Source organism: Humulus lupulus, chromosome 3 (assembly GCF_963169125.1).
Source record: "Humulus lupulus chromosome 3, drHumLupu1.1, whole genome shotgun sequence".
NCBI classification, from domain to species: domain Eukaryota; kingdom Viridiplantae; phylum Streptophyta; class Magnoliopsida; order Rosales; family Cannabaceae; genus Humulus; species Humulus lupulus.
In genome coordinates, this window is record NC_084795.1 from 4390490 (window position 1) to 4461421 (window position 70932).

Below are 70932 nucleotides of genomic sequence, written 5' to 3' on the forward strand. Positions count from 1 at the left end.
GGCCTCGGGAGATGTTATTGGATAGAAAAGTCAATAGGAGACCTGGGAGAATAGGGCCTTGGTGATATAGGGTAATAACCTTGAATATCCTAATGAGTTGTCTATAAGAGACGTGGTCTACATTTATTACTGTAAATCCCCTACAATCATGGGATATTATTTGATCAGTTATACGCCCCCTGGTCTTCAGGGGACGTTTCCTTTTATATCGGATTACAGGCATTTAAGGCCATTTAATTTATTTGCATAAAAAGAGTAACTACCCAAAATGTGTGGGATAGTATTCAGAAATCTTCTCTATAAATAGAGAAGATATGCACCATTGTAAATGACGGAATTTTTGTGATCTTGAGAGAAAACTCTGAAGAATTCATCTTTGAAGAATTTTCAGAGATTATCTTGAGTTTAATAACAAAGACTCGTGGACTAGGCAGATTTAACTGCTGAACCACGTAAAAAATCGTGTTTGTATTATCATATTTTCATTGGCCATTGCTGATTATTGTTTACGTGCTCTTCTTTCACTGTTGGCGAGAAACGGCGTCAACAATTAGAATCCACAAAATATAAGTTCAATAATATTTATAAGTATATTGATTCCCAAGTTTTAGTGATAGTTAAAATAAATCAAACTATCATTTTCTAAATAGATTTGAAATTTTAAGCACAAATTACTTCTAAAAAGATAAGATTTTTCTTCACTTTTCAAAATTATAATTTCAAAGCATTTAGTGTAAATCAATCTAATGAAATAACAAATAAATCAATGAACATTATTTATAAGGCAAAACATAATATTTTTGTTCTAAGCATGGATGTGTACAATTTAATGACACATCTTACACAAAGAATATTATGTTTTAGCACTAATGAAGAACAAAGTGTAAATATGTGCTAACAATCCAAAATACATGATATTTAAGATGAAAGAAGATATTTGAACAAGAAAAATCCATAAACTTTGTTGCACAAAATGAGAAATCAATATACAAAATAAACACTATTTAATTACATATTGTTTCATCATCACCTTAATAATCTTAAAAAGATTAGAAACACATAACTAGAATAGTAAATAAAAACTAAAAATTACAAACATAAATAGGAAAATTTGGAGGAGAAACCCCCAAATTTTTCCTCTAAAAATACATAGAAAATTAACAAAAAAGAAGAAGAAGAAGAAGATGAAGAGAATAGAGAGGTTTTGAAATGTGTAGAATTTTTGGTATGGTAACCTCCCCTCCCCAAATTGACACTCCAAATCCCTTATTTATAGCCAAAAATGAGGTATTAAAATAATCAATTTAAATTAATTAAATTGATTAAATTAATTTAATTAATTATAATATGACAAATATGAGTAAATTATTGGGTGTAATAATGATGTTTTGGGGTAAAATGTGTAGAAAGTTGGGTAAAAAATTGGTATTTTTGGCAAAGGGGACAAGTAGACAAAATGTATTTGTTGGGCTCAAAAAATGGGAAAATGGCAGCAGTAGGAGGCTCATGGCAGTCTTGGGCGTGTGGTGTTTGGAGCAGCTGGGGAAGCACCTGAAGGGAAACAGGCTGGATTCGGCTTGGGCCTGGGCTTGCTGGGCCAGGCGCGGGCCCAGGGGGCTGGGGTGCTGATTGGGAAGTTTCGGAATGGGCCTGGGCCTGTGCTTTTCAGAATTTCCAATTCTTTTGCTTTCTTTCCTTGAAAATATCACATTTCTTTCATTTTTCTTTCTCCTCAAGAGTAAAAATGCATTATTTTTCCTACAAAATAAATGTAAACTAAATCATAATAAAATATTTTCAACTATAAAATAAATCAATTTAATTCTTTGAAAATATTAATTATAACTTAATTTATATTTCATATTTAAGTTCAATAATAAAATATTTTTTTTACCTCAAATTAAACAACAATAATTCAAATAATTAAATACAATATTTTACAACAAAATAACTATAAAAACACACAAAAAATCTATAAAATTAAAATAAACCTAATAAATTCAAAATTACTTAAAAACTTAATAAATCAATTAAAAACTCAAGAATTAAGCAACAACTAGCACATAAAAAGTGGTAGTATAACCCTGTATCGGTCCGAAAGCTAGTGTGATCCTCATCAGGGGGATGCATACTGATCTGATTGTATCCTGAGTATACATCCATGAAAGAGAAGATCTCATGTCCTGCAGTTGCATCGACCAGCTGGTCGATCCTTGGGAGTGGGAAACAATCTTTTGGGCAGGCTTTATTAAGGTATGTGAAATCCACACAGGTTCGCCATTTGCTGTTAGGCGTGGGAACCAGTACTGGATTAGAGACTCACGATGGATAAAACGCCACCCTGATGAACCCATTCTTCTTTAGTTTTTCAACTTCTTCTTTTAAGGCTTTCGATCTGTCCTTATCGAGCAGCCTTCTTTTCTATTGCACGAGTGGAAAGCTTTTGTCAATGTTCAGGACATGGCTGATGACTGTAGGATCTATCTTGGCCATGTCTTTATGTGACCAGGCGAAAAATTCCTTGTTCTTCTTCAAAAATTCCACTAGTGCATGCTTTGTTGTTGGTTCCAAATTTTTTGCTGACCTTTACAACTCTGGTCGGAAACTCTTTGTCAAGTTGGACCTCCTCGAGGTCCTCAACAGGTCCTACATCTTCTTCAAAATCCCCAAAGCGAGGATCTAAGTCCCTATCCTCACTTTGGGCAACACCCTATTTGGTGACTTCATCACCTGATTGGGCTTGTGTATCAATGGCCATCTGCAACCTTTCTGGGGGAGCGCTCCTAGACATTCCTTTCTTGGCTTTAGTAATTGAGGCATTATAGCACTCCCTTGCTTCCCTCTGATTTCCCAACACGCGTCCTACCCCTGCGTCTGTTGGGAACTTCATGGCCAGATGCCATATTGAGGTGACAGCTCGAAGGTCAACCAGTATGGGTTTTCCGATCACAGCTGTTGTGAAAATTAATATACGCAAGTATACGCAGTCACACAAGTAATACAATGATAAGTAAGATCGTCTCCACAGGGATTGCAAACAAAATTCAATGTAAAACCAACTAATTAACAACTTAAAATAAATGGAAAATATGGGAATGATTGAGAAATGAATCTAAATTTAAATGACTGTAAGTAAAACCTGCTTAAAATGTGGCTACAATTACTGGAAAAATAATTGCAAGAAAAAGTATCTATGGAATGATAGACTTGAATAGCTAAATCCCCCCTATGTCTAATCTGCCCAGTTGTTACAGCATTTCGTTCAGCAAAGTTGCACAGAGTTAACAGAATTCTAGAATTGCTCGTGAGATTTTTCCAGAACTCACTGATTATGTTCTACCACTTAATTTAATATATTCCTATATTTAATCAGGTTGCAGAACATCAATTAAACACCAATTCTCAAGTTATGCAAGGTAGTAAAATATTCCTATCTTACTTACTAAGAACAACCTAAACATGGAAGTTCTCTTGCATCATCCAAGTTATATCCACTAGATTTAGCCTTTCTAGAACCAAATCTAGCTTAGCAAATTGTTACTCATGGCCACTTAATAACAATTAAATAACAGTAAGCTCACTTGAATGAACAAAAGCAAAATTGCTAAACTCATGCATTCACATTAATTAATCACAAGCTTAGGGGTTCATAGCCATCCAAGTCTTAAAGGAGCTTAGCTCATGTTCAAAACAGAAAATAAAATATAAAATAAAATCTGTTCTCCCATGGAAACTACTTTGTCTTTACAAAATTATCAAAATCCAAGTTTAAAAAGAAGGGAAGAAAATAGAAGAAGACGAATAGAAGGTGGACTAAATGAAGCTTCGGCCTCCTCCTTCTTTTCTCGATGGTTTCCTCTTTTGAATACTTGGTTTTCAGTACTATCCTTTTCTACAACTCTTTTCTCCTCTAATGGCAGCATCACACATGTGTTCTATTCAATCCTCTTGGTGGCTGGTACTTCCTTTTTTTTTTTCTATATCTCCAGGGTACAATTTCATTTACCCTAATTAGAAAGCCCACTTTCTTCTCTTTGGCCCACTAGTCCAATCCACATCAGCCAGCAGACATAATTTTAAGTGACTGCCACATAGGCGCTGAATTAGATGAAGAAATTCCTGCTGGTATTTTGTCCACGTCATTTCCCAGTACCCAAAAATGCTATAGCATTTTGTTCTCCAGCAAAACAGAAGCATTTCTAGCTTTAGTGTTCACTTTGGCCTCGAATTCCTGTCTTTCCCTTGGCAATTCAAAAATTCATTTCCTAAACAACAAAATAAACAGAATTAATTAATTAATTACATTTAACACTAACAACTTAAAAGACTCCTAAATTAGTACACTAACTAGAAAAGAAAGATAAAAACTAATCAAACTTCAAGTTTAAAGTTAATAAAAATAACTCTATACCATAGAGTTATCAACAACATTGTAAGTAGAAGGACAATCGACTACTATGAAAGTAGTGAGTAATGTCCTGGTAGCGGGTGTTGTACCTGCTATTACCGGAAATCTGATTGACCCTGTTGGAACGAGTCCTTCACCAGAGAAACCATAAATTGTTTGGTTGCAGGGCTCCAAGTCCTTGACGGACAACTTCATGCGTTCCAGCGACGATTTATACAGGATGTTGACGGAACTTCCTGTATCGACCAGTACTCTCTTTACCATCATATTGGCAATTTGAACATCCACGACCAGCAGATCGGAATGTGGGTATCAGACATGCTGGGCGTCGCTATCAGAGAAGGTTATTTCATCGTCCTCTGACCGAGCCTTCTTTGATCCCCGATCCTCCACAGTCATCATCTCGATGTCCTGGTCGTGGCGTAGGGTCTGAGCATATCGTTCCCTTGCCATTTTGCTGTTTCCCGCAAGGTGCGGGCCGCTGCAGATGGTGAGCAAAGTGCCGGCTACCGGATCAGGCTGCAAAGGTGGCGAGCGTTGGCGTGCAGATGCCTGCTCGTTGCCACCTGGAGCCTCTTGTTGGGAAGTTCCCGAGGCCCGTACGTAGCTTCTCAAGTGCCCTTATATGATAAGGAACTCGATTTCGTCTTTCAGCTGGTTACACTTGTTCGTATCGTGTCCGTAGTCGTTATGAAAATGACAGAACTTGGTTGTATCTCTTTTCAACATTTCTTTTCGAATGGGAGCAGGTCTTTTGTAAGGCACACTGGAGCTTGTGGCCTGATACACCTCTGCTCGAGACTCGACGAGGGTAGTGTAGTTAGTGAACCTTGGTTCATAACGGTTGCCCTTAGCGCGCTTGTTCTCGAAGGTAGAGGGTTCATTATGGGGCCTCTTTCCCCCATTCTTGCCATTGCCGTTCCCGTTGCCTTTGCCGTTGGGTTTCGTCCCATTGGCGGATTTGGCGGGATCTTCTTTGGGCCCCTTGTTCTTTGCTGGCGACTTGCCTTCATTGGTAATTGCGTCCTCGAGCTTGATGTCAGCTCGATCTAAATATTCTTGGGTAGTTTTAACCCCATGTTTCCTGAGGCTATTCCAGAGGGGCGTATGGCGCCTAACTCTTGCAGTTAGGGCCATCATTTTGCCTTCATCGCCCACAGTCTTGGTTCCTGCTGCGGCGCGCATGAAGCGCTGAACATACTCCTTCAAGGGTTCCCCCTCCTTCTGGCGTATCTCAACCAGTTGGTTTGCCTCAGTTGGGTGCACACGACCCGCATATAGTTTTCCGTAAAATTCCTTTACGAACATCTCCCAAGATACAATACTTCCAGGAGGGAACTTAAAGAACCACTCCTGTGCAGCATCAGAAAGTGTTGCAAGAAAGATCCTGCACCAAGCGTCTTCGGACACTTTCTGAATGTCCATCTGTTTCTCAAACTTGTTGACATGAGATACCGGGTCACCATACCCGTCAAATTTTGGAAGCGTGGGCATCTTAAACTTACTGGGAGTTTCTGCCACAGCTATCCTTTGAACGAAAGGAGTGCCTCTTCTCCAATCGTACTCGATGTGAGACGTCCTTCCCCCGACCAGCTGTTGCACTACCTGGTTCAGGGCGTCTATCTGGGCCTGTACGGCTTCAGGAATCGCCGGGGCCTCTGCTGCTGGGGGGATGTATTCATCATGCCGTTCCCGGTGGTCATTGAGTACTTCCCTTAAGTCTTCGTCTCTTCGCTGCTGCTCGCTTGCTCCGAGCCGGTTAAAGACGTTGTTTTGTCTGGGCTGCGCCAGCGTTATGTCTCTCTGGTTGGTCTTCCCTAGGTGGTGGGCTTCTACCCTCACCTCTCTCTTCATTTCTCCGACCGGCGTTTCCTCTGCCTGAGTCGGCCTCATTGTAACCATGGCCATCTCTGAACCTTGATTGGCTATGGTGGGACCGACTGTCCCCTCGGTTGCCTCCTCGGGCTGGAACTTCCCGAGCGTTAGAGGGTGGCTTGCGTTGGACGGTAGGTCCCCGTGCATTATCATGCCATGGGGGGCCCCGAACCGCAGAGCTTATCTCTGAGTTCCTTCTGTTGCCAAAAGGACGCTGCCCCTTGCTCGGTGGATTCGGCTCCTCACCCCTATAGCGTCTAGGACTACGGGGCTGATGCCCGGCCCTATTCTGCCTTGGTTGCGGGGGATTGCCTCGGCTAGCCTGGGATGGAGGTTGCATCTCAGGATCCTTTGGGCTCATTGGCTGGATTGGGGGGCTAGGATTGGGACCCCTTTGGGGTGGCCCATTTGAGGGTTGATTAGGCTGTGAGGCAGGTACAACCTGATTCCTAGCCAACTACAGGGCTGCTTCGAGGGCTGCCATGGCCTCCCTCTGACGACGATTCATCTCCGCCTATCTTTCACTTAGCTCCTGGCGCTGACGCTCTATCTCTTGCTGCTGCCGCGCCATAATCTCCACAGTGCTCTCTTGACTAGCCCTCAGATTGGCCAATTCATCTTGTAATACCCCCAGGGTATTTTTCAGCATTTCGGAGTCTAGTTCCTCCTCATCGAACTCCAGATGTGGCTCATTTTCAGCCATGTTTGGGGGAGGAGGAGGTTGAGATGGTGCAGCACCAGCCGCCTGCCCAATCTTCTTTGTTGTTTTTGCCATTACTGCTTCAACAATCTTGAGTTCGTCTCTCAAGGAAAGCACCAGAATGTTGACCCTCGTTTTGGCCAACTGACACGGAGTCGGATATTTGATATGACAAAAAGTATTGAAGCAGATCTAATGGAGAAACAATAAATAACACAACGATATTATAGTGGTTTGACCCTAAGAATTGGTAATGACCTACGTCCACTTAAGCTATTATTGATATTGAATCTCAAAGGCGTGATCAAAGAACTAGGGTTCTCTGAGTTTCACAGACCTTAGAGAGGTGAATGATACAATCTTAATATGATGGCTCTAATTCTCTTGTAAAGTCTGAACTCAAGTTAGCCAAAAAGTCCCCTTCCTTGAGCTATTTCTTTTTATTTATAGGCTCAAGAAGGATTACATGAATCAGTTACATATATTCTTTCTGATAACTCTACAAAATAGAGTTATTTTACCATGTTTTACATGCTAATTGTTGCTTAGTTCATGAGTTTTTAATTAACTTATTAAGTTTTTATGTAATTTTTAATTTATTAGTCTTATTGTAGTTTTCTAGATTTTTATATGTTTTTATAGATATGTTATTATAATATGTTGTAGTTTAATTATTTAAAATTAGTATTGTTAGTTTGAATGCTAAAAATATGATTTTATTGAAATTAAATGTTATGTAAATTAAATTTTAATTAATGTTTTCATGGGAGTTATATGATATATTTTATTAATGAAAATATTTAATTTTAATTTAGTTTATAATTTATTGTGTAGGAAAATTATTGCCATTGAAAAGCAAGAAAATCAAAGGAAAGATGGTAATTTTGAAAGAAAGTAACAAGAAAAATGGTGTTTCTCCAAAAGCCCAACCACGTGAGGCCCACTCTAGGCCCAACCCGTGGCCCCCCCTCCAACACCCAACCACCACATTGCTGCCATTTCCCTTATTGAGCCCAACAAAAATGCATTTTGTCCCTTTGTCCCCTATGACAAAAATGCCAACTTTTTACCCTTTTTCCTACACATTTTCACCACAACATCATCATTACACCCTATAATTTACCTCTACATACCATATTTATTTTATTTAATTAATCTAATCAATTTAATTAATTTAAATTGATTATTTTAATAAACTCACTTTGGCTATAAATATGGACTTTCAAGACCATTTTTGGGGTGCTTAATTTTTTGGTTACCATCTTTTTCTCTCATTTTCTCTCTACCATTCTCTCTTCCATTTGGGTTTTTCAAGAGCATTTTGCAAGTATGTATGTCATTTATTTTGTAATTTATATTCTAGTTATGTGCTTCTAATCTTTTTCATAAGATTATTAAGATCATGATGAAGCAACTTGTAACTAGGTAATATTTATGTTGTATGTTGATTTCCCTTGTAATGCAACAAAGTCTATGGATTTTTCTTCTTCATATATTTCTTTCATCTTAAATATCTTGTATTTTAGATTGTTAGAACATTTTTACACTTTGTTCTTCATTAGTGCATAAACATAATATTCTTTGTGTAAGATGTGTCATTAAATTGTACACATCCATGCTTAGAACAAAAATATTATGTTTTGCCTTATAAATAATGTTCATTGATTTATTTGCTATTTCATTAGATTGATTTACACTAAATGCTTTGAAATTATAATTTTGAAAAGTGAAGAAAAATCCTATCTTTTTATAAGAAAATTGTGCTTAAAATTATAAATATTTTTGGAAAATGATAGTTTAAATTATTTTAACTATCACTAAAACTTGGGAATCAATATACTAATAAATATTATTAAACTTACATTTTGTGGATTCTAGTATCTTAATAATCTTTTCTTTTAATACTTATTTTCAACTCATTATTGGTTTATTTTCATTATCTTAAAAAGCTTTATTTTTCAATATTTCATTTTATGTTCATACTATTAAAACTCATCAATCTTTGGAACTAGGTTAGAATTTATTACTTTTGATTTAAAATAGTTTCATTTTCGATTTTAGACAACTCCTTTGGGTTCGACATCCTTGCTTACGATCACTATTCTATATGGACGATTCGTGCGCTTGCGATATATAAATTTTTAAACATACCCGTTTTGGGTCCATCACTTTCCTAATTAGTCGGATATTCAGGAAATCATGAGAGACAATGTAATGCCGCAAATTTCCTAATGAGGTTTAAGACCTTGGTTAGGAGGCCGGGAGGGCCATAATTGATTTATTATAGTATTTAATGATTATATGCATGTTTATGTGAATTATATTATTATATGATGGTGAATGCATGCATATGGGCTCATATGTTAATTATGAGGTTAATTTGGTAATTTGGCCACTGTGGGCGTAATTGTATATTTTGGGTGCATGTTTGTGATTGACTAATATAGCCACATTATAAGGTGGATTGGTTCGAGCTATTCGACATGAGACGATCATGAGATGTAAGTGTTCGGTCTAGTCATAACGGGTTTAAGTTCGGGGCTCGGGGTGAGTCTCGGGGTGAATTTAATGATTAGAGCGTTACCGAGAATTAAAGGGTAACAGGATATGATTTAATGGTATTTGGGAATATTGAGAATAGTAGGAATTGGAGAGCGTTAATTATAATTAACGAGATAGGTTGTAAAGGACGATTTTACCCTTGAGAGTGTTTAGAAGCCTTTAAAAGACCTAGGGGCATTTAGGTCATTTGGCTTGGATATGCATGAGGTTTAGAAGGCTGTGGAAGGCAGAGTAAAACATAGCCTATCCTCTCATTCTCTCTTCCATCCCGTACAAGATTTCCCCTTCTCTTTTCTTTGAATTTTGAGAGCCCAAATCAAGAAGTTAAGCTTGGAAATCAAAGGTGGCAGCTAGGGAACCTGTAGCAATCATCAAAGGGGATTCAAAACTGTGTTTAAGGTGAGTTCTAGCCAATGAATTCAGGTGTGCTCTGTTTTCAAGTTTTGGTTTTCAGCTTTTGATTCTTGTGAGAAGTTTGGATTCAAAGGGGTTTTGATGGGTGATTAGATTGGGTTTTGATGAGGGGAGGTTATGGGTGGTGTCTAGAGGTTTGAATGAGTGTTTGGAAGGGCTTTTGGGCTAATTTGAGGGGCTGGTTCTAAGGGAAAACGCAGGGGCAATTCTGAGTTCGCGTGCTGGTTTTAGGCTGAACTGGGCTCGGTGCCGCGGCACGGCTTTTGCGTGCTGCGGCCCAAGCGTGTCTGGTAGATGGGGCTTGGAGGCGTGCCGCGGCACAGCTTTTGGGGGCCGCGGCCCTTAAGGCCAAATTTGCTAAAAAGTGGTTTTTAGCTTAGGGATTCTTACCATAGGCCTCGGGGTTGGACCTAGTACCCGGTTGGGTAGTATTTGAGGTCTCGGGGGCTGGGATTTGGTTTGGGAACCCTCAGTTATCATTTTTATTAATGATACCTTATATTTGGTTATGACCAGGTGACCGCTAAAGGACTAAAAGTTGATCGTTCTCAAGGGTCGTTCTTTTAATCGTTCTAGCTCGGCTTTGAGGTAAGAAAACTGCACCCTGTGTATATGTGACATGCATGGCTATTATGATGCATGTTAGTTGATTAATGAGTATGACATGCATGGCTATTATGATGCATGTTAGTTGATTAATGAGTATGACATGTGTGGTTATCATTGATGCATGTCGGTTGATTATTATGTATGACATGCATGGCTATTCTTGATGCGTGTTGGTTGACTATTAAACGTGACATGCATGGCTGTTATAGGTGCATGACGGATTGTTGGATATATTGCATACGGTGCATGAGAAACATGTGATTAGGACATGCTTTGTATACTGGGTATGAGATTGTTCAAAGCTTGAGCCTCTGTGGTTGTGCATGGTCCTAATTGTACTGGTATCTGTTAGTGAGCATGCTAAATACCTTGTTTATGGATATTGAACATGTGATATATGATTAGTGGCATGTCTTACTCGTGAACGACACTGACTAGTCAGGGACCGACTCTAAAGTCGATGATCACGCATTGAATAACTCTATAGCATTAATGCGGGACCGACCCTAAGGTCGAAGAACTATTAAGCGCTTGCCTGGTCTACGACCCGATGTTTATGGCCAAGGTATATGACCCCGGTGACTGTTTGTCACATGGCCAAGGGACGCTATCCATTGCACGACTCTAGGGTCGGGAGGAAGGTTATGTTGGTGACCATTCACCATGCACCTGTCCTAATCAAACTTATGAAAGGATCACTTGTCAGTTAAGCCCTGGTGACCCTATCGTCACATGGCTAGAAGGAGCGATGCTCAATATTGTGACTTTTGGCTATTGTCACCTATTTGTTTGGACTGATAGTCCTGAATGATTATTATGATCGTTGTTGATATTATATCATGCTTTATTGTGTTTTTCTTGCTGGGCTTCGGCTCACGGGTGCTACGTGGTGCAGGTAAAGGCAAGAGGAAGCTGGGCCATCCTTGAGCTGGAGAGCTTAGGTGATGACGTGTACATATGCAGCTGCTCGTCCGCCACGGCCGAGGTTTAAAGTGGAACTAGGGTTGAACCCTGTTTTGCCGCTTAGAACGGCCTGTTGTAAATATTTTCTGTAATAAACTCTGAGACTTATTTTCGGGATCTCAATGTATAAATTAAACGTTCTAGTGAAACGTTACATCCTAACCAAAGTTTTTAATCCCTAAACCGCTAATCATACTTAGTTCACGATTTTGGCCAAATGACTCGATTAGCGAGTTTAGCACTGTTTACAAGGCACACCGTAACGGTCCCTGGAGTTTGGGGCGTTACAGACAATCTCGGATATGATCATAACTGCATAAGATTTTTTCCAAATATACGGAGTATACGACCAAGCTGGTCGTATATAAAGTTCAAATGTTACGCCATGGGAATCTCTCTGGTCGATGGTCAAACAGGACTTCTGCCAGGTGTTAGCCACGTGTTGAAAATGCCTGCCACGTTACCCATATCTGCTTTTTGGATAACAGTTTTTATGAATTTTTATTTTGTGAATCTTGTCCAAAATTTCATGAATGCATTTTGTTTCTTGGAAGTTTACCGATCTATTCTTGGAACAATAGTTTTTTTATTTATTGGAGGACACATCTATATAAAATTATTGAAAGAGTTAAATTATAATACAAATCATTACTTTAGTTCGAACAATAATTCAAAAGAGATTAAACTACATGTAGTCATCTTAATAACTTGGTCACATATTGTCCATAATGTGTCACATACCACAATACTTAAATAATTAATGCAAAATATTTGCTTTAGATGATAATATCTTAAAGATACAATGTCCAACTATATGTGGTAATTGTAATCATTCCCAAATGATTCTTGTATTGAATAATGGACTTCACTGTCACGATCCATGAATTCATCCTTTGATTCTATACATATGAGATTATTATTGCTATGCACAACATGGTGATTGGTTAAAGTTAATATTCATCTCAATTATTCTAATTTCATAATATTAAAATTAGAATAATTTTAATATTGACTATTTAGCTTTAGAATATTAAAATTAACTATTTAGAGTAAGCTAGTATTAGTGATCATATCAAATAATATTGTTAATCACAAAAGCAGTTAATGGGAAATACAATAATTGATGTAATTTAATATTCTTTCTAATGTATTTTAATTTAAAATAAAACACGTGGGACACTTTAATTTTAATCATTAATACAAATAATTGCATTATTACATGTTAGAAACATACATTTTTTTAGAAGAGATTTCCATTCCCCCATATGTGCCTTAGTAATATTCTATATGGGGTGGCCTAGACCCTTTTTATTCTATTTGGCACATATAGATTTGAGTGTTGCTATTTGGCATCTTAAGTTGTCCAACACCACACGAAGTGTCGCCTTATGATTGATTAGCAATACCTCATAATCCTAATTAAATTCAAATAAGTAGAACCCAATATTGGATTACACCAATAGCGTTATGCTACCTACTTGTGGTGTTGGGCACCAGTATTATCCCTTAGCAATTATCTAAATATTCCTAAAACAATTGTTGATGAAAAAACTAAAAACTAAAAATATAATAATAATAATAATAAGGATTTATACTTTTTTGGACCCTGTGTTTTGTCTCATTACCTGTTTGGACCTTATGTTTTGACAAATTACTTTTTGGACCCTGTGTTTTCTAAAATAGTTCAAATAGACCCCTAAATCCGATTTTGATAAAAAAATTTTGAACTAAAATTACAATTAATTAATCAAACTAACAACTTAGAACAAAAATATAATCATTCTGTCTAAGAACTGTGTTGTTATATTCAATTTTTTGTTCATTAAAATCAAGTTTAGGAGTCTATTTGAACAATTTTACAAAACACAAGGTCCAAAAAATTATTTGTTAAAACACAAGGTCCAAACATGTAATGAGGTAATAATTCAATCGGGGTAGTTGCCGAACCATACCACATAGTTCCAGCAACTCTAAAAGCTGCAAAAAAGATCGCAATGATACTACAGGAAAGGACAATTTCAATATTTTCCATACGTAATTCTTTGTATAGACGTTGGGGTGGACGGACACTAAGATGGAATAGACCCGCTGTCACAACCCGAGCCCTAGGCCGTGGCAGATTTGTAATATCCATAACTTGGGTGGTCAAAGGTCAAACTTTGAACCTCGGTGGAAAATAGTCTTTATAAATGATCCTTTAATTTATATTAAATATTACTATAATTATAAGTCGAAACAATGGAATAACTCCTATAATTATATATGAAAATATTACGGATAAAAGTAGGATCATTTATCTTAATACATAGAATAATAATATCCCAACAGTTATGTAGTCACCAAACAATTAAATTTAATAAGTCATAAAATATCCGAAATAATACTTAGCATCCACCATTCCTCATTCCTAACTAAGACATAGCTAATTTAGATGTACAGACCGATAGGTTCCAAATTAAATACATACAATGTTCAAAAGATAGGACTGTGGCTCTAAACACCTTGGCTTCAGCAACAATTCATACTTTTCCACGTTCGCTTCACTAGGCTCCTGGAATGGGAAAGATAGGGGTGAGCTTATAAAGCCCAGTAGGAAAGCAACTAACAACATCAGACTCAAAAGTTCAATAAAAACCCCTGCATGGTTAGCTTTTTAAAACAAAACATACATCATCATGTATAAACCAAAATAGAGAGACCACAAATAATCATAAGAGCATAGCTACAAGTGCACATCACACCGTCCACTAGATCCCTAGTTCCCGTTACCCACCATAGAAAATCCGACATCCTAAACCGGGTAGCCGAACCTGATAACCACCACAAGGGGGAGGCTCAGAACACTTCCTGTATACAGATACTAGGTCTTTACACCTACAGGTGAGTGGACACCTGATCTACCTATGATGACACAGAGACTAGGTCGTGAAACAACAACGTGCACCAATCATGACCACTATGGCTCTCATCAGTATAACCAAATGCAGGTAAACATTAAAAGAAACAAACATATTCCCTTTATATTTTAGAAAATTGGGCAGCATAACAGCTACATTTGAATAAACCCAAAAATCATAACATGCATAAATAAGTGAACAAAAATATATATTTGGCACTCGGTGCCCTCAGAACAGATCAGAAAACATGCAGGTTAAGTTTTCAATTTTTCAAACATTTTATAAATATCAAAATTGGAATATGTTGAATGCAATTTAATATGAGTAAAATAAGTCCAATAGTCTAGTTGAGTCCCTACCTCTTTAGAATTTAATCCGAGCCCAAAGCAACGCTCCTAAGCTTATCGATGATCTTAGAATGATTTAGTCTGATTTTAATATCACGCTTTTCCTACGTGCACCAAATGAGCAAACGATTATCATCATATCATTCCTTATTCAAAATCGTGTCCAATGACATATAATATGATCATATTTAAAATTTCAAGTTCCGGAACCTCACCCAAGCGGTGCACTATAGCGGTTGGTGGCAGTACCGGAAACGTCGACGAATATATGCATAGCATATATCAAAACGATCATCTCGATGAGTACATCACGAAAGTACAGCTCATTCGCCCAAATGACCTCCGGTGTCGCCGGAAAATGCTTCCAAAGGGGCGAAGATACCCAAAATCTCGCCGGAGAAAAATGGCGAGTTGACCAGGATGACTTCGTGGGCGACGATCCTTTCACGATGCTGATTCCAACGGTACCACCCATTCGCCGAACGGTGGTCGGAGTTCGCCGGAAAGTCACCTCAAAGTTTGGACGGCAAAACTTCGGAGTGGCCGTACAGGCGCGTCCTTGCTCCGATGGTCACCAAACTTTGGGGTTTCCGTCATCGCCGGTCAGGGAAGCTGCAGCTCCAGCGCGTGTCAGAAATGGAGCTCCGACGGTGGCTGGTCTGAAGCTTGCCGTGGCTGGTTTGGAGAGAAAACAAAGGAAGGAAAAGAAAAAGAAAAAAAAAAAGAGAGAAGAAGAAGAAAGAGAAAGGTTCGGGAGGGAGGGAGAAGAAAAGGAAAACAATCACATATATGATTTTAAATTTTTTTTTTTCCCTCCCATAATTGACTTTTCAACCTGAAAAAGTCTTAGGTTTTACACCCGCCAATATGCCCAAAGTTCCCGTTGCAATACGATGAGAAGCTATTCCTCCCGAAACAAAAAGATCATAACCTTCCACGCCCCATGCTGGATTTACCGCTTGTATACACACTAATAACAATATTAATAACTAAATAAAATCATACATAATAAAGACACTCCCAAAAGCCATTACACTAAATTTACTTCCTCTTATTTTTCCATAAAATCAACAAAGAAATGTAATAGAGAATCCTATAAAACAATCCCCAAGCTACCAAAATAGCCAAATATTCCCACTTATTACTCAGCTCAGTGATCCCTACTTCCTTCAACACATCCAATCCATTCTTCAAACACGTGGTGCTCGTCACATTGAGTCCCACCGCCGTGCTCAGGTTCCCCAACACCACCTCCTTCACGGCGGCCGGTGCATTAGCAAACGGCGTGGCATCGAACATATCCACTCCTCGCTCGAAACACCTTGCCGGGTTTTCGAATTCGCTCCTCATAACAGCCTCGTATGGGTACTTGATCAGAGAAAGGTAATGGAACCAAACCCAGTAATCGGGAATCCGATTCCGGTTGATGAAGAATCCACTCAGGAGGAGGAAGTAGGCGGAGACGGACACCACCACCGTGTACCCGACCAACACGTGAGATACCAACCCGGAGAGGAATACAACTAATGAGTTTCCGGCCCAGAACGAACCTGAGACGATGCAGAGGTAGAAAAGGAAGCCCCGGAGTCCTCCGCCGAGTCCCACTGCCCAAAACGTCGCCGTCGAGAACGCGAGCGAGAGAACCAGTAGGAGTGGGAGGATTGTTATGGCTTGGGAGAGAGCGTAGGAGAGTCTTCGGTACGAGTTGAAGGCGGTTTCTCTGGTGAAGATGAATCGTTCTTGGAGCAAGAGAGGAAGAGACTGACAGCTCGAGAAGTAAGTGGTGGATATGGCGAAAGCGAAGAATCCCATTCGTTCTCTGATCCCTTTTGGAGAATCGTCGAGACGCCAATAAATGGTGGCCAGTAAAAGACCAGTGGTTAAAACAGTGATCAAACGAGTCACGAATAGTTCTGGGGTTCTCCGAGAATTGAGCATCGAACGCTTCGTCAGAACCAGCGTTTCAATCCATATGGGGTTCGCGAATTTTCGGATACCGGAGACTTTTCCGTTGATCGGGCTGCTTATGCTTTCGTTGTTAGATGTTATAAACTTTCCTTTGGAAATGCCCGCCTTTAATGCTTCTTTGAGTAGTGGAACCTGACGATAGTCGGCGCCGGAGCTGGAAAGATTGTTAAACTCCACCAAGCTGGTGATTCCGGTGGGAGAAGCTTCGAGCTCAGAAATCATATCGAGCATGAACTCGACTTGGTTAGCGTTTTCCGGAATCGGGTGGCCGAAAGCAGAGCAAAATTCAGTAAGGTTCGTGGAAGAACCACTGTAAGCTATTTTCCCGCCGGAGAGGAAGATCAAACGGTCGAGCAAGCCAAGAATACGGTAACTCGGTTGGTGTACAGACATAACGACGAGGCTTCCACTCTCGGCGATTCTTCTCAAAACTTTCACCACCATGAACGCACTAGTGGAGTCGAGTCCCGAAGTGGGTTCATCTAGGAACAGAAGAATCGGGTCGTGAATCACGTCGACGCCGATCGAAACTCGTCTCCTCTCTCCGCCGGAGACTCCACGATGGCCCTCGTCGCCGATTATGGTGTTGGCAGCGTTTCGAAGCCCCAACTGATCTATCAAAGACTGAACTCGTGCCTTCTTCTTCGACTTGGGTAGCGACCTCGGAAGCCGGAACTTTGCCGCGAAAGTGAGCGTTTCTTCCACCGTAAGCATCGGGTACAAGAGATCATCTTGCATTACGTACCCAGTAATGGCCTTCGAGAGCCGCGAGTCTACGAACTCTCCGTTCAGAGTTATGGTTCCTTTCAAGCTCTCTTTCTCAATTCTATTAGCGAGAGCATCGATCAATGTCGTTTTTCCCGAACCACTTGCTCCCAACAGTGCCAGAATCTCGCCGTCGTAAGCTTCTCCGGAGATGTTATCCAGAATCGTTTTCTCTTCCGGTGGTACGGACGTGCTCCGCCGGAATACGTTGAACTTGTTCGGACGACGAAGCTTGACACTGTAAGTGAGGTTACTGAAGCAGAGCACAAAGGACAGTGGCCGCTCTGGTTCGTTTCCGGTGACATTACCGGCAATGTCAATGACTTGTTGTTCTTCTTGTAAAACGATGTCGTTTTTGGGTTGAGACTCAACTAATTCCATTTCCATTTCCATTTCTATATAGATTTCTCTAACAATTAAAACCAAAGTAATGTTACTCTAAAACACATTTATACAAATTGCACTTCACTACAAAACAACTTGAAAAGAAGTTTCCTTTTCTTTAAGTTTTGATTATCATGCATGTACGTACGTATAAATTTAAGAAAGTTTTCTTTTTCTTTAAGTTTTGATTATTTTATATATATAAAATAATTAATTATTGTCACGTGGGTCAGATTATATTTTTCTAAGTTTTGATTATTTTATATATATATAAAATAACTAATTATTGTCACGTGGGTCAAATTATATTGTGAAATAAGGTGGTAACGTATACGTATAAACTTAAGAAAGTTTTCTTTTTGATGGGTTTTGGTGATTAGCTTGGTTCCAAAATGTACATTATGATGATTGTTATTAGAAGGAAATGGAAAAATAAGAAGACAAAAGAATAGCTATTGAATTTACAAGATAATATAGTTATCGTAAATGTGAAACCTAGCAATTTCCATATATAAAATTATGTGATGTTTGATGTCAAAACATCATATTAAGCAAACCAATTATATGTAAAAGCTTAGTTAGTTTGAAACTACAAATAGAACCAGCCAAAGAAAGTTACACATAGGATGCACATTTTTTCCATGGGGACGGGCCCGAGTTTGGGGTGAGGAATCCCCGTCTAAATGAGGAACAGAGATAATTTTCAATTCTTGAATGTTATATGGGGTGGGGATGGAGATAACACTTCCCGCCCCGACAGGGTCCCGTTTAAATTTTTATATATTTTTTTATGTGTTATTATAGTATAGTAGTAATTTTTTTTTAATATTTTAAATTTTATTTAGGATAATGTATACTATTTTAAATAATAATTATTGTGAAATATTTTAATTTACATATAATTTATGACTTTTATTTTAAAATTTATTTTTTAAATAAATGGGTTCACCGTGGGTTCCCTGCCCCCCAATAGGGGATTCCTCACCCCCGCCCTTGATGAGGAATAAGCAGGGATGGGGCGGAGACGGGATTAAAAATATAAATGGGGATAGGGATGGGGAACACTACCTGCCAATTCCCCACTCCGTATGCATTACTAGTTATATATAAAATAATTTATTTGCTTAAATAAGGAAAAGCTAATTTAAAGAGCTTGCGGTTAAGGTAACGACTTCGGGCATGGCCAGTTCCCATAGTATGACGGGCGGTGTGTACAAGGCCCAGGAACGAATTCATCGCCACATGGCTGACCGACGATTACTAGCGATTCCGGCTTTATGTAGGCGAGTTGCAGCCTACAATCCGAACTGAGGACGGGTTTTTGGAGTTACGCACCCTCACGGAATCGCGACCCTTTGTCCCGGCCATTGTAGCACGTGTGTCGCCCAAGGCATAAGGGGCATGATGACTTGATGTGATCCTCACCTTCCTCCGGCTTATCAGTTACACTTGAGAAAGGGATAATTGGAGATCAAATATTGGCTGGTTTAGTCATATAAAAATTAAAGAGTTAATCTAAAATTAATATCTAATTATTTTAAAGGATACTCTAGAAGAAAATATAAATGATGAGAGGCTATGCACACCATTCTGAATGTATTTAATGTGTAACAAATATAAGAGGATGAAAAAATAGTTGTAGTAATTCTTATAAGAGAGAATATAAAATCCTGTAAAATAAGTTTTATATTTTTTTTACACTGCGTTTTGCCTCTTTATCTGTTTGAATTTTGTGTATTTTGTAAAATAATTTAAGTAATCTCTATATTTGATTTTGATCAAAGTTTTTTGAACTAAAGTCACAAATAATTAATCAAATTAACAACTTAAAACAAAAATACTATTATTCTACCTAAAAACTGTGTTGTTGTATTCAATTTTTTATTCATCAAAATTAGGTTTATGGTTCCATTTGAGCTATTTTTTTAAAACACAGAATCCAAAAAATAATTTGTAAAAACACAAGGTCAAAACAGGTGATAAGACAAAATATAAGGTCAAAACAAGTGATAAGACAAAATACATGGTCCAAAAAGTATAAACACCTAGAATAAATTATCTATTAAAATTAGTATTTTTGAATAATTTTTAGGAGTTTAATTAATTTTTATATAACAAATTAAAATGTATTAATTTTGACCAATGATATGCTTACACATTGATGTCTGATTATATTTAAGACAAAATTTAATGTGAGATACCTATTAAGTACGAAATAGTTGAAATAATGTAAAAAAAATTCTTCGCATTTAAGTGTTATATTTATAACAATTTATATATTTTAGCCGCCAATATCCTAAAATTATAATTAGCAAAAACTGCATCGATAGTTTGGTGCTTAATCATGACGATTGAGACGAGTTCAATTATTTGAGGATGCTTTCACTATTCACAATGCTCCCGAGAGCTGTGTTGCGCTAATAGTAACTCTCTTGGCTCCTCACCATTGCTATCTTTTGTGGTCGAGAAGTAGGGCTAGACCTGAGTGGAAGGGGTACTATACAAAATTTATTATTTTTAAAAAAATTATATATAAAATGATTTTTTCAAATTTTTGATGGCCTTTGCACATGTAAAAAAATAGTATTTTAAAAAAAATTAGGCCTCATTGTGTGGAGGCCCTAGACACAGGCCTGATCTGCCTGTGCTAGGGCCGGGCCTGTCGAGAAGGTACAATGTGCTTTGGAAGAGGCACAAGAGGAGCTGCAACAGGTAAGAGCTAAGCAATTTTGAGCAGCAAAGTGAAGAACGTGCAATGTTTATATGTTATATGTGAAGCATTTGCATGGTCCATAAACATGCATGAATACATTATACATGTCTTCTGTTACATAATCTACCCTTAATACAAGATGAAATGATAGTAATTACTAGGTCGTGTAATACATATGTGAGTAATTACACTATATTTTAAAAGATAAAGTGTGTTTGGATGTCAAGTGGTAATTACTTATGAATTCTTATTGTCATGTTTGACAACACAGTAATTACGCAAAAAAATAATATAATATAATAAATATCATATAAAATTGATAGTAATTAGTAATTACACTAAATTCTCACGAGGCTATGAGAATTTGATAGTATAATTGAGTTCCCTTAATTACCTCAAATTGCATTACATGATCAGACAAACACGCCAAATTAATTAATTACCCTGAATTCCACATAATTCCAATATAACAGGTTAGCTTTCCAAGCGCACTCTAAATATATGTACATTTACGCATAACATTGTAATGATAAACAATCGCTATTATGTGCATGCGTTTAGAAATATTAGTGAAAGCCAGAGTCAAAAAATGAGTTTGGCTATCAAGTAGGGTCGTGTCTGAGTATAAGCGGACTAGATCCATGCTCGAGATCTCAAATTTAAGAAATACATTAATTTTTACATAGAAAAGCTTCCTAAGTTTAGAAAAATATCGTTTTATGTATAAAAATTAGAAAAATAACATTTTTTTTTTCTTTATTTGTCTTAGGATCCTAATTTTATAAGAAGGGTATAATATTCATGGGAATATTGGTGTCATGGTGTTGAGTGGGAATGTTGGGAGACTTTGGTTTCTTTTGAAAGCAAATTCTCTGTTTCAATGCCAATAGCTCTGCCAGCCTCATGGACTCTTCGTACAGCTTTCATTGCCTGAAAGAATCTTTCAAATTAGTTTGAAACTCATTTGAAAAACCAAAGTTCAGATGCTTGAAAAGATGGATTACCAAATAGTTGTGAGAGTGAGACTAAGATTGATTGTGAAATGTGTATAACAGCTTCAATTTTTTTTCATTATCTTATCAAGTTACAACATCAAAACATAAATCTTAAACTCTTCTTATATTAGTCTAAAAATCTAAACAATAACCTTGGATATAGTTCCTTGAACGTGTAAAAACTAAAAAATTTGTTGCATAGCCACTTAGCTAGGCCTAATAGTACTCCCAATGGGTGTTCTATTCCATCTTTTAAAATACCTCATCGAAACACACATTTTTCTATTTTACCTCTAAGTTTTACATTATACCATACATCAGTTTCTCTATATATTTCTTTACATCATTTAAATATTATATCTTAAAACATATTTTATTACTTAAAGTAAAATAAAATAATTGAAAAAGAAAAAAGAAATAATAAATATATACTAAATGGAGAGAGAAAAGTTATAAAAATATATTAAAATATTATATAAAGGATATGTAAATGTAGATATGGATTAATTGGAGTTTGTGCATAGCTATTATAAATATATGTATAAAAGAGCTGATGGAAGATGTTTTTATGAGTTTTAGCTAAATATTATAAAAAAAGTGTATTACAAAATATATCACCAAAACATACATTTTTATAATTTACCTCAAAACTTTTATATTATACCATACATCTCCTTCTCTATTTTTTCTCTACATTATTTATATATTATATTTTGTAAAATATTTTATTCATTTTAAGAAATAAAATAATTAAATATAATAGTATCACACTCATGTATATATACAAAAGTTTATAAAAAATAATAATAAAATATTTATAGCTTGATGAATAGTATCTCACTACATATAAAGAAATACTATTCATTTAGGTAAAAAAATATAACTTTACATCATCCATTGGAAGGCTAACTATTTTTTCTCTATATTGTAAAGAATAACACATTTTAGCTCATCCATTAGGAGTGCTCTAACACATTAGACAAGTTCATCACTTCATTACATAAACTCTAAGAGCACTCCCAACGGAGTAGCTATATTTACTATATAGCTAAATTATAACTAAGGAGTACTAAAAATTCATACAATAAATGTTTTATCCTTGTCTATAGTGTTTAGCTAGATTTATGTTACACTATTTATTATGTAAACATATTATATTATTATCTCTCTTTATATATATATATATAAACATAAATAAAACTTATATATTTATAGATTTCATCTTTCTTTTTCTTTCTATATATATTATATATATTTATATACATATTAAAAGAGTTTTATCTATATTTTATATAATATTATTATATTTAATCTTTTAATATATTTTATTTTTATTTTAGCACAACATTACATATACTTAATACAAAATATGACATTTTATAATATTAATAATTAGAATAAAAAAATATAGATTAGTATTGAAAAATATATAGATTAATAGTTAAAGAAAATATTTGAAATGAATAAAAAATGTTTGAAAATATAATATTTAAATGATATAGAGAAAAAAAAATAGAGAAGCTGATGTATGGTATAATGTAAAACTTAGAGGTAAAATAGAAAAATGTGTGTTTTGGAGAGATTTTAAAGGATGGAGTAGAGCACACATTGGGAGTGCTCTAAGAGCACTCACAATGAGTGAGTTATAATAGCTAAAATTATAAAATTTAGCTCAAAATCATCAAAAACACACACTCCACGGGATGAGCTAAACCGTTTCTCTATTTTAGCTCACTATATTTTTAACTCCACGTGTAGCTAAGACTTACCTCCCATTCAAACATTTTTTATTATTATCTTAGTCATTTTTATTATTTCTCTTTCTAAATTAATTATTTGTTTATTCTTTATTTCATTTTTCTATTATTTTAATTAATAAAGATATTTAAAAATATAATATTTAAATAATGTTGTGAGAAAATATAGAGAAACTGATGTATGATGTGATGTAAAAGTTTGAGGTAAAATATAGTAGATCAGCCATTGGGAGTGCTATAAGAAGATAAAACAAGTACCTCTTTTTCCCAATTTGTGCATGCAATTACAGTGGTAAGTGCTATCACTTGAATAGAAAGTCCACATATTATCCCAATCCAAAGCCCCTGCCAATGAATCTCAATTACTTCATTCACAATTCAAATTTGGACATATATAGATGTAAGTACACACATGTATATATATATATATATATATATATTGGGGTGTTTGACAAAATAACTATTTTGTATTTTTTATAATAACTTTATATAATAGTCTTGTTATGATAATTTTTTTTATAAAATCATCATTGAAACATCTCTTGATACCTTATCAGAAATTCTCGACAAAAGTCATTTTGCAAACAATTATCAAAAAAATATTATTTTATAGTGTAGCATTGTAAAATGACTTATTTTCACTAATTACTCGTATAGAAATACCAACCATGCCTCCGATATGGAAGAAGAAACCAAATAACACAGCTAAAGGAATAGCTACAACATAGTAAGCTCCAAGGTTAATAAATGCGCAAAGCTTTTGCCACCCACACCCTCTTGCAGCTCCTACATTGTTTGTACCATAAGACAGTCACAGAAAACAACAGGGGGAATTTGAATTTGAACTTGAATACTTGTTTCAAAAAGTTATTACCTGAGAGCACACATTGAAATCCATCCAAGAAATCAGATAGTGCAAGAAGTGGCATTATTTTAGCAACATATTGGATAACTTCTTTCTCATTGCTAAAAAGCTTTCCCCAAATAGGGCTTGCTAAGATTGTTACTATTCCTACACAGACACCCTCTGATAAAGCAACCACAATTGCAACGAGTAAAGCTAATCGTGCGCGCTGTGGCTGCCCGGCTCCTAATTCATTCGACACCCTTGTACTGTTGTACAATACACCGCGGTTTTTGGATAGTGGGATTGTATAGGATTCCAAAATACAAGAGAAAAACCGTAGAAGAATGAATGAGTTGATCATTTTACGAGAAAACAAGTTGGATACAAAGTTAATTTTTTTTTTCTTCTTACCATTGACATACATGAAGATAGGGATTAGATATGATAAAATTATCTGGAGTTTTTCAATAGAATTAAGCTATATGATACTGGGGGTTATATAAGTAATTGGATTGTTTTTTTTTTTTTTTAACAAAATCACTCAATGAAAATTGTTCAAATCTATTCTTCAAATGCACCCATGACTAGAGCTAATCACCACCACTTCAATCAATATCATAATACAATAAGGAAAAATAGACAAGGAAATGACAATTAGTGAATTTGAAAGTAGAGAAGGCACTGACCTTATGGTTCCTCCAAGGCCAACAGAGATCATGTATACCATCCACATTGTGTTCACACTAGAACAAAGGAAAATTAATGACAGAAAAATATTGCATGGGATCTATTTCATTTCAGCCAAAATAAAAAACAAGAGAAGAATTAGAGGTCAAAGAGATTATGAATACCTTATTGACAACACAGATGTCTCTAGCTTTGGATTGCTGAGAAGACCAGATAATAGTACTACCATCTCAAATGACCAGTATTCAAAGCTGCCTTAATTTCAAAGTTATCCTTAGTAACATGACAAATAGCAAAATATACATTATATATATAGGACAATTCTTCTATAGGGGCTTTACTTTAAACTCTACCGGTGGGGCTCTCAGTGTTCTCGACCTTTGAACAGTTTTCGGCGCGATTTTTTTTATGACCGTGTATATTGTAGCTATTTAGAGCATCAATGTGATTTTTAGAAAATTCTGAATAGTTTATAGTACCGAAAACTAGGTTCAAACATGTTGTTGCACGCGTGACTAATTTTTTTTATGCGCGTGGAAAGCAACATGTTTGAATCTAGTTTTCGGTACTGTAAACTATTCGGAATTTTCTGAAAATTTGCAGGATGCTCTAAACAACTATAGGGGCTTCACTTTAAGCCCTACCGGTGGGGCTCTTCACTGTTCTCGACTCATGAACTGTTTTCGGTGCGATTTATTTTTTATGACCGTGTATATTGTAGTTGTTTAGAGTATCTTGCAAATTAGTCATGCGTGCAACAATATGTTTGAACCTAGTTTTCAGTACTGTAAACTATTCAGAATTTTCTAAAAATCACGCCGATGCTCTAAATAGCTACAATATACACAGTCATAAAAAAAATTGCGCTGGAAACTGTTCAAAGGTCAAGAACACTGAGAACCCCACCGTTAGGGCTTAAAAGTGAAGCCCCTATAAAAAAATTGTCCTATATATATATATATACTATATGTTTATATGGTTTTTCTGAAACTTACCATATCATTACTGCAGAAGGAATGGCAAGTGTTAAAAAGCTGAAAAAATCATTCAAGGCATCTCTTGAAAAGCCTGTCCAAGTATGTCTGCAAGCCCCAGAGAACTTCACATAAATTGCAAGCAAAAACACATTGAACCAATATGAGATGTTGTTTGCCAAGGCTGCTCCCTTGATCCCAAGGCTAAACTTGTAGACAAGAAGCCAACACACCAAGGTGTGGAGAAGAGTTGTGACCCCAGAGCTTATCATCATAGGGAAAACTATGTTCTGTGTTTGTAAGAATCTGTTGAGGCATTGAAGTAGACCAAAGGCAAACAAGCTCGGGATCATCCAACAGTTGAAAGTTCCCGCGCCAGTGGATATCTCGCGGTCTTGATGCAGCGAAATGAGGATAGTGTCTGTGTAAAACCAGATGAGTGATAGGGGAATGGATAAGGACAGTAAGGTTAGAACTGCTCTTTGCATATGGATTCCAAGTAGATGATGTTGTTTGGCTCCATAGGCTTGTCCACATAGTGTCTCCAAGGCACTTGCCATTCCTAACTTTATAAAGAAAAGGGGTGTTAAAAGAGAAAAGTCTATAATTTTTGGTATGTCTAAACTGCATTCTATATCTTTATAAAGTGGCTTCATTTGAAACCATGGAAGAGTCACTAGGCTGTTGGAAGATTGAAGAAGCTTGAGGTGTTTAGAGGAAGTTTGGAGAAGCTTGAAGTACTAATTTTGTAGAAATGAGAATATTGGGTCTATTTATGTATATCTTTACATATGAAATGATGAATTTTGAAACATAAAAGTTATATTTGGAGGTGGATTGGATAGCTTTTATCTCATCTAATCATCTATTTTCATGTATTTTGATGATAAGAAAAAAATTACTACTTTGTATCTAATTTGTTTTCTCCTATTTTATTCTTCTAAGTTATTTCTCTTATATTTTTTAATCCAATCCAATCCTATCCTATCCTACTTTTCAAAACATTACCAAAATGGCTTAATTTAAAACCAAGCAATTCAACATCTAACATTGTGAAATCCCAGCTGTTAGAAGACAGAAAAGCTTGTCACTAGACTTTTTTAGGCCTTCATTTCAACTATTGAAAAAACAAAGAAATGAGCATTTGGAATGAATTTTAAGACATTTTAGAGAAAACCCACTTACCAAAACACTGAAACCAGTCACTGAAGCAAAAGAGGTGGCCAAAGAGGCACTAGAAAGAGGTAGCTCACCAAGATGACCACTGAACATGATAGTTATCAATTGTATGCTGTTCTGCAGAATACTAACTGCTACAAGAGGCCCTGCTAGCTTCATCTGCTTCTTCGTCTCTTCGATAACTTCAATAGCTTCCAATCCACAGAAATCTTGATCAGATGCTTCTCCATCTCTCACATGGCCATGTTCTTGGTTTGCAGCATATGAAGTTTCTAAAACTAAGCTCTCTTCTCCTTCCATACCTAAAAAAAAAACACTTGTTTTCTTTTGTATAGTTGCTCTTTTAGCATATCAGGGCAGTTCTAAGCTTGGTTTTGATTTGAAAAGAGTGAAAAGAAAAGTTTGTCTTATCATATGAACCAATATTCGTTGGAGTCTTTCAGGTTCTCAAAAATCAAGTTCAAACATAATATATTCATATGAAATGACAAAATTTTAGGTAACTTAGCTGGGGAAGGTGAGATCTAACTTTTTGGCATTTTTTAATCTTTTCTTTTGTCTTGATACTAGTTTTCTTCCAAGCCTTTGCACCATATTTTTGGCTCTAAAATTGCTGAAGAAAGAAGATAGACTGAGACAGGTTTGGATCTTGTATGTTTTTTATGATGATTATTAGGTATACATTTAGAAATTATATTTAAAAATATTTAAAATTATATCTTTGAAGAATAAAAATTGTAAAAATATTAAGAAAACAATAAAAATTAGTTATTTAAATTAGTAATAATAGTTCATTATAACTTATAAACTTTTGCAGTAAATTTTGAGAAGAAACTTAACTGAACTAATGTATGAGGTGAATGCAAACTACTAAATTAGCCTCGATTAAACATTTGTTAGGAATTATATAAAAAAAAATAGGGTAGGTAACCATTTGATACGTAAAGGATCGTTTTGGTACTTTGTGTTTACAATAATGCTTATTTGATGTCCTGGATTTTGAAATTGTACATATTTGGTACTTGTATATTGAAATCATATATATTTAGTATCATAAACTCAAATTTAATTAATAAAATTTTATCAATTTAATTGAACTTCTCTCAAATATATGAGTTCCAAATTCTAATTGATTACTTAATTACATATAATTTATGACAGTTTGTTTATATTGATAAAATTTTATTTATCAAATCTAAGTCTAGGTTACTAAATATGTATGATTTTAAAATACAGGATACCATATGAGCATTATTAAAAAAAAATTAGCACCAAAATGATACTTTGTAATAAAACAGAGTACCAAGTGACTAAATTCCCAAAAAAATATATAGTGTATTTTTCTTAAATACTTATTTACATCATATATTTTATTTAAATACACACTTGTGCTCCATACAAAATATGTACTTAAACAAATTTCAAAATTATTTTTAGTAAGATTTATTTGATTTTTTTTAATTCACTAACTAATACTTGTATAAAAGTCTGATATTTTTACTTAATTAAAAAATATATAAATAATCTTTAGGCACTAAATTGCTAAAAAGGTGAAACTTAAGACCCATTAATACTAAAATCCTGATATAAAAGTAGTAGAAAATGGATCAAGAAAAACCATATGATACCAAAACCAAGGCTCTTATTATGTAGTTTTTATAGAGAAAGAGAAAACAATGCACTTTCTCTTATGAGTGAATACATTTCTAACATATATAGGTCTTGATGAGAGTGAAACACAATTTATTAATTCTTTTGTTATTTACTTACTTGATTAAAGTATAATTAGATTAATGGGATGTGAGTCAATATTACTTTATGTTTTTTTTTTCATTTTTAAAGAAAATTATAAAATCACCATAATTTTATAGTTATTCAATATTTTTGTTCATAACACTATAACAATTAAGAATAATGATATGTGTACTAAAAAATTATACCAAAATATTACATTTTGTTGACAGATTGGACAGAAGAGAAAATGGAAGAAATATTAATTAAAAACCAGGTTTTTGTTTAAAAGTTTCTAGGTTTTAATTAGTTTTGTTTAATTTAAAAAGTAACTAAAATACAATATTTTATTATTTTTAATTTAATAATATTTTATTTGATATTTTTAAATTAAATGATTTACAAAAGTAAGGGTATTTTAGTCCTATTTGAAACATATTTGCCTAAAATTGAGCTTAGGTGCTTTTTGATTTATTTTGTAAAAACGTAGTCCAAAATATCATTTAACAAAATATATATGTGGATCGAGTATTCTAACAAAACTAAAGAGCCAAAGTAGTATTTTCTCATCTTTAAAATAAAATGAAATAAAAATTAGCTATGATTTTAATAAAATATTGTAGCAAGAATGAAAAATCATTAAAAGATTACTGAGAGTCGAGAAAGAGATCCTCTTTAGAGTGCCAGCCAATAGTGAGAAATAAATAAATAATTATAATATATTTTATAGATTTTTTTTAAATAGTCTAAACAAATAGTTTTAAATATTTAAATTTAGAGTATATTTTATAAATTTGGAATCAATTGAGACTATCAACCCATATCATTCCTGAAAAGACAAATGAATATGGAACATCAAACAACAAATGAAAATAAGATGAAGAAGAAAAGGTCTGGCAAAGCTCTGTTCTTTGCCGATGATGGAAAATTTTGATTTTGAATATAATAGTTTGATTCTTAAAAAAAAGGTGAATATTTTCGGTGTTGTTTGGTAAGACTTAAAAAATAATTTTTTATTTAATTAATTAAAAATTTAACAATTAAATATAAAATATGTTTGGTAATTTTATTTTTATTTATTATTTTTTTTTAAATTTTAATTAAATTTATTAAATTTTGAAAATAGAATTTTTTTCACTTTTAAATTTGTTTTAAACGTTTTCGACTTTTTTTTCTTCTATTCTTTAAATCAACACATCATATTGTTAAACAAAAAATAAAAATAAAAGTTATCAAATATGTTTATTATTTTGTGTTTTAAAAAACAAAAAACAAAAATAGTTACCAAACATATTTTTATTTTTTAAAAATAAAGAAACAAAAATAAAATAATATTTTTATTTTTGTGTTTAAAAAATAAATTTTTTACCAAACACAACGTTTTCTAGTTTTCGCCTATACGCTATGTTTGGTAGAGAAGAGAAGAAAAGAGAGTGGATGGATAGGGGTCGAGAAAGAGGTGGAATCTCTTGTTTGTTGAGAGGGAGAGAAGAAAAGAGAGAAGAGACGAAGGGCAAATGTCTCCCTCCAAACTAATATAATTTAATCTCTCTGAAATTGGAAGAATCCATGAAAAAAAAATATTGAAATGTCATTTTTATCCCTTAAAAAATTAATACTTATTTTTGTTAAAAATGATAATGTAGTAATTTTAACAATTAATCTCTTCTTCACCTTTCTAATTTCATCTCTAATACTAAACAATATGAAAAAAAATTATTATCATTTCCCTCCATCATCCTCTTCTCTCCCTCCTTCTCTCCATCACTCTTACCATTAAAGAAGCTTTTTGGGAATGAGGGAATGATGAAATTTGTTTTGAGATGGAAAATTTGAGTATTGATGCATAAAATGGGGTCCAAAATAAAAATTATCTCATGCTAATTACACATCACAATTTTATGCTAGTATTCCCAAAATACCCCAAACATAACATAGGATACTCTCTTTCACGATTTCCCTTCTCTCAAGCTCTCTCACTCAAAATAAAAAAGGACATCATTTATTATCTCAATCTATAATAATTTTGGAGCTCATCTAATCTTCATTCTGAAGTTATTCTTTGGGCAAGTGTTGAATCCTATCAATGCAAGAAATCCTAAGAGTAAGTATATTTTCGTTATATGTAGTGAGGAAACTTGTTTATTTTACATTGTTTTAACTATTTCGACACATATCTGTGTATGTATTCGTGTTTTATTATACTATTTCACGGTCGGATTAGATCTTCGTTTATCTGCATTTTTTTTAGGTTTTTTATCTGCCTCGATGAGTTTCGATGAAACTCGACATACCTCAATAGATTCACAAAATCAGAGGTTTGATTGTCATCGACTTGCCTTGACTTATCTCAATGAATTTTAGGATTAGGGCAACTCGACGAGGATGATGGACCTCGATAGGTCCACAAACATTTAATTCGACAAACAACCTCAATGTGGCACGATGGTCATCGATGTACCTCGATATAAAGATACCGAGTGAATAGAGAGAGACCGAGAGAGTCTTTTGAAAACTAATAGAAGCAAATTGATATATTTTGGACCCCACCATTCAATGTATTAATACCCAAATTTCCCGATTTGCAAAATAAGTAACCAGTCACATTTTTAACTGGGCCCCACGGATTTTATGACCTTGGATCTATAACATTGGTTTTGGGTTCAATTTCAGCACGAACCGGTGTCGAGGGATAAAAAATTGCTAATAGCTTAAAGTGGAGTAATTGCTTGTCAGAAATATATTTTTGCAGAATCTAATAAAAAACAGATAAACTGCTCATATTTTTATTATAGTGAAATGCTAGGTAGGTTATATATTTAAATTTAATAAGTGATATATTATTAATTTTTTATAGAGAAACATTGTGTAGTGTTGGATACATTTCGTAATACATAGCTTTGTCGGTCTTATTTAAAAAAACCACGTATATTTATATATATATATATATAGTATACAAGTCTATTTATATCTATGGGTGTGTAGCACATTTTAATAATAGGGATCAGAACAGAACGAGTCAATCGGCTGAGGTGTGGTGGGAGAAGAGAGTTCACCAAATTCTTGTGTGTTCACATTCATGGCAGATAACTCGGACAATAGCCACAAGGAAGCCATGGAAGAGAGCTTATTACTAAGGCCACAACAGAGTGGTGAAGAAGAAGAAAGAGACAGTAGTAATGGTGGGAATAATGAGATTGTTCTCACATGGAAGGTGTTTTTTCAAGAAGTGAAGAGATTGGGGTACATAGCAGGACCCCTTGTGACAGTGATTTTTTCTCAGTATTTTTTACAGGTTATTTCCATGATGATGGTTGGTCATCTTGGAGAGCTTGCTCTTTCCAGCTCTGCCATAGCCATTTCTCTATCTGGGGTCACTGGTTTTAGTGTTCTTGTAAGTACTAATGTATTTTCTTTCTTTCATTCTTTCAAAAATCTTTGTCACTAAAATCAAAATTATGCAAATCCATGAAAAGGGTATCTTTTTTTTGTTGTGTCAATGGTTTTAGTGTTCTTGTAAGTACTATATCTTTTCTTTCTTTCATTCAAAAACCCTTGTCACTAAAATCAAAATTATGCAAATCCATGAAAAGGGTATCTTTATTTTGTTGTGTCACTGGTTTTAGTATTCTTGTAAGTACTATATATTTTCTTTCTTTCATTCAAAAATCCTTGTCACTAAAAAGAAAATTATGCAAATCCATGAAAAGGGTATCTTTATTTTGTTGTGTCACTGGTTTTAGTGTTCTTGTAAGTACTATATATTTTCTTTCATTCTTTCAAAAATCCTTGTCACTAAAAAGAAAATTATGCCAATCCATGAAAAGGGTATCTTTATTTTGTTGTGTCAATGGTTTTAGTGTTCTTGTAAGTACTATATATTTTCTTTCATTCTTTCAAAAATCCTTGTCACTAAAAAGAAAATTATGCAAATCCATGAAAAGGGTATCTTTATTTTGTTGTTTTTTTGGCTGAGATTATTATCTTTACTGTATATACCAATTTATTGCCTCATCATGTTTTTTCTGATTTAGAAGGGTTTGAAATTGAATTGAAGAGTTTAGCCTCATGTGAAGTGATAATTAAGGCACGTGAAGATGATAAATGAAAAAAAACAAAATAGTGTTCTTGTTTTTCTTTTTCTTTTTCTACCAAAATCACATTCAATTACAATAAACTTTTGCTTTGCGTGAAAGATTTCTCCTCTGAACCTGTTCATGTTTTTATTTTATTTTTTATTTGAAGATTTATGATGTACTGAAAAGATGTGCTATTATAATTTATATATAATATTGATAATAAAAAATAGTACAATGTGGATTGTCATCATAAATATTTAACTGTTTACGTGCTTGACTTTAAGACTTAAGAGGTGGTCCTATGTATCTTTATTTATATGTAGATTTGTCTCTTTCTTTCTTTTATCTAAGATACTTCATAGTTAAATGGCTGAATATGCTTACAGAAAAACATACATACATATATCCATAAATAATCATAATGATTTTGCTGATATGACTGGTACTTCTGTATATGTATATATATATATATATATGCTTCTCGGACAATTCTCTAGTAAGGACTTCACTTTAAGTCTTATAAGTGAGACTCTTCACTGTTTTGTTTTCGACTCGTGAACAGTTTTCAGTGCAATTTTTTTTATGACCGTGTATATTGTAGTTGTTTAGAGCATGCTGTAAATTTTCAAAAAATTCTAAATAATTTACCGTACCGAAAACTAGGTTCAAATATGTTGCTTTCCATGCGCATAAAAAAAAATTAGTCACGCATGCAACATGTTTGAACCTAGTTTTTGGTACTGTAAGCTATTCAAAATTTTCTAAAAATTGCGCTGATGCTCTAAATAGCTACAATATATACGGTCATAAAAAAAAAATCGCACTGAAAACTGTTCAAAGGTCGAGAACACTGAAAGCTCCACCGGTAAGACTTAAAGTGAAGTCCCTATACAAGAAATTCCCTATGCTTTTATACCTTGCTATTTTTTTTTTGCTTTCATTACTTACCTAGCTTCGCTGGCTTTATTATGCTCTATACCATATATTATGTGGCTTTATGCTCTCATCTGGTGCATTCATCTTGCTTTGACCAATGGCTTTCATTTCATATATGATCAAACTGTTATTTCTTCTTGTGAATATGTGAACCTGATATAGGATGACAATGACTATTTTTAGTGTTTCAAGACCAATGAGAAGCCATGTCTTTGACTTTGGACTTGTTTTGTTTAAGACCAAGTTGATTAGTGAATCAAATTGTGTAATTATCATAAGTAAACTAATAGGGTTTTTATAATTTGTATGTCTTAAACAGTTGGGAATGGCCAGTGCACTAGAGACCATATGTGGGCAAGCATATGGAGCTAAGCAATACAAGAAACTTGGGCTTCACACTTACACTGCAATATTTTCTTTGTTCTTGGTTTGTATTCCATTGTCTTTGATTTGGATGTACATGGGAAAAATACTTGTTCTCATTGGCCAAGACCCTCTTATTTCTCATGAAGCTGGAAAATTCACAAGATGGCTTATTCCTGCTCTCTTTGCATATGCAACTCTTCAACCACTTATCAGATACTTTCAAACTCAGAGCATGATAACTCCAATGGTCATAAGCTCTTGTGCCATACTTTGTTTGCATGTTCCTTTATGTTGGGCTTTAGTATTCAAGTCTGGACTGGGAAATCTTGGAGGAGCATTGGCCATAAGTATTTCCTATTGGTTAAATGCCATTATACTTGGATTCTATATAAAGTTTTCTCCTTCATGTGAAAAAACTCGAGCTCCAATTTCTATGGAGATTTTTCATGGGATCAGAGAATTCTTTGGCTTGGCTATCCCTTCTGCAGTAATGATATGGTAACATTATATCTCGACATTCATATAAATATATATTTAGGACAATTATTCTATAGATGTTCACTTTAAGCCCTATCGGTAAGACTCTCAGTGTTCTCGACCTTTGAACAGTTTTTGGTGCAATTTTTTTTTATGACTGTGTATATTGTAGCTATTTAGAGCATCAGTACGATTTTTAGAAAATTTTGAATAGTTTACAGTATCGAAAACTAGGTTCAAACATGTTGCACGAGTGACTAATTTTTTTTATGCTTGTGGAAAGTACTATGTTTGAACATAGTTTTCGGTACTATAAACTATTCAGAATTTTCTGAAAATTTGCAGGATGCTCTAAACAACTACAATATACACGATTATAAAAAAAATCACATCGAAAACTGTTCAAAGGTCGAGAACAGTGAAGAGCCCTACCAGTAGGGTTTAAAGTGAAATTCCTATAGGAAAATTGTCCTATATATTTATGTGTATATATTTCATTGTGATCTTTGTTAACTTTTCATTCTCTTTTACTTATTATAGCCTTGAGTGGTGGTCATTTGAGCTGCTTATTCTGATGTCTGGGATTCTACCAAATCCACAGCTTGAAACTTCAGTTCTTTCTGTATGGTGAGCTTTTTTTATAGTGTTATTGTTTAAGCCCTACTCTATCTATTACTTCACATATATCAATAACACTAATACTACTATGTTACAGCCTACAAACCATCTCAACATTATATGCAATTCCATATGGAGTTGGTGCTGCAGTAAGGTATATAAATATATATCTGTTTTAGTAATTCGATCGTGAAATTTATTTGTTTCAGTATTTCCGGAATATGAGTGACTTGTTAGAATTGATCCTATGTATAGTACAGAGAGCGGGTCTGTCATCTTGCTAGAGATGGTTTTACTTCGTCGGATATTGTCATTCTATGATAATATTTGAAGCACGGACTATATGAAATATCTTACTAAAGTATTAGAACTATGATTCATTCTTAACTTAATATTCAAACCTCGTGACCAGACTCTTTTTTTTTTTTTTGCTTATTTTGATCTCTCACACATGTATGTATATATGCAATCAACTGTGCCTAATCTAAAAACACATCTCATTGATACAAACAGTACAAGAGTTTCAAATGAACTTGGAGCTGGGAATCCACAAGGAGCTCGGATTGCAACCTTTGCTGCAATGTTTCTAGCCATAGCAGAAACAAGTATAGTAACCATAACACTTTTCATCTGCCGAGGCATTTTTGGTTACACTTTCAGCAATGAGAAGGAAGTTGTGAATTATGTCACAGAAATGGCTCCTTTGGTTTGTTTATCTGTTGTACTAGACAGCATACAAGGAGTCATGTCAGGTTAATGATAACAGACTTTAACTACTCTTTCAACATTCAACGGTTACATATGTTTTTATATTTAGTGATATATGCATATGCATGAATTTTCTATAGGGGCTTCACTTTAAGTCCTACCGGTGGGGTTCTTCAGTGTTCTCGACTCGTGAACAGTTTTCAGCGCGATTTTTTTTATGATCGTGTATATTGTAGTTGTTTAAAGAATCCTGCAAATTTTCAGAAAATTCTGAATAGTTTATAGTACCGAAAACTAGGTTCAGACATGTTGTTTTCCACTCGCATAAAAAATTAGTCACGAGTGCAACATTTTTTAACCTAGTTTTCGGTACGGTAAACTATTCAGAATTTTTTAAAAATCGCACCGATGCTCTAAATAACTACAATATACACAATCATAAAAAACAAATCGCACCGAAAACTGTTCAAAGGTCAAAAACACTGAGAGCCCTACCTGTAGGGCTTAAAGTGAAGTCCCTATAAGAGAATTGTTCTGCAGATTTATATATATAAATATACAATGTAATATTTCAGGTGTTGCTAGAGGATGTGGGTGGCAGCATATAGGGGCATTCATAAACCTTGGAGCCTTTTATCTTTGTGGAATTCCAATAGCTGCCACATTGGGATTTTGGGCCCAGCTGAGAGGAAAGGGGCTCTGGATTGGCATACAAACTGGTGCTTTTGTGCAAACCACTTTGCTTTCTCTTGTCACTGGTTGCACAAACTGGGAAAAACAGGTTTACCCTTTATTTATCTATATATTGGTGCTGGTTGGTAACACATAAAAAAATAGTTTTTATTTAATTAATTAAAAAATTGACAATTAAATATAAAATATGTTTGTTAACTCTATTTTTATTTATTATTTTTTTAAATTTTAATTAATTCATTAAATTTTGAAAATATAATTTTTTCACTTTTAAAATTCTTTTAAACCGTTTTTGACTTTTCCTTTTATTTTTTTCTCTTTTTCAAATCAACACCTCATATTATTAAACAAAAAATAAAAATAAAATTATCAAACCTGTTTATTATTTTTTATTTTTTAAAAAAAAAATAGTTACTAAATATATTTTTATTTTATAAAAATAAAGAAACAAAAATAAAATGATATTTCCATTTTGTGTTTAAAAAATTAAAAAACAAAATTTTTACCAAACACGACCATTATAATTACAAAATAAATACTAAATATGTTAAGTTAAACACATCCATTCAAATGCTTTTCAATAAGATTCTAAATTTTTGTTTTGTTCATGTTTTTGGTGGTTCAGGCAAGTAATGCAAGGGAGAGATTATTTGGGGATAGAACAAAAAATGGATTACTGCACTAGATGGGCTAGAAATACAATTGTATGAATGTAATTATAATATATATATATATATAAAAATTTCAGCGGAAAAGTTATTGCCAATTATGAGAAAAAAAAAAAACCAATGGTAACATTTTTGGGCTGATAAACTTTATGGATTTTGATATGAATGTATTTTTATAAATATATTTCAGCAGAAAAGTTATTGCCAAATATATCCAATGGTAATCAACTGTTTTTGTTTGGTAGCAGATAGCTCACATTACTGTGTAGGATTTGATTTGGGTTTTAACAAAGGGAATTTACTCATTTGGTGCCTTTTGTTTTTACAAAGTATCATTCTGGTACTTTCTGTTTTCAATAATGCTCATATGATACCCGTACTTTGAAAACATAGATATTTGGTATCCAAATTAATAAAATTGTGTCAATATGACCAAACTGTCAAGAGTTATATATAATTTGTAGCTCTTATGATTGAGAATAATTTGATTAAACTGGTAAAATTTTATTAATTAAATTTGAGTTTAGAGTACCAAATATGTACAATTTTAAAATACAGGGTACCAAATATGTACATTTTTAAAATGCAGGGTACCAAATAAGCATTATTTGTAAACACAGGGTACCAAATAGTTACCTACCCTTTAATAAATCTAGTGAGAAGGTTTGGTGGTCTGGAAAAGGCATGGTATGATGCAAGAGGTCAAGCAATGGCATGGTATGGTTGCATGGGTTCTCATTATATTAGGAAGACATTAGAACTTAGGTGTGTTCATTGGATCACATTCAATGTTTTTAAGGCTATCTGATCCGATCTAATTATCCATTAGATGTTGGATTTTTACAACCGATCCAGTTATCCATTGAATGTGTCTCCTTGTTATGTATTTGATTGATTGGATCCATCCAATATTTTTTAGCATTTGTTTTGCTTAATATGTTCAAATAATTCATAATATTGTGAATAGAAAGACTAGTTTATTAAAACTGATACAACACCATACAAATACAACATAAATTATAAGCATAATTCTAATAAATAAATATATTTTTAAAATATACATACAATTGGATCGGTTTAGTTTATTGGGTTTTTGTATATATCATCAAACAATTGATCCGATCCAATTTGGATCTTCAAATTCCGATCCAATCATATCAAATTTTTGGCTGTTGGTTCTAATTGGATCAGTCGATTCTAATTGGATTGGATGATTTTTGCACCTTAGTAGAACTATAACTTATGACTATGATATTATTAGAGACACATGCTTATTATGATAGGAACAATTAAAACTTGTCTTGCATTTATAACCATAATCGAAATTTGTTGAAAACTATTAATAACTAATCCAGAAAAAATGACTTTAAAAAATTAATTTGTAAAACATAAGGTCTTAAAAATAAAAAAACCGAACTAAACTATAATTTTAATAAATTATTATATTAAGAATGCAACAAAAAACGTTAAGAGGATAAGGCGGAGATTGTCATTAAAAGTCAATAATAAGGAATTAATAATTATAATATATTTCATATATATTTTTGTCTAAAGTATTTGAAAGGGGTATAATTTAAAAAGGATTATTGGCGGCTAAAGTCCCTTTACAAGTATAGCATTTAAGTCTTTTTTTTTTTGCCAACAAAAGTCCATAACGTTACATAATTGTTACATCATTTCCCCAAACCATTATCTCTCTGTTAAAATGGGGAAATAATGCAATAATTTTTAACGTTAGAGACTTTTGCTGCTAAAAAATAAAAAATTAGGATTTAAGTGCTTCAATTTTGAAAAAACGGAGACTTTAGCCGCCAATTTCCCTATTTTTTTTTTCAAGAAGATCAAATACTCTATAATTATTATTAGATTTTTTTAAGGGGTTATTGACTACCCTAGACAATCTCATTTTAATTACAAAATTAAGAAAAAATATATATATGGTTTTTACATTAGGGAAATTTACATAAAATACTCTAATTTTATAAAACATTACAATTTTACAGTTACATGGAAAAAAATACGTTTATACGACACGTCTGAACTTTTTTCTTTTTTACGGAGTGATCGAAGACTGAAACACAACATCAGGCAATGACAACGATGAAAGTGGCCTCCTTGATCTTAAGGGGTGTTTGGTATGAGGTTTGGGTTTGGGGAGTAGAGTTAGATGGGTTTAGATTAAGGAAATGTGAAACTCAAGTATTTAAAGGGGTTAAGATTACCCTCAAATCAAGCTAAAAAATGAGACCCACTTAGAAACACAAACCCCCAAGACATTAAAAATAAATTTACCAAACATGGGTTAGATTGGACATTCCCATTCCCACCAAACCAAATTCTCTTACCAAACACCCCCTTACTTGAACGATGTCAACCACCCAGCATGCATCGATGCCTGTGATGATGGATTGGTCCCGAAACCATCTTCCTTAGTAGCCACTACTTAATCTTCAACGACTTCCCACAAGCTACACCAACAAAAAAATCCAGCCTCACATCCCCTCCATCACCACAACAAAAACCTAGGGGTGAACATTTGACCGGCAAAACCCACAAACCCGCCCAACCCGCAACCCGTTTTTTGGGAAAACCCGTCGGATTCGGGTTAAATCTGACCCGAACCCGATAAAAGTCGGGCCGCGTTCGGGTTTGAAATTTGTTAAAACTCGTGTTCGGGTTCAAACCCGAAATCTGAAAAATGGTAATTTTGAAATTTTTTGTAAAAAATGGTATTTTTGCAAAATTTGGCTTTTTCGGCCCAAAACCCAATTGGCCCAGCCCAACCCCAAATCCAAAAAAAATTGTATTTTTGAAAAAAAAATGGTATTCTTGATAAAAAGTGTAAAAAAATGGTATTTTTGCAAAATTTGGCTTTTCAACCCAAAACACAAATGTCCCAGCCCAACCCGAATCAAACCTGAACTCGAACCCGAATAAAATCTGAAACCCGAAACCTGAAAAAACTCGAAAATTTCGGATTGGTTTCGGTACCATTTTTTTCAACCCAAAACCCGTAAAACCCGAACCCGATGAACCGGAAACCCGAAAATCTGACCCGTGTGCACCCTTACAAAAACCAACCAATATATATTCTCTGGACTTGTCCTAGGAAAAATTGAACGATCTTAAACTAGTAAACCAATGTGTAAAACTCATAATTTGGTTCGGATTTAATTTGGTTTGCTGCCGATGATTCATTGAGTTGCTAGCTCCTCTTAAAAGCATCTCAGACATCATGACCCTAACTAAGATCTTGAATAGACTCTAATGAAATATCGAGGGAAGACTCATGCTCTTTGAACTGAACACCCTAAACTAAGCCATAGAGATGGTCTTAAAGATTGAGAAAACCCAAGTTGACAGAGTCCAAGATGTAGGAAAAGACAGATTTGATACTTGGCTTGTGGGGCATAGATGCAAAAGAAAAGAGCTTAATGTTCTTGTAACGAATGATGAGGAAAGTGCCCAAGAAAAATGACCAAGAAGAGGAACCCAACCAACATAGTGAACTTGAATTGGATGTGACAGTAGTTAAAGAGGACGATGAAGATGTATGCATATATCATTCTTCTTTCTTCAAAGATGAGAAACAAAATTTGATACGCATCCTCTTTTTTCCATTACAATTGCCATTCTGCATGCACGTCTCTTTAACTAAGAAAGAAAGTTGTGTGCACTAAATTCTATAGTGGGAATATTATTATTACATGGGAATATACTTATTTGGTACCTTATGTTTTTGCAAAGTATCATTTTGGTACCCTCTGTTTTCAATAATGCTCATATGGTACCCTGTATTTTAAAATCGTACATATTTGGTACCCTAAACTCAGATTTGATAGATAAAATTTTGTCAATTTAATCAAATTGCTGTCAATTATGTAAGTTACAAATTTAAATTTAATTACATAATTACATATAACTGATGACAGTTTGATCATATTGACAAAATTTTATCTATCAAATCTGAGTTTAGGGTACCAAATATGTACGATTTTAAAATACAGGGTACCATATGGGCATTATTGAAAACAGAGGGTACCAAAATGATATTTTGCAAAAACATAGGGTACCAAATAAGTATATTTCCTTATTATATTAATGTTAAATGTAAATAAAATCATATATCTCTATATTTATATATAATATATACTTTAATTTATTAAAAGATGTGTATGTGATGTAAGTCTAATGATATCCACACGTGACACACAATTATATATTATGTATTGGAACTAATATTTAATAAATATATGTTTTTTGTTTCTGCCCAAAAAAAAATTATTGTTTTTTTTTTTGTTGTTTTTTAGCTTATGTTAGGTTGATGTAATGTATTGATTGTATTGTTGTGAGGTTGATGTTTAGCTGATTTTAAGTTGTTTTTTAACACTATATTGTTTAGGTTTTAGATTTATGTATAGTTGTCTAACATCATTTTGTTTTTGTGTTGTTTTTTAGTTGTTTAGGTTTTCTGTATAGTTGTTTTCATGTTGTTTTTGTGTTGATTAAGTTTAAATATAGTTGTTGTATTGATGTCTAATTTATGTTTAATTGTTATTCGATATATTTTGGAATTTTTTTTATAAAAAAAATGTGTTAGTATGTAATGGGTTGACTTCTAGTTATTCTATTGTTGTCTTCTAGTTATTTTTTAATGCAGTGAGTTGATTGCTAGTTGTTGTCCAATTGTTATTTTCTAGTTGCTTTTTTCGATATTATATTGCAATGCGTTGCTTTTTAAAAATGTAATGGGTTGCACTGTGTTTGTTGTGGGGTTGTTGTTTTTGTGTTGTTTAGATTTTATGTATAGTTTTTTTATGTTGATTTTTAGTTGTTTAAGTTTATTTATAGTTGTTCTATTGTTGTGTTGATGCATATTTGTTGTTTAGTTGTTTGCAAATATATTTTGAATTTAAAAAAAAAAAAAAAAACATGTTAGTATGCAGTGGGTTAATGTTTAGTTGTTATCTTATTGTTGTTTTTTAGTTGTTTTATTGACACTGTATTTTTGTAAATATAAAACTTTAAAAAACGTATTTTTGAAAACGTAAGTTAATATTTTTTTTAAAAAAAATCAGGGACCGTAAAAAAGTAAAAAAATACAAAAAAAATATATTTTTGAAAAAACCTCTTTTACATTATGTCATATATTAGTTTCTCTATTTTTTTTTCTTTCCATTATTTAAATATTATATCTTTAAATATTTTTATTAATTAAAATAATAGATAAGAATAAATAATAAATTAGGATAGAAAAATGAATAAATAATTTTTTTTTTAAAATGTTTGAATGAGCTCTAAAAAATCTACAAATGTAGAGAAGTAAATTATTAAATTATTTTTTAAAAATTATTCAATTTTCTTTTTTTCTCCCTCCAAATTTATTAGTTTTTATTTATTTATATTTATTATTTTAAATAAAAATATTTAAAAAATATGATATTTAAATGATGTAAAGAAAAAAATAGAAAAATTGATATATGACGTAATGTAAAAAATATATATATACTATCTTAATTTTGTAATTAAAAAAAATAATATGTGACTAATATGGGATTATTAAGGTACTCAATAGCCCCTAATTTTTTTTATATGTTAATTATAGAGTATTTGATCTTCTCGAAAAAAAATTATAAGAAAATTGGCAGCTAAAGTCCTTGATATTTCAAAATTGAAGCACTTAAGTCCCTAATTTTTATTTTTTAGTGGCAAAAGTCTCTAACGTTACATAATTATTGCACAACTTTTCCATTATAAAAGAGAGATAACAGTTTGGGAAAATAATATAATAATTATGTAATGTTAGAGACTTTTACCCAAAAATAAATAAATGACTTAAAAAAAAAAGTAGACATATTTTTAAATATTTAAGATGGGAGTACATTTTCTAAAATATATGATTCATTTTATCAAAAATAAAGGAGACCCCACCTAACTAGCAATTCTCAGCAGCTACCAGGTAATGAAATAGGTATACTCTAACGAATTGATATCTTAAATAATCATTGATTTGACTAAGAGTAACTCCAACCCATAATCTTATATACGGTGTTACACCAACACCAAAACTAAATAATTTTAGCATCATATTTTTTTTCATTCCAACCACAACACCAAAAAATATATTCTTTATTATTATATTATTTTTTAATAAAATAAAATATTCTTTTTATTATTATATTATTTTATCATTTATTTATTTAATTAATCAATTAATTAAAAATATCATTATTAATTACATGAAACTTATTTCATAAATATTAAAACTTGAAAATTATGTTAATTTTATTTTCTTATAGTGTAGAGTAAGAATTTTCACACAAATTAAAATAAATTATATAAAAAATTAATTATGAAATATTTAAAATTTTATTTAAAAAATTAAATTATATGTATATTTATAATTTAAAAAACACAACATAAAATATAGATACAAACAATACTCATCTTTATATATATATAAGATATATTTTAAAAAATATATATTAAAAAAAATGTTTTACCGTGTGAACAGTGCACAACAGTGACACGACATATATGCCGTGCACTATTCACACACGGCTAAATGCAGTAAAGTATACAGTTTGATTGGAGGGATATCTCCACACCAACCCCTAATAACGTTGCGTTAGTGATGTTCTAATGTTTTTGTGAGACTATATCACTATCACAGTCATGTCACTCTATAGAAGTATCTAGTTATTATTATTAAAAGGGTCAGAAGGTGTGGGAGAGATCATTCTAATAAACTTGTTTGAGCCAATTGAGTTCATCTCCATGGCAGCTTACTCAGATAATAGTTATAAGGAAGCCATGGAAGAGAGCTTATTACAACAGAGCAGTGAAGAAGAAAGAGATGTTATTAGGAGGAATAATGAGATTGTTCTAACATGGAAGGTGTTTTTTCAAGAAGTGAAGAGATTGGGTTACTTAGCAGGACCACTTGCGGCAGTGGTTTCATCTCAGTATCTATTACAGGTTATTTCCATTATGATGGTTGGTCACCTTGGAGAACTTGCTCTTTCCAGCTCTGCCGTAGCCAACTCTCTCTCTGTGGTCACTGGTTTGAGTGTTCTTGTAAGTTATATTGTTTTCTATTCAAAAACCCTAATCTTGCTATGAATGTTTGTGATAAATAATGATAGAAACTAGAAATTTATGCAGAACCATGAAAAGGGCATCTTTTGTTTTTTGTCTTTGATTAGATGATCAATTGTTCATGACCACATATTTTGCTTACAATAAATATCTTTACTCTATATTCCAATTTATTGGTTTAAGTCTTCTTTTGATTTAGAAAGGTTAGAATTAAATAATTTGAATTTCCTCTTTTAGATTTACCTTAGTTTTAGAGATGGAGTGACCAACTTTGGTTTGTTATCATGATTGAATAACTATATTTGCATGACTTGAGATAATATTATATTATAGAAAAACACACATAGTGGCTTGGCTGATACTTTAATTTATGCCATATTTATATATATTTAGTGCCATAATAATAAATTAGAATTTATTAAAATTTAAATTGTAATACAATATAGGAAATTTTTAAGGTAGGGACTTCAAAAAGAGTCCTACCGGTGGGGCACTTTTGTGTTCTCAAGCCGTGAACAGTTTTCGGTACGATCTTTTTATGACCGTGTATATTGTAGTTATTTAGAGCATCTTGCAAATTTTCAGAAAATTCTGAATAATTTACAGTGTCGAAAACTAGTTTAAAAACAGGTTGTTCATCCGTGACTAATTTTTTTTATGTGCGTGGAAAATAATATGTTTGAACCTAGTTTTTTGTACTATAAATTATTCGAAATTTTCTGAAAATTTGCAGAATGTTTTAAATAACTACAATATACACTATAGTAAAAAAAAATCATGCCGAAAATTATTTACAGGTCGGAAATACTATTTTTGAAGACCATACCATATAATTATCCTATAATATAAGACTTTTCTCTCCAACTACTGAGCAAGCTTTGAATTCTCCACCATATATTATATGTGTTAATTCATAGAAAAAAAGAAGAAGAAAAAGAACTATTAAAGTCTACCAAATGGTCTGATATGATACGTGCATCTCCCTTGACCAATGACTTTCATTTTGTATGTGGAAAAGCTTCTATTTCTTAAACTATGATTGAATTGATAGAGTGGAAAAGTAAAAGGAAAGAAAAGTAAGTGAGGAGCCTTGTCTTTGACTGATAACTAATTTTGTTTAAAAAAGAGTAATAATAATAGTTATTACTTTATCAAGTTGATTAGTAAATCAAATTGTGTAATTATTTTTCCATACTCTCTTTTCTTTATTTAAAGTTTCATTTTCTAAACTTCCAAAGGCATCCCTAATTCTTTTGAGTCATAATGATTAAACAATATATGAACTGGCCATCGTGTCCTTAGGCTAGACAATAAACTTAGTTGGATGAATTCTATCCTTCCACCAATTTATAATGAGTAATGATATGTGCACCCAAACATTACACACAGTGATGTGGCAGTTTAGCCTAGCCAATCACATTTATTAAAACTGAAACCCACTGTTTTAAAAAGCAGTTACACGTCACTGTGTATAATGTTTGGGTGGATATTTTAGGTGCACATATCATTACTCATTTGTAATAACTCTTTATTCTCTTAAAAAAAGAAAAAATTAAAACTAAAAGGATTTTGTAATTTGTATGTTTTATACAGATGGGAATGGCCAGTGCACTTGAGACCATGTGTGGGCAAGCATATGGAGCCAAGCAATATAAGAAACTTGGGCTTCATACTTACACTGCAATATTTTGTTTGTTCTTGGTTTGTATTCCATTATCTTTGATTTGGATGTTCATGGGAAAAATACTAGTTTTCATTGGTCAAGACCCTCTTATTTCTCATGAAGCTGGCAGATTCATAAAATGGCTTATTCCTGCTCTCTTTGCATATGCAACTCTTCAACCACTTGTTAGATACTTTCAAACCCAAAGCATGATAGCTCCAATGGTCATGACCTCTTGTGGCATACTTTGTTTCCATATTCCTCTATGTTGGGTTTTAGTATTCAAGTCTGGAATGGGAAATGTTGGAGGAGCATTGGCCATAAGTATTTCTTACTGGTTAAATGTCATCATACTCGGATTCTATGTAAAGTTTTCTCCTTCATGTGAAAAAACTCGAGCTCCAATTTCGATGGAAATATTTCACGGGATCAAAGACTTCTTTCGCCTGGCTATCCCTTCTGCAATAATGATCTGGTAAACTACAAATAGCCTTCTTTTTATAATCATTTTTCACAATAGTCTTGTTCTGATAATTTTTTGCAAAAGGACCTTCTCAACACCTTATACAAAATTTCAGACACTCTGTCAGAAATTCTTGACACCCTATCTGGATTCGAGGGTGACTTTATAAAATAGTCTATTTTCACCAATTGTATGTTAAGTTGTGATCTTTGTTAACTTTTCATTTTCTTTTTACTTATTATAGCCTGGAGTGGTGGTCATTTGAGACGATTATTCTGATGTCTGGGATTCTACCAAATCCACAGCTTGAAACTTCAGTTCTTTCTGTATGGTGAGCCATTTTCCTTTTGTGTTAGTTTGAGCTCTATACTATTGCCTTACTTATATCAATAATACTAATACTACTATGTTGCAGCCTACAAACCATCTCTACATTATATTCAATTCCATATGGAGTAGGTGCTGCAGTAAGGTATATCTATATCTATATATATATATGCTCTCATACATATATGTACAAACAATGCTTATATGCAATCAACTATGCTGAAACTAAAATCATATCTTATTTTTACAGTACAAGAGTTTCAAATGAATTGGGAGCTGGGAATCCACAAGGAGCTAGTATTGCAACCTTTGCTGCAATGTTTCTGGCCATAGCAGAGACAAGTATAGTAGCCACAACCCTCTTCCTGTGCCGAGGCGTTTTTGGTTACACTTTCAGCAACGAAAAGGAGGTTGTGAACTATGTCATAGAATTGGCTCCTCTGGTTTGTTTATCTGTTGTACTAGACAGCATACAAGGAGTCCTAACAGGTTAACAACAATAGACTTCTCAACTCATTTGCTAAACAAACGACAAAATAACCGGATAATTCTCCTATAGGAGCTTCACTTTAAGCCCTATCGGTGGGGTTCTTCACAGTTCTCGACTCGTAAACAGTTTTCAGCGCAATTTTTTTTTATGACCGTGTATATTGTAGTTGTTTAGAGCATCCTACAAATTTTCAAAAAAATCCGAATAGTTTACAGTACCGAAAACTAGGTTCAAACATGTTGTTTTCCACGCGCATAAAAAAAAATAGTCATGCGTGCAAAACCTAGTTTTCAGTACTGTAAACTATTCGGAATTTTCTACAAATCGCGTCGATGCTCTAAATAGCTACAATATACACGGTCATAAAAAAATCACGCCAAAAACTGTTCAAAGGTCGAGAACACTGAGAGCTCCACCGGTAGGGCTTAAAGTGAAGACCCTATAGGAGAATTGTCCCAAAATAAGCTCGTAATAAGATGCCAAATTTGTATTTCGTTAAAACATAGAGTAACAAACGAGTATAATCCCTATTCAATGATTTATAAGTATATATATATATTTACAACAATAATGTAATGTTTCAGGTATTGCTAGAGGATGTGGGTGGCAGCACATAGGAGCATTCATAAACCTTGGGTCATTTTATCTGTGTGGAATTCCAATAGCTGCCATGTTGGGTTTTTGGGTACAATTGAGAGGAAAGGGGCTCTGGGTTGGTATACAAGTAGGTGCCTTTGTGCAAGTCACTTTGCTTTCTCTTGTCACTGGTTGTACAAACTGGGAAAAACAGGTCTACCCTTTCTTCTTCTCTATTATTACATTATTTTCATTTCTATATTACCCTTATATATTGATTAATTGCCATATATGTTATCTTAAGCTAAACACATCAAATGCTTTTTAATAAGATTCTAAACTTCTTTTTTTTTAATTGTTATTGTTTTGATGTTTCAGGCAAGTATGGCAAGGAAGAGATTATTTGGGGATAGATCAAAAAATGACTTGGAGCAGTAGAAGAGCTGAAAATACAATTATAAAAGTATTTTTCTATATATACATTAAAATTTATTGCCAACTTTGAGCACAAAATAAAAATTTGGGATTTTGATTTATATGGAAGAAAAAAAAGCTATAGATCAGTTGCTTTAGTAATAGTGTCTTTTTAAAAAGTATGTTTTTTTTTTGAATAAAAATGCAATCTTCGATAATTAACTATCTTCCAACAAAACAGCCATAAGATCAGTAGGAATATCGTTCCCACAAATAATACGGTTAGCATATAAACAAGAGGTTTTCGCTAAATAGTGAGCAACCTTGTTCGCAGACCACTTAACAAAATACAATGAAACATTTGTTAAACTAGACAAAAGGCATTGAGATTCTTTAACTAATAAACCAAAACAAGAAGGCATTGAAACACTACTCCTAATAGCTTGTACAGCCACTAGGCAATCTGATTCCAGCACCACGTGACACCACCCCTTCCTTTTAATCTAGCTCAAGGCCTCCTTCACCCCAATAGCCTCGGCCACTACAGGAGTCACTACCCCTTGTCTATAACAGACAACAGCTTCTAAAAGTTTCCCTTCATGGTTTCTTGCTACACAACTAAAACCATAGTGATTATCATTAAGAAATAGAGAAGCATCAACATTCACTTTGACAAAACCAAATTAAGGCTTGGTCCAACAGTCACCACCATCTCCTGCCAATACTGAAATGGAAGGCATAAACACTTGTTTTTCCTGAGCTTGAAGCCACTGAGTCATATTAGATTTAGCTAGAATCACCACTTGCTCCACAGAAAGGTGCTTCTGACTCCAAACTAGATCATTACGAGCCTTCCAGATAGCCCAGCACATCGTACCTATTAGACCTCTGCTGCTATCTGAAACCTGGCCAAAAACTGCCTAAAGGCAACTAGCAAACACCAAGAAAGAAGCCCCTGGAATTCAGATCCGCACCTTCTCCCAGCACCTTTGAGCAAACGGACAGCTAACCAGGATATGAGTAATTGTTTCAGGTGCTCCTTGACACAGCGAGCAAGTCGAGTCCACCTCCACATGCTTAAGCCTTCATTGGACACGGGTGGGAAGACATCCTGAAGTTGCTCTCCATAGCAGGTTTCTCACTTTAGGTGGCACTTTCAACTTCCAAAGCGCTCTCTAGAAGGCTGCATTACCATCCTCTTGCCATCTACCATTGATCAACTGAGACAGCTTGTAGGCACTCTTAACTGAATACAAGCCTAAAAATTCCTTTGACTAATGCCAAAAGTCTGCGCCTGGTTCACTAGCTAGAGGAATACCCATAATTAGATATCTATCCCTGCTATCAAACATATCATTTAGGAGCTCAACATCCCACATACGTTGGCCTGGACAGAACAAGCTTGCCACCTTCTTATTGGTAAGGCCAAGATGCCTAGAGGTTACATACGGATTATCATCATTAGGGAGCCACGGATCTTTAAGAACATCAATCTTTATCCCTGAGCCCACACTTCTTCGAGCCCCAAGACGAACCAAATTCTGAGCTTCCCAAACACTTCTCCAAATAAAGCTAGGATTGGGACCTAGTTCTGCAGTAAAAAAATTACCACTAGGATAGTATCTAGCTTTGAAAATATGTCCAACTAAACCATTATCGTTTGACAATAAACGTCAACCTTGCTTACCCAACAAGGCCAAATTAAAATCCCTCAAGTGTCTAAATCCCATTCCTCCATTAGTTTTATGAGTACTGAGGCGATCCCAACTCATCCAACTTATGCCTCTCCTTCTATTTTCGGGGGCATTCCACCAAAATCTGCTCATCATAAGCTCAATGTCCTTACAAATAGACAGCGGGATCAAAAAAACGTTCATTGCATATGTTGGAAGAGCTTGGATGACTGTCTTGATGAGGATCTCCTTTCCTGCTCTAGACAAAAGCTTCCCATGCCAATTCTGTAACCTCTGCCTAACCCTCTCCTTTAGGAAACCCAGTAGAATTCCTTTATTTCTTCCCAACATATTCGGGAGACCCAAGTACATACTACCCGAACCAGCTTCCTGCATTCCCAAATTATCACAAATCACCCTCCGCAACTGAATATTGGTATTGGGACTAAAGAATATCGAGGACTTAGCAAGATTAAGCTTTTGGCCCGAAGCTTCTTCAAAACATTTTAGGAGCTGAGAAACTTTTCATGCTTCCTGAACAGTAGCCTTATAGTACAAGTAACTATCATCTTGTAATGACCCACTACTCTAGACTTTTGAATCATTAACGAAACTATACATACAAATTCTTACTAAAACTTACATTTGCGAAAATACCATAATTTTATTAGAAATTTGTAGAAACAAAAGTTACTTTCATAAAATAAGTAGGATATGGGTACCCATTGTCTTTAAAACAAAACATAACTTAAAGTAAAAAGGAGTTACATAGAAAGTGCGGAAAAATACATGTAAAACCATAAAAAGTAAAACAAAACTACATCCTCGAGAAATCGAACTCTCGACTCCTTGCCTCCATTCACCATCGATACACAATCTCCAAGCATCCACGAACCTTACCGCCACTAATAGCTATTTTCCTGCACATAAAACAAAAAGGAATGAGCCTAATGCCCAGCAAGGAAAATCTAACACATAGTCATATACATAAATTTCGTAATAAACATAAAGACATATCATAACACATATTACATACACTTATTATAATGGCCATTATTACTTGGGGTCCCATAGACTAAACAAGTCATATGCCCATGGGATTAATGGGGTACTACTAGCTAAGTAGGTCATATGCCCATAACCCATTTGGGGTCTTGTTAGTCATATGGGTCATATGCCCAAGCCTACAAACATACATATATACATATCATAACACATTTGATAACATAAAACATAAGATAACATAAACATATAACATATTGATTCTAGCCTATTTTCCTTACCAAAGTTACCGGGATAAGAGGACAGCGTTGGGACTTTTTGGAATACTCCTAAAACCATATATAACAGGGTGAGTCTAATGAAGAAAAAGAGATGAAATGAAAGGAATGGAAAGACTAAACCATTGAAAGTCACACTTACCAAAACTTATGTGCTCAAGAACTTAGATTCCCTAACCAAAATAAGAATGAGGTTAGAAGACTGAGTAGAAGACTAAGAGAAGGGAAACATAACATAAAATCAATGAACTAGGGTGTGTTGAATACCTTGAGGACTTGTAGATCAATCTAACCCTCGAACCGAAATACTATGAAATCTTACTTTCCCAAAGTGTTTGATAAGCTTATGATTTCCCCAAAACCCAGGTGTTTATACTCTCACACTCACTTAGCACTTGCAGCCTCTGAACTTAGAGCAAAAGGTGAATAATGGTTGGGTACTAGGTCCTATTTATAGAGTTTGGGAATGAAGGAATCTTAATTTTACTTGAATAAAAATAATAGCTTTTTAGGTGAAAATAATTTGAATAATCGTTCAGCAGAGGCTGAAGACTCGTTCAAAAAATGATGGACTTATGAAGAAGTTGAATGGCTGAAAGGAAAAAGAATTCAAAAACATTTGAATATACACTGAAGGAGGCGATATATCGCCCCCTGTAGGCGATATATCGCCTGGGCCAGTATGCCCGAGGCGACCGTGCATCGTTTCGTGTTTTCCGTATCTACGTGCTGCGATATATCGCCCCCTATAGCTGCGATATATCGGCACACACTGAATATTTAAACACAAAATTACACATTTTTAGCTAAGTTTGAATGGGGTAAACAGCCTTGACTAAGCCCTCAACGTATTCAAAGCTGCTGACTGACCTTATAGCATTCAAACTTTACTCCTTATTAAATTTAATCCTCAAAATACTTAATTCTTAATCATCCATTCATAACATGTGCTTAAAATCCTATTGGTCCTCATCTAAACCTTATAGTATAACAAATATTATCCTTAATATCAGTCATATAATCAAACCTTTTTCATATTTTTGAAGTAGAGCTGAAAAACCTTCTGCGCACAATATAAACAAATAAGGGGAGAGCGGATCCCCCTATCTGATTCCTCTTGTTGGCACAATAGGACCCATCTCCTGACCTCCACACACAATCTTGTATTGAACGGACGCTAAGCAATGGATAATCAAACTCACCCATTTATCATGAAAACCCAACTTGCTCAAAATTGCTTTCAGGAAAGGCCATTCTATCCTGTCATAAGCCTTACTCATATCTAGTTTAAGCGCCATGTACCCATCCTTTCCTTGCTGTTTCCTCTTCAAATAATGCATCACTTCAAGCGAAACCATAATATTATCAGTTATTAATCGACCCGGAATAAAAGCACTCTGAGTGACAGAGATGACTTGGTCTAATAAATTCTTCATCCGATTAGCAAGAACCTTCGACACCACCTTGTACAATACATTACAGAGAGAGATCAGTCTCAAGTCTCCCATATTTTCCACATGTTTCTTCTTAGGGATCAATACAACATTGGTATCATTAATATTATTTGGGAGAATCCCTGACTCAAAGAAATTTTTAACTACCTCCACCACATCCTTACCAACAATCCGCCAATATTTCTGGTAAAAAGCCAGAGTCATCCCATCTGGACCTAGAGACTTATCGGGATGCATCTGAAAAACAACCGCATGAACTTCCTCCTCAGAAATAGGCTTAAGTAACGCATCATTATGCTCGCTAGAAATAGTTGGTTCAATACACTCTATAACTTCCCCCCACTCAGTCTCAGAGGCTCGAAACAGCTCTTGGAAATACTCAACCATGACATCTTTTAAACCACTCTCCCACTCCACCCAATTCCCCTCCTTATTTTGCAAATGGTGAATTTGATTTCCCCTTCTCTTTTGACATGGTTTTGTTTCGTTAGAGCTCTGTTACAGTGTTTTTGAGAGTTTTGTTGTTTACTATCAATAGTTTGTTTTATGAAATATTTCCTTAAGCATTTCGTGTCTTGTCTGGGTTATTGGATGGAACCTAGTACCTCTGTCATGCAGGATATTGAGGCCCGATATGCTGAAATAAGCATAGAGGAAGAGGAGAATGGTGGAATCTCGTATGACCATGTGGAGGGTGGCGAAGGAATTGATGCTCGATGGTGTTTGGTAAGGAAGTTCCTAACAGAAGGGATTATTGATTTCAATATTATGCAACATCAAATGGTTGCCTTATGGCGTCCAGGGAGGGGCATGTATGTGAAGGAAATACAACATAATCTGTACATCTTCCAGTTTTATCATGATATTGATATTAAGCGGGTGATTGAAGGGAGCCCATGGACGTTTAACAAGAAGCAATTAATTTTTACAAGGCTGAAGGAATGGGATGTGCCTAGGAATATACGCTTCCATAAACTTGACATTTGGGTCCAGATTTTTGATATGCAACCAGGCTTCATGTCAGAGAGGGTGGCATGGGATGTAGGTAATAGCATTGGTGAGTTTGTTGAATCTGATCCTAATAATTTTGTTGGAGTTTAGAGATTATTTACGCATCCGTGTGACTCTGAATATTGACATTCCACTGAAACGAAGGTTGAAGATCCGGAAGAATGGCAGTGACTGGTTCTGGGTGACGTTTAAGTATGAGAGAGCCCCCACATTTTGCTTCATTTGTGGTCTCATTGGCCACTCAGAAGGATTTTGTGAGAAGTTATTCAATAGACCAGTTGAGCTTGTAGAGAAGCCATATGGAGCTTGGATGAGAGCCCAGCCTCGTCGGAATAATCAACTGATTGGGGCACGGTGGTTGCGTTTACGGGAGGCGGCTCAAAGGGCGGGGGCTGGAGGACGAGGAGTAGCTAACTGCATGCCAAATATGGGAAGTGGCCTTGAATACGTTGATATGGAAGTTATTGCGAATCCTGTGGAGATAGCAGAAAACGTGGGCGTTGATTTTGTAGGAGTTGGCAGTCCTTTGCATTTTCCTCTTTTGAGAGGGAATTGTGGGATTTCAAGTAATAATGGTCGAGTCAATGCTGATGATACAGCTGGTGTAACTCAAACAAATGGGCTAATTGTCATGGATCCAAAACGTAGAAGAACAATAGAAAAGGCTTCAGTTAGGTCTAGTGAGGAGGTGGGTCATGAGCAAATTGGGCCTGAGATGGAGAATGAATTGAGTATTACTGAACAATAAAAAAACATGGTACTGGCAGGCCTTGGCAGTGGGGCTCGCCTATCATCATGAGTATATTGAGCTGGAACTTCCGTGGGCTTGGGAACCCATGGGTCATTCAGTTCCTTAAAGAGTTGGTTCTTCAAAAGAAGCCCAGTTATGTATTTTTGTGTGAAACTCTATGTTCTAGAGAGAGGGTGGAGAATGTGCGTCGTTTAATTGGTTTTGAAGGTGGTTTTGCCGTGGATGCTCAAGGAAGAAGTGGTGGTATAACTTTGCTTTGGAAAAAGGAAGATGAGGTAAGTTTACTTAGCTTTTCCTCTAACCATATAGATGCTATGATTAGAAGTGATGGTCCCTGTGAGTACCGATTGACTGGTATATATGGGGAGCCGAATAGGTCCTTACGTAGTAGAACTTGGGAGCTAATTCGGACTTTGAAGTTGCAAAGAGATACACCTTGGTGCTTGATTGGGGATTTTAATAACATCATTAGTCATGAGGATAAAAGAGGTGGTTTACCTTATCCTAATTGGCTAGTTCAAGGGTTTCAAGATGTGATTCAAGAGTGTAGCCTCCATGATCTTGACTTAATAGGATACCAGTTCACTTGGGAGGCTTGTAATGCCCTGGTTACCCCAGAACAGTTACGGTGATCGGTGAACCGGAAATTTGACCTGCTACCCGAGTCCTTTGGTTAAAAACGTGTTCTAAGTGTTATTAACAGGTTAAGGTGAAAACAATAAAAGGAAAGGATATATTTTATTAAGTAAATAAACTGCTCATGAGCTATTCAAAACATTTACGAGTTATTTACAACTCAAAATGGCCACTACTGTTTCAAATTTACAACCCCGCCGGCCTAAACGGCAAAAATAGGGTAAACCCCCTAGCTCCTCTGAGAACTCTTTGACCGTGGTGGTCCAAGCGACCGCATATGTACACATCACCACCTAAGCTCTCCACTCAAGGTTGGGTGAGCTTTTCTTTCCCTTTACTTGCACCACATAGCACCCATGAGCCAAGGCCCAGCAAGAAAACACAATAAAGCATGATATAATATCAACAATGATCGTAATAATCATTCAGGACCACCAGTCCAAACAGATAGGTGACAGTCGCAAAAGTCACTAATATTGAGAATAGCTCCCTTCAGCCATGTGACGTTAGGGTCACTGGGGCTCGACAGATAAGTAAACCTTTCATTAGCTTAAGCAGGATAGGTGCATGGTGACTGGTCACCAACATAACCTTCCTCATGACCATGGAGTCATAACCCTGGAACATCGTTCCCTAGCCATGTGAAAACCAGTCACCTGGGCCTTACGCCCTGGCTCTCAGTAACTAGTCTTAGACTAGCCAAGTGCTTATAAGTTCATTGAACTTAGGGTCAGTCTAGCATTAATGCCTTAGAGCCATTCAACGCTGATATCGATTACATCTAATCTTCATTCGGCCCTGCGTTCAGGACGCTTATGCCGTTTCTGACTCTTAGGTCAGTGTCCCTGACTAGTCAGTGCCATATACAAGTAATCAACATTCACTAGCATTTAATATGCAATCCATGTCCACATTCGTCAACCAACATGCCTCAATAACAATCACGCATGTCATATATACACAGGGTGCAGTTTTCTTACCTCAGGTTCAAGCGAGAGATATTATAAGGATGACTCCTGAGAACGATCGATCTTTTGGTTCCTTAGCGGTTACCTAATCACAACCAATTATAACCTCCATTAATGAGAATCAACATGGATAGGGTCTTGACCTAAGCACCACTCTCGGGACCTCGAAACATGCCCACACGGTGAGTAGATTCGATCCCGGGCCTTAAGGATTGTGTAACGCCCTACTCCCTTAGAGCCGTCACTAAGTGTGTATAAAATTGTGCCTCAACTCGCTAATCGAGGTTTTAAATTAAAAACGTGTAACTAAGCCATGATTAAGAGAAAACATTAGAGAAAGTAGATTTCATTGCTAATCATAAAAGTTTACACTTGGGATCCCAAAACAAAGTTTAGAAAATATTTACAACACAAAACTGATCAGAGTCGACTAGACGACAAAACCTAAGTTCCCTTACAAACATCTCCCAAAATCCCCTAGCTGTGGCAGCCAGGCTGGTCGGACATGTACACACCGCCTCACGCCAGCTGTGCTCATGGTTGGTTGATCTTCTCTTTACCCTTACCTGCACCACAGAGCATCTGTGAGCCAAAGCCCAGCAAGAAAACCCAAAACAGATAACATATGCAAAATACAAGTCAAACATATAAACAGGCCACCAATGGCTAAACACATACGGCCTAGCCGCCCAGGCGTTTACCAAGCCCTAGGTTCGCGGACCACGCCGTGAGGATATCCCAGGTATCCTTTTAGGGACTCGCCCTGGCAACTCGCACCCCTCGTGCTCAACGTTGCTCCCGACCCTTTGCTGTTCTCGGCCTTGCACTCAACGTGCCTGATGCCGTTCCCGGCCCCACGCCGTTCCCGGTCTACACCGTTCCCGGCTCTTGCCGATCACACATATAATATCAACACAGTATAGCAACAAGCACAGAATTCAAGCATAAAAAAATAAAGAGCCATGCTCTACAACTCTAGTATATAGGGCTCGACCCTGCATGTCATTTCCATTCAATATATTGGGCTCAGCCCTGCACATAAGCTCTATGGAAACAAGGGTTTTCTTACCTGAATTCCGAGCTTCCTAAGCACCGATGTCCCGAGCATAGTCCGCTAACGTGAGCCTCGCCGAAATCCTAGTCACAACACATAACAATATCCGACCATCAAATTCCAACCCAACAAATAACCTCAAACCGTAACCCTAACCTCCGGGATCTTGAATTCTATCACTTCGAGTGATAAAATCCATCCCGAGCCTTACCCTTTAAATTCCCAAGTCAAAAATATCATTAAAATCCTCACTGACACTAAGGGCCGCGGCCCCTCCCCCTAGAGCCGCGGCTAGCCTCAAAACAAAGGCTAGCTCTCCACTGACCAACACGCGGGCCGCGGCGCGCTCAAGTTCCTTCAGCCTCCCGAGGCTGCGCGAGCATGCGGGCCGCGACACTAACAGCAAACCCAGAATTTCCATCAACTTTTCATCCCTTCTTCAAGCCAATTACCACCAAAACCAAACTAAGACCCCTAGACATTCAACACAATTACTCCAGCACAGAAACAACATCAAAACCTCATCAAAGCATGCTCCAAAACTTAGCTAAAACACCCAAAGATCAAGCAAGCTTAACTACATGCAAACCTCTAAACCAGCAGAAAATTAAAGACTAGACCTTAGTGTTTAAAGGTTACCTTGCTGAGTTTAATCCCAGAATTATGATCCTCAATCCCAAAGCTTCAAGCCCCTAGAGTTTCCCAGCTGAACCCCTTCAATTTCCCAAGCAATTCCTTTAAGTTTCTTCAAGTTTAGCCTTAGAGAGAGTGAAAGAGAGAGACAAAAGCTATTTCTCAGTTCAAGGAAGATATGAGTCGGTTTCCCTCAGTTTCTATACAGTTCCATTTCATTTATTTGTTTTATATGACTTAAGTCTAGAGGTTACCTCAAGGCTCGGGGTACCAAAACGTCCTCGAAGGCAAAAATGGTAAATTCCCCAAATATTCCCGCCTAGACATTCTATCCTCAAATATATCTCCAAATATTTATTTCTATGTCCCGATAATCCCATAACTCAACTAATACCAAAATTACCCCTCGACTCACCCCGAGTCCGAATCTCAACCCCGTTGTGACTCCCTGGCTAACTGCTCCCCAGGACTGTCTCGGATCGTGCTGTACAGACATATCACACATATACCACACATATACCACACATATATTTCATTTATCACATTTATGCCCCCCAATATCCAGACGGGGCTCACATGCACATTTAACTCAATTAAACATGCATCATAATCATACATACACATAAATTCACATATAAGCATATTTAAACCACTTATTGCCCTCCAGGCACACCAATCAAGGCCCTAAGCCTGATTAACAAATTCGGGTCTTTACAGATTGAAACCCCAAGTCAAAAACCCTTAAAAACACTCAAAACGGGACTTTGAAGGAACAGGGTAGCGCTACAGTGCTGACCCCTAGCTCCCCAGCGCTATTCTCAGAACCTCCAACACGCCCAAATGCCCATGAGTAGTGCTGTAGCGCCCTAAGGTGGGCGCTATAGCGCTACCTCCAAACCAGAAATCCCCTTAAACGACCTTCTTCATCTCCTTTGATTCCAACCTGATTCCAAAGCTTCCAAAACCTATTTTTGGTGCCAAATGAACCCAAAAACCATCTCAACACCCCAAACATCCCAACCAGAAGAGCCCTAGCCAAAACTCCCAACAAAACCAAGATCTCAACCTAGAAATCACAGCTGCAAAACAGAACTAAAACAGGGCAAACCAGGGAATTCTATGGTTAGAAACTTACCCAAAGCTCAGCTTATGATGCTCTTCAATGGAGGAACACACTCCCAAACTCCCAAGGCTTGCTTCCCAAGCTTGAATCCTCAAGAATGGTTCAAAAATCACAAAGAAAGTGAAGGAGAAAGAAGATACGGGAGAAGCTTCAAGTTACTTTGTTTTTGCTCTCTTCTTCTCAGCCAAAATGGTTATATCTATCCTAGGGGTGAAATGACCATTATACCCCTAGGTCAATTTAAAGTTTCTAGAGGCTCCCAAGGGAAAAATTGGTATTTTCCTCCTATCTCATTAATCATAATTAACGCTCTCTAATTCCCGCTATTCTCAATAATCTCAAACACCAATAATTCATATCTTGTTACCCTTTAATTCCCGGTAACGCTCTAATCATTAAAATCACCCCGAGACTCAACCCGAGCCTCGAACTTAAACCTGTTGTGACTAAACCGCTAATCAATAATCCAAGATCGTCTCATGCCGAATAGCTCGAACAAACCCACATTATAATGTGGTCTCAACATATATCACCGACATGCATACAAATATACAATTATACCCTCAACGGGCCAAATTACCATCACACCCCTGTAATTAAAATGTGGACCCACATGCATGCATTTGACGTCATATTATAATATAATTCGCATATACATGCATATTATCAGTTAATGGCACAATTAAGCAAGTATGGCCCTCCCGGCCTACTAATCCCGCCATTAAACCACATCGGAGAATTCAGGGCATTACAATTATCCCCTCCATACAGAAATTTCGTCCTCGAAATTTACCTGAACAGCTCGGGATACTAACTCCAGCTCCCAGGTCGCTTCCTCGACCTTGCTGTTCCTCCACAATACCTTAACCAATGGTATCGTCTTATTCCTGAGGACCTTATCTTTTCTGTCAAGTATCTGAACAGGCTGCTCCTCAAAGGAGAGATCTGGCTCAAGCTCCAGATCTTCATAGCTCAAAATATGATTCACATCAGATACATACCTCCGAAGAGCTGAAACATGAAACACATTATACACGGCAGACAACGCCGGAGGCAAAGCCAATCTGTAAGCCACTTGACCAATCCTCTCCAGGATCTCAAATGGACCTACAAATCTAGGACTCAACTTGCCTTTCTTCCCAAACCTTCTCACCCCTTTCCATGGCAAGACTCTAAGGAAGATATAGTCTCCCACCTAGAACTCCACGTTCCTGCGCTTGGGATCTGCATAGCTCTTCTGTCTACTCTGAGATGTAAGCATTCGAGCTCTAATCTTCTCAATGGCCTCACTGGTCCTCTTAACTGCCTCAGGACCCAAGTATCTCCTTTCACCTGTCTCATCCTAATGAATGGGAGTACTGCACTTCCTACCATACAGCATCTCATAAGGTGTAACTCCAATGGTAAACTGATAACTGTTATTGTAGGAGAGCTCTATCAAAGGCAGATACTTGCTCCAAGATCCACCAAAGTCCAGCACACATGCTCTCAGCATGTCTTCCAATATCTTAATCGTCCTCTCAGATTTCCCATCTGTCTGAGGATGATAAGCAATACTGAACTTCAATTGCATACCCATGGCCTTCTGCAAACTTCCCCAGAACTTGGAAGTAAAAGTAGGGTCCCGATCTGACACGATCGACCTGGGCGCACCATGGAGGCGCACGATCTCTCTCACATAGAGATATGCATACTGGTCAACTGTATAAGTAGTCCTCACTGACAGAAAGTGAGCTGACTTGGTGTAGCAGTCCACTATCACCCAAATAGAATCATGCTGACCAACAGTCCTGGGTAAGCCCACCACAAAATCCATTGTGATGTCTTCCCACTTCCACTCTAGAATATCCAGAGGCTGCAATAACCCTGCCGGCCTCTGGTGCTCAGCCTTGACCTGTTGACAAGTCAAGCACTTAGCCACATACTCTACTACATCTCTCTTCATCCCTGGCCACCAATACAACGATCTCACATCTTGATACATCTTCGTGGTGCCTGGATGCAAAGAGTAAGGTGTAGTATGAGATTCATCCAGAATCTCTCGCCTCAATGCAATGTCTAACGGAACACATATCTGCCCTTTGTATCTCAACAAGCCTATCTCAGACACTGTATAATCTCTGGATGCTCCAGCCGGAACATCCTCTCTAATCTTGATCAGCTGTGGATCACTCAACTGACCCTCCTTAATTCTCCCCAACAACGTAGACTGTAGCGTAATATTAGCCAACTGGCCCACCAGCAACTTTATACCAACTCTGGTCATATCATCTGCTAACTCCCTGGCTATCAGCCTCATACCATGAATCTGTCCCGGACCCTTCCGGCTTAAAGCATCAGCTATCACGTTGGCTTTTCCTGGATGATACAGAATCTCGCAGTCATAATCTTTTACTAATTCCAGCCATCGCCTTTGCCTCATATTTAGATCTTTCTGGGTGAAGAAGTAGTTCAGACTCTTGTGGTCTGTATAGATCTCATACTTCTCTCCATAGAGATAGTGCCTCCATATCTTCAAAGCAAAAACCACAGCCGCCAACTCTAAATCATGAGTAGGATATCTCTTTTCATACTCCTTCAACTGACGAGAAGATAAGCAATTACCCTCTCTGACTGCATCAAAACACAGCCTAAACCCTGATGAGAAGCATCACAATAGATCACAAACTTCTCCTGATCTACAGGAAGGCTCAGGATCGGAGTTGTAATCAATCTCCGCTTCAGTTCCTGGAAGTTGTTCTCACACTTATCTGACCACCCAAATTTTTGGCTCTTGCGTGTCAGTTCAGTCAAAGCACTAGCTATCTTTGAGAACCTTTCCCCGAAACGTCTATAATAACCTGCCAATCCAAGGAAACTTTTAACTTCAGAAGAATTCTTTGGCCTTGGCCAATCTCTGACCGCTTCGATCTTCGCTGGATCTACCTTAATCCCCTCCTTACTGACAATATGCCCAAGAAAAGACACCTGAGACAACCAAAACTCACACTTCTTGAATTTAACAAACAGTCTGTGTTCCCTCAGTCTCTGTAGAACCAACTTTAGATGCCGCTCATGTTCTGACTCAGTCTGAGAATACACCAGAATATCATCGATGAAAATGATCACAAACTGGTCTAAATAATCCTTGAACACTCTAATCATCAAATCCATAAGAGCAGCAGGGGCATTAGTCAATCCAAAAGACATAACTAGGAACTCATAATGCCCATACCTGGTACAAAAAGCAGTCTTCGGTATATCTCCCTCCTTGACCCTCAACTGATGATAACCAGAACGAAGGTCGATCTTTGAGAATACCTTCTTACCTTGCAACTGATCAAACAGATCATCTATCCTTGGCAAAGGATACTTATTCTTAATTGTCAACTTATTCAGTTCCCTGTAATCAATACACATCCTCAGAGAACCATCCTTCTTTTTCACAATCAGAACTGGCGCACCCTAAGGTGAGAAACTAGGTCTGATAAAACCCAAATCCAACAGTTCTTGCAACTACACTTTAATTCTTTCAACTCAGCTAGGGCCATTCTGTAAGGCGCTCTAGACACTGGCTCCGTCCCTGGTGCCAGTTCTATAACGAACTCAATTTCTCTATGCGGTGGTGTTGCGTAAATTTAAGCAATTAAAATGTGCAAGTGTACACAGTCGGCAACAAGTAATACAGTGATAAGTGAGTATCGTCTCCACAGGGATTTTAAACTAAATAATTGCAAAAATCAACTAAAGAACAATTTAAAAATAAGATAACAAAATTAAGAACATGATTGGAGTATGAATCTGAAATTAAATGGGTATACGTAATTTAATCTAAAATAAAATGAAGAACTCAGAAAAAATTAACTCAGAGAAGATCTATGTGAACAATTAGATTTGGATGGCTATTTCCCCCTATGTTAATCTGCCCAGTTGTTATAGCAATCGTTCAGCAATTATGCACAGAGTTAACAGATTTCACAATAAGCCAGTAAGCTTTTTCCAAAACCCACTGATATAATTCCACAACTTAATTCAACACATTCCTATATTAAATCAGGTTGTAAAACATGCATTTATTCACCAAATCTCAGGTTATACAAGGTAGCAAAATATTCCTATTTCACTACTAAGAACTACCTAAACATGGCATTTCTCTTGCATCATTCAAGTTGATTCCACTAGATAGATTCTTTCCAAAATCAGATCTAGCTAGTTTAATTGTTAGTTATGGCCAGTAATCAACAATCATTAAACATTAATTTCACTTGAATGAACAAAGGCAAATTACTAAACTCATGCATTGCATTAATACTTCATCACATGAGGTTCATAGCCACCCAAATCTCAAGGTGATTAGTTCATGTCTAAACTGAAAATTACAATCCAAAACAGAAATTGTGCATCCATAACAAATATTCAGTTCACAAATTATAGAATCAAGAGTATACACTACAAAAAAGGAAATATAGAAGAAAGAGAATAGTAGAATCGGGTTCTAGAGTCCTCCTCCTTCCTTGGCCGTGATTCTCCTCCTGTAGGTAATGCCTTTTTCTGTATATATCTCTCTATTTTTTTTCACTGTACTCTTCTTGCTGAAAGATTTTTTCTGTACTGTGTCCTCTACTCTTTTCTGGTGTATTACCGCTGCCCTCTTCTTTGGGTACTTTCCCTTACCCTAATTAGAAAGCCCAATCCATCTTTGGTCCATTTCTTCTTGCCACCTCAGCCAGCTGACTTCATTCATTAAAATGGGTGCCACATAGGCGCTGAGGTGATTACTTAAGTGCAGCTGGCTTCTGTCCACGTCATCCTTCTTTTCCCAGAATTGCTATGAGTCTGGCCTACAGCATCCGAGGAGAAATGCTCCCTTTCTGTCCCCTTTGTCTTTTGATTCCTTTAATTTCCCTTGGCGCTTTGAAGGTTCCTTTCCTGAATGACAAAAACACACAAATTTACATAAATATTTATAATTACTAACAACAACTCACAAACTCTTAAATAGACTCACTACTTAAAACATAAAGGTAAAAGTTGAACAAATTTACAATTAACACACTTTCATTACTCTTTTCAACCTAAAAACAAGTTCAAAAATCATAAAAATAACTCTAAATCATAGAGTTATCAACACCCCAAACTTGGCATATTGCTCGTCCTCGAGTAATGAAGAAAACAGAAATAAAACAACACCACAAAAACTCAGATAGCAACAACACAGATTTGTACATGAGAGAGTCCTGAATAATCAAATGTGGCTTAGTGAAGAAATTTTGCTCTCAGAAGTGTGTGGAATGGAATGATGTGCCGGTAGTGATTATGCCCTGACTTTATATGTCTCATTTCCCATTTTCAGTGCTAAAGATATCATTAATGCTTCCCTAAAGTCACCCAGTCAATAGTGTGTACAAAAGCTTCCCACCAACACCTTGAATTCCTCTAACAACTACTCTTGATCCTCAAGTTTAACTATCTGCTCCCATAGGTTGAATTAGTGCACTCCTCTCCACTAATATAGTCTAGCTTTACCCCCTAGATCAAAAGGACTTTACTCGGCTTGTAATGTAAGCCTTAGGTTAGGGTAGGATAAAAGATAATATTTCTAATGGCTTACAACCTAACCACCTCAACTTATCAAGAACCTCTCTTATTATTATTATTATTTTTTTTTTCTCAAGCTCTCACCCAATATGTATTTTTAACCCACAATGAATAATTTGATTTAGCTCTAATTCTCTTGCTATTTTTATTTCCAAATTCAACAAGAACAATAGAAAGAAGCCGCCAACATTTTCTTGGATAGGGGGTTGTACACCCCAAACTTAGTTTCAAAACTGCTTCTTTCTCTCTCTTTTTTTTTATTTTTTATTTTTTTTATTTTTTTTTAACAATGAAGATATATATATATAGCACGAGAAATATGAATATTTTTATGTGAGCTCATTCCCATACACCCCAAACTTAAATCCCACATTGTCCCCAATGTGGCTAACAAATGAAACTCGGAATAGCTCACCACATGGCTAAAAACTAACCCCACTCATCCCAAACTTACTGCAAATAATCTGTTCTTGATAAGTTTCAGCAGCTAGGTTTGGTTAATGAAAGTGAAAAATAATAATTTAAGCAGGGGGTATCATTAATGATAGGTATTAAGAAAAAATAGGCAAATTAGCTCAACTAAGGGTGACTAAGGGAAATTAATAAACAATGGGAAAGCTTGAAAGGCCCAAACGTCCAAAGATGGCCTAAATCATTTCTAAAGGGAAAAACTAGCTAGGATTTCGCCTCAAGGGGTGCACTAAAGAGTTATAGAAGCGTAAAATTTCACAAGAAAGCAGTTATTCGAAAAATTCAAAGTATGGTGGGAGAACAGAAGTACACATCTATTGACCAGGGACTAAAAGAAAGCATGAATGAGATCACTAGCACCTATACAAGCATATTTAACATATAAAATCCGGGCAACATACAAATGGACTGAAATGGAAAAGTTCATCATCGAGCAGGACACTAAGCCAGATTAAATCACAATATCTCTCATGCACAAATACAACTAACACCACAAATACAACTAACACAGCAACACCATGAGAACAATTAAAAGCTAAAACAGAACTAAAAAACCTAGACAAACAACATACTAAGAACAACATACTAAGAAAGGAAACCCCCTCTACTCGGAGTCCTCTTCAGGGAACTCCGCATTGTCGCCAACATTGTCAGTCCAGGTACTCAAAATTTGCTCAGGGAATGCGGGGAATTGCGGATCAGATTTAGGCATAGCCTTTTGCAGCACATTCTTCATTGTTGCATCCCTGCTCTGCTCATAAGTCCACAAAGTCTGCAAACGCTCTCAGATTCGCTCCTGCCGCCTATGCATTTGCTGCTGCATTCGGCCAAGCTGGGTCAATCTCTCCATGATGGGGTCACTGGAGGTGGATGAGGATGCAGCATATGTCTTAGGGGCGCGGGCCAGGCCAAAGCTAATAAGCCCTTTTGGTAAGATGAGTCCCTCATCAGGCCAGACAGGGACGCCAGCATCTCGGCATATGGCAGTGACGGTGGATGGCAAGAATAGTTTTCCCTTGACCCGATGGGCACAGTCGAAGATTTCTTGAGTCAACACGGACCCGACATCAATGGACATCCCTTTCATGAGGCAGTAGAGCATCCATACACACTCCCTACTGACGGTGGAATCATGGGACGTTGGGCACAGAGTAGATTGAACGAAGCTGTAAAGGCATTTCATCTCATGCTGCAGATCTGTGCGGCGGAAATGGAATACGCCCTGCTCATCGATGTCCCACTCAGCCTCGAGTTTGGCTAGTTCTGGCATAATATCTTGAATTAATTCATCGGACACTGGCCCCCGGCCCTTAGCAAACTGGCATTTGACTGGCTCTAATAAGAAAGTGCCATTAATGACCTCAGCGGAGAAAGGAACTGCCACACCTCGAACAATGATCTCCGCAGGCCATTGATCGGCCAAGAAATTGTTGTAAAATTCCTTCACTAATTCTGAGACAGCAGGCTCGGGCTGAGTACAAAAATGCTCCCAACCTCTCTCTTGTATCGTATAAGCTAACCAGTCGGGTAAATCACTGAAGTTTGTATTTTTGGTGATCAGCCCTCTCTCCATGTAAAAATCCTTGTGGCAGATAGAGGCATGGTATTTTACCTCAGCTGCCTGTGAGGCAAATTTTGGCACCTCAGAGAATGGCTTCTTCTTGGCTCTCTGAGCACACTGCTTGACTTTAGGCATGCTTGCTTTGACGCACAACAGTATTCAGCCATAGATTACAGAGAGAAACTTAATATTACACCAAACCCACACCCACACAAGCACAGAAATTCAATTCTTCTTCAATCACAGCAATAGTAAAATTATGAGGTAGGAGATAAGCTAACAACCCAGAGAATAGATTGAGGTAGTCACAAATGGAGGCAGTGATGATGAGCCTCGGTCTGGTTTGGATGGCAGGTGGTGGGTGCGTCGGTGGCTGGATGAATGGGTTCTTGAGTGCTTCAGAATGGGGAGGCAGAGATGCAGATTCCTTGCTGTTTCGGATGCCGGGGCATTCGTGGAATGGAGATGGTGGAGGGACGGATGTGCGAGGGCCGTGGGTTCGTGGTGGGGCTGAATGGATTTCTGGGCTGTGGGACGGAGAATGAAGGTGGAGGCGGTGCGTCGGTGCTGTGGGTTTGGAATGGTGAGGGTGAAATGTCGTGGGTCGACGGGTTGTGATGGAGTGGTGAGCCTTGGTCCGGTTTGGGTGGCAGGTGGTGGGTGCATCAGTGTGGTGAGGATGGTTCGGAGGATGGGTTACTGGGACGAAGAAAGAAGGCAGAGGCGGTGCGTGGTGGCTGGTTGGCCTTGACGGCGGCTGAGGGATTTCTGGGGTTGGAGCTGACGAGGGGTCTGGGTATTGTGGTGAGGTTATACTAACTTATATATATATATATAATAAACGTGATATACTAATATATATATAATAAAATAAAAGTAAAATATATATATTATAATAAAAGTAATATACTAATATATATATAATAAAAGTAAAAGTAAAATATATATACGGTAAATATATAATATATATATTAAACTGATGTATATAATTTTCTCAGAATAAAATGCTCCCAGTTGATATAGCAAAGCTCATAGCATAGCATTTTTCCTCTTGTGACCTTGGTAAATGCTAAAGCAATGCTATAACAACAGGGACTTCTAGTTCCTTGTTTTTTTGAAAATTTTCTGCCTTTCACCAAACTTGCCCAGCTTCCCATATTACAGCTTCCTTTCTTCCACCTGCAATAAATCATTACAAACACCAGCAAACACACTTAGTAACCTCAAGAAAACACAAGTCTATCTATATAGTATATATTTTTCTCTTTTTTTTATTTAATTATATATATATATTTCTTTAAAAAGGGTGATACACCCCAAACTTAGTTACATATATTATTTATTTACAATCAGTCTCTTTCACTCATGGGTTGCCCAAGTATGATACATTAAATACATGGCAGCCCATAGTCCTTCTCCTTCAAGCATCCTTCAAAATGATGGAGGTCTTTGCTCTATCGACCTCCCCTCCAAGGTAATGTTTAAGTCGCTGCCCATTCACCTTGAATACTCTCCCGGACTGATCTTCTTTGACATCTACAGCTCCGTATGGGTACACCTTAACTATGGTGAATGGTCCCGACCAACGGGACTTGAGCTTGCCTGGGAACAGCTTCAGCCGCGAGTTGAAAAGTAATACTCGCTGGCCTTCGTCAAACACTCTATGCTGAATTCGCTTGTCATGCCATCTTTTAGTCTTCTCTTTATACAGCTTGGCATTTTCATACGAAAACAGTCTCATCTCTTCAATCTCATTCAACTGCAGCATGCGGGCTTCTCCAGCAACGTCAAGATTAAGGTTCAGCTTCTCGAGGGCCCAAAATGCCTGATGTTCCAGCTCGACAGGCAAGTGACAGGCCTTCCCATAAACCAGCCTGTAGGGGGACATTCCGAGAGGTGTTTTGTAAGCTGTACGGTGCGCCCACAACGAATCATCTAATCTCTGCGACCAATCCTTACGGTTAGGATTTACAACTTTTTCAAGAACCCTTTTTATCTCTCGGTTTGACAACTCGGCTTGCCCGTTAGTTTGAGGATGGTAGGCAGTAGCAACCTTGTGTTTCACACTGTATTTGGCCAACAAGGCTGCTAGGATCTTGTTCACAAAGTGGGTACCTTCATCGCTTATCAAAGCCCGTGGGGTTCCAAACCGAGTAAACACTTGCTTATGGAGAAACTTCATAACCACCTTGGAGTCATTTGTGGGACTTGCTACTGCTTCAACCCATTTCGAGACGTAATCCACCGCCAACAAAATGTATAGATTTCCATAAGATGGTGGAAAAGGCCCCATGAAATCGATTCCCCAAACGTCAAAGAGTTCCACCTCAAGAATGCAATTCAGCGGCATCTCATTCCTCGCTGAAATATTGCCAACTCTTTGGCAGCGGTCACATCTTCTTGCAAAATCATGAGCATCCTTGAAAATGGTGGGCCAATAGTAGCCCGATTGAAAGACTTTGGCAGCTGTTCTTTGTCCCCCAAAATGTCCACCATAGGGAGAAGAATGACAGTGTTCTAGGATGCTTGCAACTTCCTCTTCGGGCACACAACGCTGCATCATTCGATCCGCACACTGCTTGTACAAGTAAGGCTCATCCCAATAGTAGAATCTCACCTCATGGAAGAATTTTTTAAGCTGCTGTTTAGTAAACTCTGGGGGCTGTATTCCACTCACCAAATAATTAACAACATCAGCATACCATGGAGCAGTCTCTTGAGTTAAAACCAGCAGCTGTTCATCAGGAAATGTTTCTTGAATTTGCATTTCATCTTTACTGTCACCACTTGCTTCCAACCGAGATAAATGATTAGCCACTTGGTTTTCAGTACCTTTTCGATCTCGAATTTCTAAGTCAAATTCTTGCAGCAAAAGAATCCAACAGATAAGTCTTGGCTTGGCATCTTTCTTGGCAATGAGGTACTTGATTGCTGAATGGTCGGTGTAAACAATCACCTTCGTTCCCACAAGATAAGACCTGAATTTGTCAAAAGCAAATACCACAGCCAGCAACTCCTTCTCGGTGGTTGAGTAATGTATTTGAGCATCAATTAGTGTCTTGCTTGCATAATAAATAGAGTGAAAAATCTTCTCTCTTCGCTGCCCAAGTACCGCCCCAATAGCAAAATCACTAGCGTCGCACATTAGTTCAAATGGCAAAGACCAATCGGGAGCAACAATGACTGGAGCAGTAACTAATGCCTTCTTCAAAGTCAAAAATGCTTCATGACAGTCTTTAGTAAACTCAAACTGGCAGTTTTGTTCCAGCAATGAACAAAAGGGTTTTGAGATCTTCGAAAAATCTTTAATGAACCGCCTATAGAACCCCGCATGCCCCAAAAAACTTCTAATGCCTTTTACGGTTGTCGGTGGTGGCAATTTCTCAATTACTTCCAGCTTTGCTTTGTCTACTTCAATGCCTTTATTAGAGACTTTATGGCCCAAAACGATGCCCTCCTTTACCATAAAATGGCATTTCTCCCAGTTGAGAACCAAGTTGGTCTCCTCACATCTCGATAAAACCTGCTCCAAATTAGCCAAGCAATTGTCAAAAGATTCCCCATAGACTGAGAAGTCATCCATAAAAATTTCAAGTATACTTTCTGCCATGTCTGAGAAAATCGCCATCATACACCTTTGAAAGGTGGCTGGGGAATTGCATAAGCCAAACAGCATCCTCCTAAAAGCAAAGGTGCCATAGGGACAAGTGAAGTCTACCGGCACTATAGAAATTTGGTTATAACCTGAATATCCGTCAAGAAAACAGTAAAATTCTTTTCCAGCCAACCGATCCAACATTTGGTCAATAAATGGCAGCAGGAAATGGTCCTTCCGAGTGGCTTTATTAAGCTTCCTATAATCCATGCAAACTCGCCAACCAGTCACCGTTCTTGTGGGAATCAACTCATTGTTGTCATTAGTCACTACTGTAACTCCTCCCTTTTTAGGCACACACTGAACTGGGCTAACCCAAGAACTGTCTGAAATAGGATATACAATGCCATAATCCAGCCACTTAATCACCTCTTTTCGAACAACTTCCTTCATAATGGGATTCAGCCTTCTTTGCTGCTCAATGGAATTATTACAGCCAGCTTCCAGCAGTATCTTATGCATACAAAACATCGGGCTAATACCTTTTATATCTGCCATAGTCCAGCCGATTGCCCGCTTGTGTTTCTTCAACAATTCCAACAGTAAACCTTCAGCTTTAGCTTCTAAATATGCAGAAATAATTACTGGCAGCGTTTCATTGTCTCCCAAATAAGCATATTTTAAATGGCTGGGCAGCGGTTTCAACTCCAGCTTTGGTGGTTCTTGAATGGACGGCTTTGGAGGCTTGAAATTCCCTTCCGACAGATTTAAAGACTCAAACTGCTTGCTGAATT

The 70932-nt window shown here is 36.0% G+C and overlaps 4 protein-coding genes across 7 annotated transcripts; 2 read left to right on the forward strand and 2 right to left on the reverse strand.

Moving 5' to 3' along the window:
* Nucleotides 1-13732: 13732 nt before the first annotated feature.
* LOC133821844 (ABC transporter G family member 6-like) lies at nucleotides 13733-17929 on the reverse strand. 3 transcript variants are annotated; one of them, XR_009887766.1, is made up of 3 exons: nucleotides 14991-17929; nucleotides 14788-14879; nucleotides 13733-14082 (listed from the first exon to the last, which is right to left on the reverse strand). XR_009887766.1 is itself a non-coding variant. In XM_062253997.1 (1 exon), the coding sequence occupies exon 1, from the start codon at nucleotides 17899-17901 to the stop codon at nucleotides 15817-15819; it is 2085 nt and encodes a 694-aa protein (XP_062109981.1). In that variant the 5' UTR covers nucleotides 17902-17929; the 3' UTR covers nucleotides 14990-15816. The 3 variants fall into 3 exon arrangements, 1 of the variants encoding a protein (XP_062109981.1); XR_009887767.1 differs by lacking the exon at nucleotides 14788-14879; XM_062253997.1 differs by lacking the exons at nucleotides 13733-14082; nucleotides 14788-14879 and having other exon boundaries at nucleotides 14990-17929.
* A 3219-nt stretch (nucleotides 17930-21148) lies between these two features.
* Nucleotides 21149-27498, reverse strand: LOC133821845 (protein DETOXIFICATION 17-like). The gene is made up of 8 exons (XM_062253998.1): nucleotides 27051-27498; nucleotides 25887-26431; nucleotides 25056-25142; nucleotides 24891-24947; nucleotides 24232-24470; nucleotides 24025-24143; nucleotides 23616-23702; nucleotides 21149-21535 (listed from the first exon to the last, which is right to left on the reverse strand). The coding sequence occupies exons 1-8, from the start codon at nucleotides 27342-27344 to the stop codon at nucleotides 21422-21424; spliced, it is 1542 nt and encodes a 513-aa protein (XP_062109982.1). The 5' UTR covers nucleotides 27345-27498; the 3' UTR covers nucleotides 21149-21421.
* A 4222-nt stretch (nucleotides 27499-31720) lies between these two features.
* Nucleotides 31721-37532, forward strand: LOC133821846 (protein DETOXIFICATION 12-like). Of its 2 annotated transcripts, none has more exons than XM_062253999.1 (7): nucleotides 31721-32169; nucleotides 34110-34654; nucleotides 35174-35260; nucleotides 35349-35405; nucleotides 35765-36003; nucleotides 36535-36740; nucleotides 37278-37532. In XM_062253999.1, exons 1-7 carry the CDS (start codon nucleotides 31855-31857, stop codon nucleotides 37335-37337), a joined length of 1509 nt encoding a protein of 502 aa, XP_062109983.1. In that variant the 5' UTR covers nucleotides 31721-31854; the 3' UTR covers nucleotides 37338-37532. The 2 variants fall into 2 exon arrangements, with proteins under 2 accessions (XP_062109983.1, XP_062109984.1); XM_062254000.1 differs by lacking the exon at nucleotides 31721-32169 and adding an exon at nucleotides 32633-32642.
* Nucleotides 37533-43968: 6436 nt separating this feature from the next.
* LOC133821847 (protein DETOXIFICATION 12-like) lies at nucleotides 43969-48509 on the forward strand. Its single transcript, XM_062254001.1, has 7 exons — nucleotides 43969-44397; nucleotides 46012-46556; nucleotides 46789-46875; nucleotides 46960-47016; nucleotides 47122-47360; nucleotides 47946-48151; nucleotides 48316-48509. Exons 1-7 carry the CDS (start codon nucleotides 44098-44100, stop codon nucleotides 48373-48375), a joined length of 1494 nt encoding a protein of 497 aa, XP_062109985.1. The 5' UTR covers nucleotides 43969-44097; the 3' UTR covers nucleotides 48376-48509.
* The last annotated feature ends 22423 nt before the right edge of the window (nucleotides 48510-70932 follow it).

What these genes read in the sequence shown, in the direction of transcription:
- LOC133821844 (XM_062253997.1), bottom strand. Translation starts at nt 17,901, where the DNA reads ATGGAAATGGAAATGGAATTAGTTGAGTCTCAACCCAAAAACGACATC.
- LOC133821845 (XM_062253998.1), bottom strand. Translation starts at nt 27,344, where the DNA reads ATGGAAGGAGAAGAGAGCTTAGTTTTAGAAACTTCATATGCTGCAAAC. An exon ending in CCTTCTGCAGTAATGATATG is followed by an intron (nt 25,143 to 25,886) that starts GTAAGTTTCAGA and finishes AAATTAAGGCAG; the next exon opens with CTTTGAATACTGGTCATTTG. An exon ending in TCTTCCATATCGGAGGCATG is followed by an intron (nt 23,703 to 24,024) that starts GTTGGTATTTCT and finishes ATTCATTGGCAG; the next exon opens with GGGCTTTGGATTGGGATAAT.
- LOC133821846 (XM_062253999.1), top strand. Translation starts at nt 31,855, where the DNA reads ATGGCAGATAACTCGGACAATAGCCACAAGGAAGCCATGGAAGAGAGC. An exon ending in TCACTGGTTTTAGTGTTCTT is followed by an intron (nt 32,170 to 34,109) that starts GTAAGTACTAAT and finishes TGTCTTAAACAG; the next exon opens with TTGGGAATGGCCAGTGCACT. An exon ending in GCACAAACTGGGAAAAACAG is followed by an intron (nt 36,741 to 37,277) that starts GTTTACCCTTTA and finishes TTGGTGGTTCAG; the next exon opens with GCAAGTAATGCAAGGGAGAG.
- LOC133821847 (XM_062254001.1), top strand. Translation starts at nt 44,098, where the DNA reads ATGGCAGCTTACTCAGATAATAGTTATAAGGAAGCCATGGAAGAGAGC. An exon ending in TCACTGGTTTGAGTGTTCTT is followed by an intron (nt 44,398 to 46,011) that starts GTAAGTTATATT and finishes TGTTTTATACAG; the next exon opens with ATGGGAATGGCCAGTGCACT. An exon ending in CATACAAGGAGTCCTAACAG is followed by an intron (nt 47,361 to 47,945) that starts GTTAACAACAAT and finishes GTAATGTTTCAG; the next exon opens with GTATTGCTAGAGGATGTGGG.